The 72089-nt window shown below is 39.0% G+C and overlaps 4 protein-coding genes, 1 long non-coding RNA gene, 1 other non-coding gene and 1 pseudogene across 7 annotated transcripts; 2 read left to right on the forward strand and 5 right to left on the reverse strand.

Annotated features, from left to right (window-relative positions):
• Positions 1-2671: 2671 nt before the first annotated feature.
• Positions 2672-2745, forward strand: Trnas-aga (transfer RNA serine (anticodon AGA)). The gene has a single exon. It is a non-coding gene; the product is annotated as a tRNA-Ser (tRNA).
• A 9631-nt stretch (positions 2746-12376) lies between these two features.
• LOC146477049 (uncharacterized) lies at positions 12377-22805 on the reverse strand. The gene is made up of 6 exons (XM_085113914.1): positions 22135-22805; positions 16048-16187; positions 15443-15511; positions 15026-15177; positions 14406-14504; positions 12377-13327 (listed from the first exon to the last, which is right to left on the reverse strand). Exons 1-6 carry the CDS (start codon positions 22652-22654, stop codon positions 13261-13263), a joined length of 1047 nt encoding a protein of 348 aa, XP_084970040.1. The 5' UTR covers positions 22655-22805; the 3' UTR covers positions 12377-13260.
• Positions 16180-19697, reverse strand: LOC146477050 (uncharacterized). Its single transcript, XM_085114127.1, has one exon. It carries the CDS (start codon positions 19695-19697, stop codon positions 18900-18902), a length of 798 nt encoding a protein of 265 aa, XP_084970253.1. The 3' UTR covers positions 16180-18899.
• On the reverse strand, positions 19810-21596 carry LOC146477051 (uncharacterized). The gene has a single exon (XM_085114099.1). The coding sequence runs from the start codon at positions 21469-21471 to the stop codon at positions 19810-19812; it is 1662 nt and encodes a 553-aa protein (XP_084970225.1). The 5' UTR covers positions 21472-21596.
• Positions 22806-23129: 324 nt separating the features above from the next.
• Positions 23130-42501, reverse strand: LOC146477052 (excitatory amino acid transporter 1-like; annotated as a pseudogene). The gene is made up of 7 exons (XR_014865512.1): positions 41973-42501; positions 39533-39575; positions 37094-37375; positions 35561-35794; positions 34589-34783; positions 26454-26588; positions 23130-24446 (listed from the first exon to the last, which is right to left on the reverse strand). The product of XR_014865512.1 is annotated as an excitatory amino acid transporter 1-like (transcript).
• Positions 23468-24040, reverse strand: LOC146477053 (uncharacterized). The gene has a single exon (XM_085113916.1). It carries the CDS (start codon positions 24038-24040, stop codon positions 23468-23470), a length of 573 nt encoding a protein of 190 aa, XP_084970042.1.
• Positions 42502-46713: 4212 nt separating the features above from the next.
• On the forward strand, positions 46714-57513 carry LOC146477054 (uncharacterized). The gene is made up of 3 exons (XR_014865523.1): positions 46714-46872; positions 52121-52272; positions 56430-57513. It is a non-coding gene; the product is annotated as an uncharacterized LOC146477054 (long non-coding RNA).
• The last annotated feature ends 14576 nt before the right edge of the window (positions 57514-72089 follow it).

Raw genomic sequence — 72089 nt, forward strand, 5'->3', positions numbered from 1 at the left:
CATGCTCATGCAAAACTCATCAGTAATAACTACTCATGCTTATGAGCAACTCATCAGTAATAACTGCACATGCTCATGCGCAACTCGTAAGCAATAACTGCTCATGCTCATGCGCAAGTCATTAGAAATAACTGCTCTTGCTCATGAGCAACTCATCAGTAATAACTGCTCATGCTCATGCAGAACTCATAAGTAATAACCCACATGCTCATGCGCAACTCATAAGTAATAACTGCTCATGCTCATGTGTTACTCGTGAGTAATAACTGCTCATGCTCATACGCAACTCATAATTAAGAACAGCGCATTCTCCTGCCCAACTCATATTTGTAATAACTGCACATGTTAATGCGTTACTCAAGTGTAATAACTGCCCATGTTCATGCGCATTTCATCACTAATAACGGCTTATGCTCAAGCGTTACTCAAGAGTAATAAGTTCTTATGCTCATGCGAAACTAATAAGTAATAACTGCTCATTCTCATGCTCAACTCATAAGTAAAAACTGTTCATGCTCATGCACAACTTATGAGTAATAACTTCTCATGCTATTGCGTTACTGAAGATTAAAAACTGCTCATGTTCATGCGCAACTCATCAGCAATAACTGCTCATGCTCATGCAGAACTCACAACTAATAACTGCTCATGCTCATGTGTTACTCAAGAGTAATAACTGCTCATGGTCATTCTTTACTTAACAGAAATAACTGCTGATGCTCATGCGCAACTCATAAGTAATAACTGCTCATGGTCATGCGTTACTCAACAGAAAGAAGTGTTGATGCTCATGCGCAACTAATAAGTAATAACAGCTCATGGTCATGCATTACTCAAAACTAATAAGTGCTCATGCTCATGCGAAACTCATAACTAATAACTGCACATGCTCATGCGCAACTAATAAGTAATAATTGCTCATACTCATGGGTAACTCATAAGTAATAATTGCTCATGCTCATGCGCAACACATAAGTAATAACTGCTCATGCTCGTACGAATCTCACAACTAATAATTGCTCATGCTCATGCGCAACTCATAAGTAATAACTGCTCATGCTCATGCGTTACTCAAAACTAATAAGTGTTCATGCTTGTGCAAAACTCATCAGTAATAACTGCTACTGCTTATGAGCAACTCATCAGTAATAACTGCACCTGCTCATGTGCAACTCATAAGTAATAGCTGCTCATGCTCATGCGTTAGACAAGAGTAATAACTGCACATGCTCATGCGCAACTCATCAGTAATAACTGCTCATGCTAATGAGCAACTCATCAGTAATTACTGCTGATGCTCATGAGCAACTCATGCGTTGCTCAAGAGTAAAAAGTGCTCATGGTCATGCGCAACTTATCAGTAATAACTGCTCATGCTAATGAGCAACTCATCAGTAATAACTGCTGATGCTCATGCTGAACTCATAAGTATTAACTGCTCATGCTCATGGGAACCGCATAAGTAATAACTTCTCATGCTCATGTATTACTCATGAGTAATAAGTGCTCATGCTCATGGAGAACTCATAACTGATAACTACACATGCTCATGCGCAACTCTTAAATTATAACTGCTCATGCTCATGCGCAACTCATCAGAAATAACTGCTCATGGTAATGAACAACTCATCAATAATAACTGCTCATCTCATGCAGAACTCATAACTAATAACTGCACATGCTCATTGGAACCGCATAAGTAATAACTTCTCGTGGTCATGCGTTACTCAAGAGTAATAAGTGGTCATGCTCATGCACAACTCATAACTAAGAACAGCGCATTTTCATGCCCAACTCATATATATTAAATGTAAATTAGGAGAAACGAAGACTCGGAAAAAAATCCGAGTCCCAGATAGGATTTGAACCCACGACCCTCCGTGATCTAGTCGGATGCTCTAACCACTGAGCTACTGGAGACTCTATGGTGAGCAAGGCTCAAATTGTGGGTATTGACTGGAACCGCATTGCATGGGTACGCAGTCACATACTGACTCATGTGAACTCACTAACAGCATCGCGCTGTCACATTAAGGCATCAATCACATATGAAACTCACTAACAGCATCACGCTGTCACATTAAGGCATATCGAGATGCGTCCAACCAACCTCCCAAGTGAGTGTACTAACGGACAAACAACAACAACAACATATTAAATGTAAATTAGGGGAAACGAAGACTCGGAAAAAAATCCGAGTCCCAGATGGGATTTGAACCCACGAGTTCACATGAACTGTTCACATGAGTCAGTATGTGACTGCGTAGCCGTGCGATGCGGTTCCAGTCAATACCCACAATTTGACCCTTGCTCACCATAGAGTCTCCAGTAGCTGAGTGGTTAGAGCATCCGACTAGATCACGGAGGGTCGTGGGTTCAAATCCCATCTTGGACTCGGATTTTTTTCCGAGTCTTCGTTTCTCCTAATTTACATTTAATATGTTGTTGTTGTTGTTTGTCCCTTAGTACACTCACTTGGGAGGTTGGTTGGACGCATCTCAATATGCCTTAATGTGACAGCGTGATGCTGTTAGTGAGTTTCATATGTGATTGATGCCTTAATGTGACAGCGCGATGCTGTTAGTGAGTTCACATGAGTCAGTATGTGACTGCGTAGCCGTGCGATGCGGTTCAAGTCAATACCCACAATTTGAGCCTTGCTCACCATAGAGTCTCCAGTAGCTCAGTGGTTAGAGCATCCGACTAGATCACGGAGGGTCGTGGGTTCAAATCCCATCTGGGACTCGGATTTTTTTCCGAGTCTTCGTTTCTCCTAATTTACATTTAATATGTTGTTGTTGTTGTTTGTGCGTTAGTACAACTCGTATATGTAATAACTGCACATGCTAATACGTTACTCAAGAGTAATAACTGCTCATGTTCATGCGCAACACATAAGTAATAACTGCTCATGCTCATGCGTTACTCAAGAGTAATAACTGCTCATGCTCATGCGGAACTCATAAATAATAACTGCTCATGCTCATGCGTTACTCAAGAGTAATAAGTGCTTATGCTCATGCGCAACTCATCAGTAATAACTGCACATGCTCATGCGGAACTCACAAGTAATAACTGCTCATGCTCGTGTGTTACCGAAGAGTAATAACTGCTTATCCTCTTGCAGAACGTATAACTAATAACTGTTCATGATCATGGTTTACTCAAGAGTAATAAGTGCTTATGCTCATGCGCAACTCATCAGTAATAACTACTCATGCTCATGCGTTTCTAAAGAGTAATAAGTGCTCATTTTCATTCGAAAGTAATAAGTAATAACTGCTCATGCTCATGCGTTAGTCCAGAGTAATAACTGCACATGCTCATGCGCAACTCATAATCAATAACTGCTCATTCTCATGCGTTACTTAAGAGTAATAAGTGCTCATGCTCATGCGAAACTCATCAGTAATAATTCCTTAGGCTAATGAGCAAGTCATCAGTAATTACTGCTCATGCTCATGCGCAACTCATAATTAATAACTGCTCATGATCATGTGCAACTCATAAGTAATAACTGCACATGCTCATGTGCAACTCATAAGTAATAACTGCTCATTCTCATGTGCTACTCATAAGTATTAACTGCTCATGGTGTATGCACAACTCATAATTAAGAACAGGGCATTATCATGCGCAAGTCATATGTAATAACTGCACATGCTAATGCGTTACTCAAGTGTAATAACTGCTTGTGTTCATGCGCAACTCATCAGTGATAACTGCTCATGCTCATGCGTTACTCAAGAGTAATAAGTGCCCATGCTCATGGGAAACGCATAAGTAATAACTGCTCATGCTCATGCGTTAGTCAAGGGTAATAACTGCAACACTCATGCCCAACTCATCAGTAATAACTGCTCATGCTCATGCGTTACTCATAAGTATTAACTGCTCATGCTCATGCGCAACTCATAACTAAGAACAGGGCATTCTCATGCGCAAGTCATATGTAATAACTGCTCATGCTCATGCGCTAGTCAAGAGTAATAACTGCACATGCCATGCGCAACTCATAAGCAATAACTGCTCATTCTCATGCGTTACTCAAGAGTAATAAGTGCTCATGCTCATGCGAAATGCATAAGTAATAACCGCTCATGCTCATGCGTTAGTCAAGGGTAATAACTGCAATGCTCATGCGCAACTCATAAGCAATAACTGCTCTTTCTCATGCGTTACTCAAGAGTAACAAGTGCTCATGCTCATGCGCAACTCATCAGTAATAACCGCTCACGCTCATGCGTTACTCAAGAGTAATAAGTGCTCATGCTCATGCGAAATGCATAAGTAATAACCGCTCATGCTCATGCGTTAGTCAAGGGTAATAACTGCAATGCTCATGCGCAACTCATAAGCAATAACTGCTCATTCTCATGCGTTACTTAAGAGTAATAAGTGCTCATGCTCATGCACAACTCTTCCGTAATAAGTGCTCATGCTAATGACCAACTCATCAGTAATAACTGCTCATGCTCATGCACAACTTAAAAGTAATAACGTCTTATGCTAATGCGTTACTCATAAGTAATAACTGGATATGCTCATGCGCATCTCATCAATGATAACTGCTTATGCTCCTGCAGAACTCATAACTAATAACTGCACATGGTCATGGGCAACTCATAAGTAATAACGTTTCATGCTCATGTATTACTCATGAGTAATAAGTGCTCATGGTCATGCAGATCTCACAACTAATAACTGCACATGGTCATGCGCAACTCTTAAATTATAACTGCTCATGCTCATGTTACTCAAGAGAAATAACTGCTCATGCTCATGCGTTACTTATAAGTAATAACTGCTCATGCTTATGCGTTACTCAACAGAAATAACTGCTGATGCTCATGCGCAACTCAGACGTAATAACTGCTCATGGTCATGCGTTACTCAAGAGTAATAAATGCTCATGCTCATGCGAAACTCATAAGTAATAACTGCACATGCTCATGTGCAACTCATAAGTAATAATTGCTCATACTCATGGGTAACTCAAAAATAATAATTGCGCATGCTCATGCGCAACACATAAGTAATAACTGCTCATGCTCGTACGAATCTCAACTAATAATTGCTATTGCTCATGCCCAACTCATAAGTAGTAACTGCTGATGCTCATGCGTTACTCAAGAGTAATAACTGCTCATGCTCATGCGTTACTCAAGAGTAATAAGTGTTCATGCTCATGCAAAAGTCATAAGTAATAACTGCTCATGCTCATGCGTTACTCAAGAGTAATAACTGCTCATGCTCATGCGGAATTCATAAGCAATAACTGCTCATGCTCACGAGTTACTCAAGAGTAATAACTGCGAATGCTCATGCGTTACTTAAGAGAAATAAGTGGTCATGCTATTGCGCAAGTTATCAGTAATAACTGCTCATGCTCATGTGGAGCTCATAGGTAAGAACTGCACATGTTCATGCGTTATTCATAAGTAATACCTGCTTGTGCTCATAAGCAACTCATAATTAAGAACAGCGCATTGTCATGCCCAACTCATAAATGTAATAACTGCACATGCTAATGCGTTACTCAAGAGTAATAACTGCTCATGTTCACGCGCAACTGATCAGTAATAACTGCTTATGCTCATGCGCTACTTAACAGTAATAAGTGCTTATACTCATAGGAAACTCATAAGTACTAACTGCACATGCTCATCCGCAACTCATCAGTAATAACTGCTCATACTCATGCGTAACTTATAAGTAATTAATTGTTCATGCTAATGCGCAACTCATAAGTAATAACTGCTCATACTCATGCGTAACTCAAGAGTGATAACTTCACATGCTCATGCGTTACTCATAAGTAATAACTGCTCATGCTCATGTATTACTCATAAGTAATAATTGCTGATGCTCATGCGCAACTCATAAGTAATAACTGCTCGTGCTCATGCTTAACTCATAAGTAATAACTGCTCATTCTCATGCACAAGTTATAAGTAATATCGTCTCATGCTCATACGTTACTCAAGAGTAATAGGTGATCATGCTTATGATAAACTCATAAGTAATAACTGCTCATGCTTATGCACAACTTATAAGTAATAACTTCTCATGCTCATACGTTACTCAAGAGTAACAGGTGCTCATGCTTATGATAAACTCATAAGTAATAACTGCACATGCTCATGCGTTACTCATGAGTAATAACTGCTCATGCTCATGCGTTACTCATGAGTAATAACTGCTCATGCTCATGCATTACTGTAGGGTAATAACTGCTCATGCTCATGCATTACTCAAGAGTAATAACTGCCCATGCTCATGCGTTACTCATGAGTAATAACTGCTCATGCTCATGCGTTACGGTAGGGTAATAACGGCTCATGCTCACGCGTTACTGATGCGTTACTCAAGAGTAATAACTGCTGATGCTCATGCGCAACTCATAAGTAATCACTGCTCATGCTTATTCGCTACTCAAGAGTGAGAACAGTTCATGTTCATGCGCAACTCAAGAGTAATGTGTGCTCATGCTCATGCGCAACGCATAAGTAATCACTGCTTATGCTTATTCGCTACTCAAGAGTGAGAACAGTTCATGTTCATGCGCAACTCAAGAGTAATAAGTGCTCATGCTCATGCGTTACTCAAGAGCAATAACTTCCCATGCTCATGCGTTACTCATAAGTAATAACTGCTCATGCTCATGCGTGACTCATAAGTAATAACTGCTGATGCTCATGCGCAACTCATAAGTAATAACTGCTCATTCTCATGCGTTACTTAAGAGTAATAACTGCTCATGCTCATGCGCAGCTAATAATAAATAACTGCACATGCTCATGCGCAACTTATAATTAATTACTGCTCATGCTCATGTGTTACTTAAGAGTAATAACTGCTCATGCTCATGCGTTACTCAAAGTGAGGACTGTTTATGCTCATGCCTTACTCTAGAGTGATAACTGCTTATGCTCATACGTTACTCTAGGGTAATAACATCTCATGTTCATTCGTTACTTAAGAGTAATAACTGCTCATGCTCATGCGCAACTTATCAGTAATAACTGCTGATGCTCATGCGCAACTCAAAAGTAATAACTGCTCATACTCATGCGCAACTAATAAGTAATAACTGCTCATCCTCATGTGTTACTCAGGAGTAATAACTGCTCATGTTCATGTGCAACTCATAAGTAATAACTGCTTATGCTCATGTGTTACTCAAGAGTAATGAGTGCTCATGCTCATGCCCAACTCATAAGTAATAACTGCTCATGCTTATGCACAACTTATAAGTAATAACTTCTCATGCTCATACGTTACTCAAGGGTAACAGGTGCTTATGCTTATGATAAACTCATAAGTAATAACTGCACATGCTCATGCGCAACTCATAAGTAATAACTGCTCATGCTCATGCGTTACTTAAAGTGAGGACTGTTTATGCTCATGCCTTACTCTAGAGTGATAACTGCTTATGCTCATACGTTACTCTAGGGTAATAACATCTCATGTTCATTCGTTACTTAAGAGTAATAACTGCTGATGCTCATGCGCAACTCAAAAGTAATAACTGCTTATGCTCATGCGCAACTAATAAGTAATAACTGCTCATGCTCATGTGTTACTCAGGAGTAATAACTGCTCATGTTCATGTGCAACTCATAAGTAATAACTGCTTATGCTCATGTGTTACTCAAGAGTAATGAGTGCTCATGCTCATGCCCAACTCATAAGTAATAACTGCTCATGCTTATGCACAACTTATAAGTAACAACTTCTCATGCTCATACGTTACTCAAGAGTAACAGGTGCTCATGCTTATGATAAACTCATAAGTAATAACTGCACATGCTCATGCGCAACTCATAAGTAATAACTGCTCATGCTCATGCGTTACTCAAAGTGAGGACTGTTTATGCTCATGCCTTATTCTAGAGTGATAACTGCTTATGGTCATACGTTACTCTAGGGTAATAACATCTCATGTTCATTCGTTACTTAAGAGTAATAACTGCTGATGCTCATGCGCAACTTATCAGTAATAACTGCTGATGCTCATGCGCAACTCAAAAGTAATAACTGCTCATGCTCATGCGCAACTAATAAGTAATAACTGCTCATGCTCATGTGTTACTCAGGAGTAATAACTGCTCATGTTCATGTGCAACTCATAAGTAATAACTGCTTATGCTCATGTGTTACTCAAGAGTAATGAGAGCTCATGCTCATGCCCAACTCATAAGTAATAAGCGCTCATGCTTATGCACAACTTATAAGTAATAACTTCTCATGCTCATACGTTACTCAAGAGTAACAGGTGCTCATGCTTATGATAAACTCATAAGTAATAACTGCACATGCTCATGCGCAACTCATAAGTAATAACTGCTCATGCTCATGTGTTACTCAAGAGTAATAACTGCTCATCCTCATGTGTTACTCAAAGTGAGGACTGTTTATGCTCATGCCTTACTCTAGAGTGATAACTTCTTATGCTCATGCGTTACTCTAGGGTAATAACTGCTCATGGTCATGCGTTACTCAAGAGTAATAAGTGCTCATGCTCATGCGAAACTCATAAGTAATAACTGCACATGCTCATGCGGAACTCATAAGTAATAACTGCTCATGCTCATGCGCAACTAATAAGTAATAACTGCTCATGCTCATGTGTTACTCAGGAGTAATAACTGCTCATGTTCATGTGCAACTCATAAGTAATAACTGCTTATGCTCATGTGTTACTCAAGAGTAATGAGAGCTCATGCTCATGCCCAACTCATAAGTAATAAGCGCTCATGCTTATGCACAACTTATAAGTAATAACTTCTCATGCTCATACGTTACTCAAGAGTAACAGGTGCTCATGCTTATGATAAACTCATAAGTAATAACTGCACATGCTCATGCGCAACTCATAAGTAATAACTGCTCATGCTCATGTGTTACTCAAGAGTAATAACTGCTCATCCTCATGTGTTACTCAAAGTGAGGACTGTTTATGCTCATGCCTTACTCTAGAGTGATAACTTCTTATGCTCATGCGTTACTCTAGGGTAATAACTGCTCATGGTCATGCGTTACTCAAGAGTAATAAGTGCTCATGCTCATGCGAAACTCATAAGTAATAACTGCACATGCTCATGCGGAACTCATAAGTAATAACTGCTCATGCTCATGCGTTATTCAAGAGTAATAACTGCTCATGCTCATGCGTTACTGAAAAGTGAGGACTGTTTATGCTCATGCCTTGCTCTAGAGTGATAACTGCTCATGCTTATGGGATACTCTAGGGTAATAACTGCTCATTCTCATGCGTTACTCAAGAGTAATAACTGCTCATGCTCATGCGTTTATCATGGGTAATAACTGCTCATGCTCATGCGTTACTCAAAAGTAAGAACTATTCATGCTCATGGGTTACTCTAGAGTAATAACTGCTCATGCATACGCGTTAACTTCTTGTTAAATAAACTCTAGTGAGCAGCACACAGCAACAGATCTTGTCAACTTCTCTATTATCTCCTACGGGGTTTGTGTGATAACATAGACTTCGTGAGGGGGGTGAAACATTGCGCATTTTCAGCGTGTTGCAGGATTTCCGTCATATCCTGCACGTAATGCTTTTTGGGTTTATTTCGCTGTTCACCCTTGTTGGAACGTGATTTGTACTACAATGATTAGGTATTAAATAAGTTTCCTCACTTTCTTGTTTTAACTCCCTGACGAAGTCTTTGTTATCAGATGAAACCGGTAGGAGATAATAAAAAAGTTGACAAGATGTGTTGCTGTGGGCTGCTCACTGGAGTTTATTTTAACAAAAATTTTAAAAAATTAAAAAAATTGTTTTACGTAAAATCCTTTTGCCCAGACATATCGTTGAGAGGGTCATCAGGCAGTACATTACTAAAACTCAGACCCTTCCTAACATACCTGCTAGTCGTCACTCCATTTTTTCACGATTTTTCAAATTACCTTGAGTTGGGCCCTTCTCTATTTCAGCACAAAACAGATTACGCATGCTACTTAAACGTTATTGTAATGATCTTGATGTTAAGCTAGCCATTTCTTCCTTCAAGGGCAGTAACATGTTTAGCGTAAAGGACCCTGTGCCTATTGAACTTTGTTCGAATGTTGTCTAAAAGTTTACCTGTGCAAGCTGTAATTCTTGCTATGGGGATTGGGTAATTTGCAAGTTGTGGAGTTGCGAGTTGCGAGATTACTGTAGTCCTTAAACAACATAAAGCGCACGCGAAAAGATCACTGGCCAGATACTTCGGCTTTGTGATAGTTAATTTACGCGTAATAAGTTTACTATTGCACGGTAACAAAATAGAATAAAACATTGCTTACCATCCTGACACTTGGTATTATCCTCCATGGTGAACAAAGATTAACTGCACGACTACGTGGTCTTTACCATCACAACTTTCCATATCGCTACATTCCGTCAGAGTTTCTAAGATTTTCCCACGCGTTTATTAAACTGCAAAGAGCGGATTCATGTGCACGTGCATGTGCAAGCAAAGAAAACACGAGAAAGGTGTAAGGGGAAAAAACTCAGCAGGAAAAATTCGCTGGAAAAAAAGCAAAATCGAGGGAAACGCTTCTAAGAGTGCCAATTTATAAAAACGATACTAATAGTCAATAGTTTAGAAAATGAGTCGTAGCCAACAAAATTTCACGTTAGTTCTGTTTTTCAAATAATTACTGACAATTACAGGTTACATACATACATACATACATACATACATACATACATACATACATACATACATACATACATACATACATACATACATACATACATACATACATACATACGTACGTACGTACGTACGTACGTACGTACGTACGTACGTACGTACGTACGTACGTACGTACATACATACATACATACATATTTTAAACACGAACATCTGACCAAGTCTCCGAGGATGCATTACGGCTGGCCGTTCCATATGATCGGCAACGATCACTCCATTGCTGAAAACAGTATTTTAGGTATCGAGAGCGATCGTCTGTGATGGAAAGAATACAGACATTTGTATCGCCAGGTTTCGATATGATCACTGCGAATGATCCGTCAAGATCGGTAGCCATCATAAGGAAACCTTTACTCTTATGTTTGCAAACCCCTTGCACTTATATCGTTTATATCATTTATGGATAGCGGGCAGTTCCGTTACATTCAGATTTTGTTATTAGCAACTCGGAAAATACCCACAAACTTGATTGCCACACCCTTTTTTGTTTAGTCTTTCGGAAACGATGCTTCTTTTATTTATCAGCTGGCATAGTGTTTTAGTGGTGGATTTCTTTGCTAAATAAATTTAGAGCCTTGGGTACTCCTATGCATAAAAGTGACGCAAATGCTCGTGTGAAATTTTGAAAACAACCCCCTAAGAGTGGCCTATTTTTGTGGCCGTGGGTTCTTACTTCTTTTCTTCCCTTAAAAAGGTACGAAAGAAAAATTATCGGATTCGTCCATTTTTCACCATTGTCTGGGCTTTATAAAACAATGGCATAGGTCCCTAACACTACTTTTACCCAAACATGTAACCCTCTGGGTGTAACTAGGCAGATATTAAAACTGAACTCCAGGAAAAGAGTGCCCACCCAGGGGTTATTGCTTATTTTTCCCGAAGTCTTTGCGATCCCTAACTTATTATTTTGCCTTGACTAGGATTAGAAATATCTCTATTTAGTCTGTTTGTAACTCGCAACTCGCATTCTTCGCAGACCCGGACGAAAGTCGGCCCGATTTATAAAAGTGTGGAAGTGCTACAGAAAAGATATCGGCCGACAAATTTTAACGTATGATTGAAGCTACTATTAAGGACGGTGCCTACTAACACACGAGGTATTTTTGCGCAGTTTATTACTATGGGGGGAAAGCAGATCTTAGCAAGGGTTATTGCTTAAAGCTTAGCATTTTTTAGAGACAATTAAGTAGCAGTAATTCTAAAAAGTGCTAAAATACAAAGCAATGTATGGAGTTTTTTTCCAAATTGAACATTAATCATCTCTGAAAAATGCATGGTTTCCCCCAATTTTCTTTATGGATACCAAGAGCACTTGCTAAGTTCTGCTTTCTTTTCATAGTTTTAAACCGTGCAAAACTATCCCTGTATTAGTAGGCACCATCCATAGGAAACCCGAGTATCTCGAGATGCGCAGAGCGTATGCGCAGCAACAATAGTAGGGCCGAAAACTCAGTACGTGTAAAATTTTAAGGAACGACTGCACACAAAGATAGGGCGTGCGGAGGTCTGTAAGAATATATTTATATGATATTTAACAGTAACGAAAATGATGCAAAACAACCTTACACATCCGCAGATGGGCAAGAAACACGTGTCTTAAAAGATGACATTTTGGGCCACAAAAGCCCGACAAGCACGACATTAACTCGGAGCAAGGGACATACTTTTCTGTTTAATAAATCACTCTAACTTTGGCCATTTACATTCTTATTAAATCAAATGTACATCAATATCCAACCACCGTATTACTTATTTACCTAGCAAACCAAGTATCTACAGGTCACACATGTGAATATCAAACATAATGCTTTTCGCCAAATAGACTTGCTTACAAGTCGAGCTCAGAGAGCGCGAAGCGCGATCGCCGGCACCTTGTTTAGAAGTGCGAAGGGCGATCGTCAGAGCTCTGGCGAGCGAGCGTGGATTCAATGAGAAGCGAGCGAGAGACTTTGGGAAAATCTATTCGCCAAGTAAACTCTTAACAACACCCAATTTTGTGCTCTTGTGAAGATCTTAACATAACGAAAATGTAGACGCCGGAAATTTTCAACCAGGGGCTTAAACAATTTCACCTCAATTTAGTCGCGTCTTATTTAGCTGTAACTATAGCTATCAATGAAGGCCTAAAGCTTAACCATTTAAATGAAAGCTATTAATAAAGCTCTTATGTTGATGTTTGTACTAGATACATGTATATTTAACATTGCAACTTTCGTCCATATTTCGTCCATATTCAAACTTAAAAGACTTTGAGAGTACGTGTACATGTTTCGGCAAAACCGACAATACCGCCTCTCAAATTTAATTTGTTTAAGTCCATTTATATGTTACGTTAAGTGCTAGAATGTCCTGACTCATTCTGATATTAGTGCATTTATCACTCATCATGAACAATTGCTTCAATATTAGATGTTGGTTCAAGTCTGTTGTTTCTTGCTTGCTAAGTCCTGCAAACATCACTCTTGGTTATCCAGCTTGTATTGGGAAGTTCCCCAGCAAAAGGAGGGGGAGGGGGGGGGGAGAATCATGATTAATTTGGCCTCGCAGCTATAATATAGAGGGCTTGTTGTCTCAAGTATTCATCCCATGAAACCAATCTGAAAACAGAGAAACATACAGTTTTGATAATTGATACATTCACGTGGCTGTCAATTAGGTATGCCGGGTGTTTGACCAACATGGATGAAATGATTAAATGTCAGGCTTAACTTCTTGAAGGGACTCACCCAGAAAAAAAAAGGAGTTTAAGCCGTTACTATGGCGACGGCAACGAAAACGAGGGGTGCGTTCATTTTGCTATTATTCTAAAACTTTCAACTTGCACAATGTGACCAAACTCTCCAGAAACAGAATTAGTAGGAACAGCGTCCATGTTAAGACAGAGAATGAAAAATTCACCATCACGTGTACACGTCCTTGAGTTTGGTCATATCACATTGTTTTGCTGAGGACGGCGAAGAAACGTACCAAATTTCAAACGCACATACTGGCCATTGTTTGCTCATTAAATCCTATCGTTTTGTGACATACTCGTTGTCGTCGCCGTGGTAGTTGCTTAATTTTCCCTAAAGTTAGTCTACCTCTCGAGATAAAAAATCTGGAGAGCATTCTTTTGTAACACCACCCCCCCCCCCCCCCCAGCCTCCCATCATCAATCCCCGGATAATCCGGGACAGTTGGCATATACAGTAATGTTCATCATTCCTATCATTCCTTGATGGGTTACAATTTGTTGACTGGTACCACTTGGGTGATGAACTGTATAATGACCCACTGCTAGAGTCACTCAGGTATGGGAAAGCGTACCCCAGCACAGGAAGTGGAACTATTGTTAGAAATAGTTCAAGTTAGGGGAGTAACTTAATTTGAACCATGCACCTTTTTGCTGTTCCTTTAAGCCTTTCTGACCATGTCCCAGGGGTGTACAAATGTCGGCAATCAAAATCATGGTTTTGACCACCTGTTTTTTTTTTATGTCACGTTCTCCTGGGAGTAATTGATTAACCCAACTGTCCCTGGGTGATTTGATTACAGGAATCAACCAAACAGCCTTTCCTTGGGGTGAAATAGCAACCATTTCATCGTGAAAACCAAACTTACTTGATCTCAGTCTCAGCCTTACCACGCACCAACTGTTACATGTATCAAAAAAAAAAAAACAGTGTTGCTTCGCACCTGTTTTTGTCTGTGTCAGCACCCATGAATATTCTGGTATGGCGATCAATATGTCCAGACACATTCTTAGGATCAAGGGCTGTTCCAAATGAGCTACTCCTAGGAAGACATTTTATGAACCACATTGTCAAATACATTTTCCGATAGGGATCTACAGCAGAGTTAACTCTTATGCTCTCACAGTCAAACCACACAAACAAGCAGTTGCAAAATGGTAGACCTTTTTAGGAAAGCTCATGAAAGTTACACAATTTAAGAGTTTATGGATGTCTGTCATACCTTAGGAGGAGAAAAATAATAATTTGATTCCACTTTGGGCATTGAAATCTACTTAAATCTAAAATGAATATTTAAGCTCTTTTCAAAATTCTGAGGAACACTCCTAACAGCTTTGAAAAGTAAACAAAAATTAAAAGTTTAAGAAAAACAACAATAGGTTTTATTTTTGAAAACATGTTTTTTCTAAAACTTTTAACCTGAAAAAAAATTGAAGATCTAGAGGTGCTTGGAAAAAGGACACAAGTTACTCTTGGTCTCATGTTGCTCACAATTTTCCAGTGTTTTACAAAATGAATTGTGAGAATTATATCTGACTAAACTTAGGGTGTTCATCAACTTACTTGTTGAATACTCTCAAGTTACCAAACCAACGGTTAAATCCTACAGCAACTTCGTGTGAGTTTATATACCCATCTTCATCTTTATCAAAAGCATGGAAAATATCTCTGGCCTTTTGTATCTCAAGAGGGGAAAGCATTCTCACAAGCTGAAACTATAAGGAGAAGGAAAACCTTTAGATGCTTGAATTGATAATGAAGACTACAATGGTGATGATATTGACAAGGGAGATGATGTTGCAGGTGATGATGATGATGATGACAATCATGAGAAATTTGATGGTGGTGGTGACTGTGGGTTAAGGGGTGATAGTGGCAGCACTTATGGTGTTGGTTGTTGTTGATGATGTTATAATGATGATGATGATGATGATGATAGCAATGACAGAGAACTGGAGAATTAAATTACAGATGGCTAACCTTACTCCTATTTGCAGCAATTCGTTTCAAGGCTTCATGATTGAGGAATTCCCACCTGTCAATCGTAAACTGTAAATAATAATATAAACTGTAAAAACAGACACATGTTTGAATTTCCAAATACTGTGTCCATCATTTTAGACATGCCAATATTAATTTTTCTCCATCTTTTTTTTGACAGTATTCTATCAAACAGAGTCCTGCATATGTTAGCCCATTGAACTCTGAGATCTTGAGATTTATGGTTTGCAAGACAGCTTTTCTCCTTCTGTTGTGTCTTTATGAGGGGAGACACTTTGTTTACTTTACACTAGAAGATACTACATGTATTTCTCTGGCAATATCCTTTGAAGTAAATTCCATATTCTATTTCTCAATGCAAGTTTGTTATTTTGGATTCTGAAACACTTGTTGCACACAGATACATGAAGGGAGGGGGCCAATTAATTGGGAAAATTTGATATACTTGTGCCAAGTGGTTTGATATTCCATCAGGATCTAACTAACTGTACATAGCATAATTAATTTAAAATTGAAAAATCAAATCAAGCTGTATTTCCTTTGCAGATTTGCCCTCACTCCTGAAGTATGATGCAATTCAATTACTTTACCCCATTGCGGGCTTCCTCCTCCTTATAATCTGGCAATTCCTCATTACGAATGTCTTTATACTCTGCTTTTATGAACCGTACATACGCATCTTCATTTATCTGCGTGTCTGAAAAAACCACATCTGACCAGTCAACTGAAACAAAAATCCGAAAATTGAAAAATAATATTGGTAAAACTCCAATAAAGAATATCTTGGGTATAGCTTCACTACCGTAATGTTTTTAAAAAACCTGAAAAAGGGGCAACTACCCCAAAAACTGTTTTATTTAGATTTTTAACCATCAAATAACCCCGAAAAGATACTTTTTAGCTATAAAAGATGAGTAGTGAGTTTTAGATCTAAAAGTCACCAACATCACAATGACATCATCTTTCAATTAAATCTCTTTCTATTAAACTACATAAACTACAGAATTGTGCTGCACATATTTTAACCTAGGGCTCTTCTTCATATGATGCCAATGCAGATGATCTCTTTGTTAAACTTGGCTGGCAAAAACTTAACCTTCAATGTGAATTAAAAAACAGCCACCATGGTCTATAAATCTCTCAATGGTCTCGCCCCTGATTATTTGAAATCAATGTTTACTAATCGGAGTGCAATATCTACCTATTCTCTTAGGAATTGTGAAAGGCAAACTAGCTGTCCCACTCCCCCGCACCAATTTTCTAAAAACCAGTTTCAGCTACAGTGGTGCGTTGCTCTGGAACAGCTTACCTTATTATCAATCTGCGGCAAGCACAATCTCTTGCTAGTTTTAAATCCGGCTGTAGGGGTTTCCTCTTTGATAATGATTAAGTTAATTAATTCAAACGGCATTCATGGAAAGCAGGCACTTTATTTTGTTATTGTTTCTATTTTTTGCTGTTATTACATTTAATTTAGTAGTAGATTAGTATTTTAATAATATAATTAATGCAATTTTAGTATTAAGTTTAAGTCCTGATGTTTTAATAAAGTTAAATCAATAAATATATTTATGCCTTTTCTCCCTTACAAATAATTAGCACAACCCCACCATGCTGCCTTGCCTGAGCTATGTTTACTGGGCAAAATACCACATTCAATGACTGGAGTAAATGGCTATGGGTAAAATCCCATAGCCGCATTTATTATAAAATATTTTTCAATCAAATCCTTGATACAAAGTTTGGCCCAGTAAAGGTGAGGGCACTGAAAACGCCATAACTATAATACAAACCAATAATAAATAAAAGGGGAGTGGCTGGGACAAGGGGAGGAGGAGGGATGAAAAAGCGTGTCTTCAACCACCGTCAAGATGAACTGAAGTAACACTCACGTGGATGCCTGGTCACATGGCCAGCATAAGACTCCTAAAGGGTATCGGCTGAAATGTGAATACCTGCCACCCCAAGTCCCAGGCCCCCAGGGAACTGAACAATACTCACTCGGAAGAAGAGACATAAAAATCCTATTTGCAAGCAAATATTTTCTTTATGCCTTTTCTCCCTTACAAATAATTAGCACAACCCCAACATGCTGCCTTGCCTGAGCTATGTTTACTGGGCAAAATACCACATTCAATGACTGGAGTAAATGGCTATGGGTAAAATCCCATAGCCGCATTTATTATAAAATATTTTTCAATCAAATCCTTGATACAAAGTTTGGCCCAGTAAAGGTGAGGGCACTGAAAACGCCAAAGCATGTGTCCGTACACAAGCCCCCCCACCCCAGGCAAACGCAGCAACAAGAAAAATGAAATACAAAACAGGAAAGACAGGTTGAGTCGCCCTTGCAGACTAAACCCATCTGTAACCTTTTCAATAGAATAATTATTAGGTCAACCCAAAGCAAGAGCTACCCATGCTAGCTAATGCCTTGGATCAATCATAACAAACTAAACTATGTGAAATAAAACCATGAAAAATCCAATACAGGAAAGACCAGTTTAGTTGCCTTTGCAAACTAAACAATTGGTAAAGTTGCTAAATATTACTATACATGATGTCAACCCAAAGCAAGAGCCGCCCGTGCTAGCTAATGCCTTGGATCAACCCTAACCGACGAAACTATGTGAAATAAAAACATGAAAAATCCAATACAGGAAAGACCAGTTTAGTTGCCTTTGCAAACTAAACAATTGGTAAACTTGCTAAATATTACTATACATGAGGTCAACCTAAAGCAAGAGCCGCCCATGCTAGCTAATGCCTTGGAGCAACCATGACAAACTAAGCTATGTGAAATAAACACATGAAAAATTCACCACAGGAAAGACAAGTTTAGTTGCCTTTGCAAACTAAACAATTTGTAAACATGCTAAATATGACTATCCATGATGTCAACCCAAAGCAAGAGCCGCCCGTGCTAGCTATTGCCTTGGATTAACCATAACAAACTAAGCTATGTGAATAAAAACATGAACGTCTTGCCAACGTGACCTCCAAGTAAATGTGTACAAGGTACTATACAGAATGCCAACCCAACGCAAAAGCCGCCCATGCTAGCTGATGCCTTGAGCAACAATAAATAATTTAACTAGGTGAAATAAAGTTAAGCCGCCCTTGCAGGCTGAACCCATCAAAAACCTGACTCAAAGTACTCCACACCATGCCAACCCAAGGCAAAAGCCGCCCATGCGAGGCTTATGCCCAAGATCAACAGTATGTAATACAGGTGCAAACACCATCACCCAAATGCCCTGTACAATCGACAATGGTATGTTATGACAACCACCCGCCACCAATGAGCAATAAAAATAATGATCGCATGTAAACCAAAAGCAAGAGCCGCCCATGCTAGCTGATACTTAAGGTATAGATAAATAACACAGTAAACTAAGGCAAATTGCACCTGCTGGATGGCTAGTGAATGAAAGCGTTAAGAACAAAGACTAGGCATTCTTAGATACTTTTGAAATGCATTAGACTTCCACCGTCCTAAGAGGCGAATTTGAGCATCGGATAACCCCTTATCTGCAGCATGGGAAGCAGCACCAATTCGAAAGCTGTGCCCCTTGTAAACTGAAGAGGACAAACCACAAAACTGTATAGCAGACGACAACTGATTTGCAAAATACGAACGAGAAACAGGAGTCCCATCCACTGCAATGAACAAAGCACCCGGTCTGGATCCCCGCATTGCCAAATATTTAGCCAAAAATTCAACAGGGCAAGCTTGTGGCTGGCGAGAGACTGTGATGGAAAAGGGGCGTTCATTGTAGCTATGTTTAAAGTTTCCAAAAGTAATTTTAAATGCGATTATTTCCTGCGAAGCATTGAGCAGTTTACTAATCTGCGAAATTTGGAGGGGAGAATTCTCATTACGCCCACCAGTGGAAGTCATTTCACCAATGCGTAAAAAGGCAAAGAATGCCAGGGAACACATCGCCTGAAACTGACAAATTTGGTAAGAGGAACCGACCAACGAAGGTGCCACGGAAAGCAATTTATCTAAAATTGGCAGTGTAATAGGAAGACGACTATCCAGGCGAAACCCAACTTTGTTAAAACCTTTAAGCATTTGCGAGACATAAAAAACTTTAGACGGATCCGGGAAACCCTGAAGCTTATGGCAGTAACCCAAAGCCGAGACATACGTCATCACCGTGGATGGAGCGTAATGAGAGCGAAACAGATAGGCTATAAACAAGGCCAGAACGGACGGTGAAATAGGCATTGCCCTAAAAGGGAGTTGAAATGTAGAAATGAAAAACTGAAGAAAAAGCTTCCAAGCAACTGATAAGTCGGTATGGATGAGGGCTGAAGGCTAGACCGAAGTAAAAAGGAAGCTACGGATGCCAACTGAGCGGCTGCAGATGAGGAGGTATCGCTGTGGGAACTTCGTGCATGTAAGCTGGTGCCAGCTGTTTGAAAATCTGCAACTGTAACCGAGACAAAGAATCAGCCAATTTGTTCTCGACGCCTGGAACATGCTTTGCTTTAAAGCAAATATTGTAATGAAGACAAACCAGAACCAGCTTACGCACAAAAAACATTAAGTCCTTGTCACGACAAGTCTGTTTGTTGATAACATGTACTAAAGCCTCGTTATCAGTAAAAAACAACACACGCTGATCCTTAAATGCATGTCCCCAGAGATGCAGGCTAAGGACGATGGGATAAAATTCAAGAAATGCAATGTTGTGGTGACGCCAGCTCTCTGGCCATTCACCATAACACCAATGCTTGCCAAAAACTGCGCCAAAACCGATGGCACCGGATGCGTCTGTATACAATTGTAGCTGATGCGAATTAGACCATACATCAGAAAGAAAAAAGGAACGGCCATTAAAACTAGCCAGGAATTGCTGCCAAACCTTAAGATCTTCCTTAACTTCTCGGGTTACCCTGATAAGAAAATGAGGGCTGCGAATGCCCAGCGTCAGATCAATGAGACGTCGCAGGAATGGCCTACCGGGAACAACTACTGAACATGCAAAGTTTAATATCCCTGTTAAAGACTGAATCTCACGTAAAGTAACTTTGCGACGTCTAAGAAAACCTGAAATTAAATCCTGGCACTTAGCTAACTTATCTGGAGGTAGCCGTGCTTCCATTTTGACAGAGTCCAACTCAATACCCGCAAATGAAATGGTTGAGAATGGGCCAAGAGTTTTTTCCGGTGCCATAGGAATGCCCAAATAATGACATAACATTAAAAATAAATCTAACTGTTGTTTGCACAAATTGTGAGTGGGCGAAACTATAAGAAAGTCATCCAGCAAGTGCAAAATGTGATCGATATGCAATTTCTTTTGGGCAATCCATTCGATAGCAGAAGAAAACATTTCAAAAGTTTTGCAAGAGCTAGAGCAACCCATCGGCATACAGCGGTCATAATAATATAATCCTCTCCAAAAAATTCCCAAAAGATTGTAATCTTGAGGTCGAATAGGAATGATGCGAAAAGCATTCTTGATATCTGTTTTGGCCAGAAAACAGCCCTGGCCAACAGTTTTGATGGTACGAATGGCATCGTCCACTGTAGCGTAAGATACACTGGAAAATTCAGACAAAATACCATCGTTTAAAGATGAACCTCGAGGGAAAGAAAGGTGGTGAATCAAACGGAATTCACCCTCTGTCTTTTTAGGGACCAAACCAAGGGGAGATATACGAAATTGGGAAAAGGGTGGAGAGGAAAAGGGGCCAGCAAGTCGTTGAGCTGTAATTTCCTTTTCAATTTTGGCATCAACTGCTTCAGGGTTTTGAATTGCAGAAAGGAGGTTTTTAGCGCATGAAGAGTCTTGGGGCCCGTCATAATGCAAAGAAAAACCATAATGGAAGCCATTAGATAAAAGCTGGACTACTGAAGGGATATACCCAGAAAGAAAAAATTGCAAACGATCACTGTTTACGGGTGTTGGAAGCCCCTGTGGGGGTAGGCTGGGGTTGGGTCTGGCTGCTGGAGGGTTTATTGTTGCGTTGATTGGGAAAGTTTGATGCACCATTTTTTCCGTAGGCACGAAAATTACAATTTACGGCCCGATGGGGGCCATCACATTTAGAGCAGGAATGCTTAAAAGAGCATCCTGAGCAATGGCCCCCTTTGTGATACATGTACTTAAAACAATAACCTCGGGGGACATCGAGGGGCTTGGCGGCGCTGCTGGTGGAATTAATTTTCTTAGCATTACCCTGAGATCTCAGCCACAATTCCCAATGTATCGTCCCCCATGGGAGAGTTGTGGCCTGAGACTGGCGCAGGAATCGAAAATTTTCATCGTAAAAACGCCAATTATGCCCCCTAGCAGCCAGATCCTGAATAGTGGCCCCATACTTCATGAGGCCTGGGGCCTCATGGGGATACTGTGCTGTATAAATACCTACAAATACATGAAAGGCCTGTAGCCAAACATCTACTGACGTAATCCGCTTTGCCTTGTTAACTGGTTCAAGAGCTAGGGATGGGGAGGTGCCTTCCCGTGATGGTTGAAGCGTAATTTGAAATTTATCTTCAAATGCCGGGTTTACAAGTAGAGAGCCAAAATCAACAAATTCATTTTGCAAGATTTTGCTACGAATTTTAGCTGGAACTCGCGCATCAAGTGGCAAATTCACAGACATAAATATATCATTGGGACGCTGGGTCCCAGGGAGCACTTGCTGCTCACCTGACAGGGATGCCAAAACCGATTGAACTCCGTCATGTACAGCTGGCACCTCCACTGCATTCTGTATCTGTGAAACTGGGCCCAAACTGTGCTGCAAGGTGGACCCAGAGGACTGCGCATGAGTGGACGGCACTGGGGCTGGAGGCACGGAAGATACAGGGAGTGATTGAGGCGGAGCTGGTGTGAAGTCAGGAGTCTGCGCTACCTGAGGCAAGGATCTCAAATGCTCAAACAATGGCTGGAACTTCCGTGTAACTTCCTCCGTCACCCAGGATACAAGTTGCTCCAGCACTGGCGAAGAAAGAATCGCAGTGGCAGGATCCGCCAGGGTTGAAACTGTTGCGGTGGAAGGGGCTGACACCAAAACCTCCGGCATCATTGAAGCTGGTTGTTCAGATGACGTCAAGTTACCTTCCGAAACTGCATTCTGCCGTCGGGCCCGCCGCGGAGGGGAGGTTACTAAAGCCTCTAAGGCCTGAGATGACGGGCGCTTGGACCTTTGAGAACGGCGAGGAGGCATCTACAAATAAAAAAGGAAACAAAACCAGAACCAAGAACTAACACTGCAATGGAAAATTACAAGCACTGAATACAGTAAGCAACTAGACAGTCATGGGTGACAAAGTGTCGCCGCAGGCGCCTGTTAAAGCGAATAATGTTAAGCAAAATAACGTGAGAGCAACAAGGGCTCTAATAAAAATAAAATAAACAAAACCAAAGTGAGAGCAACAAGGGCCCTACTAAATTAAATTGGAGCAACAAGGGCTCTAATAAAAAATAAAATAAACAAACAAAAGTGAGAGCAACAAGGGCCCTACTAAATTAAATTTGAGCAACAAGGGCTCTAAAACCAACAAGAGCAACAAGGGCTCTTATTTCAAATCAACATGAGCAACAAGGGCTCAATATACAATAAACTGAGAGCAACAAGAGCTCTAAAATAAAATAAAACAAAAGAAAATTGAGAGCAACCAGGGCTCTAGTAGAAAACAGCAAAGAGCAACAAGGGCTCCAATTGAAATAAACATGAACCACAAGGGTTCAACATAAAATAAAAATAAACAAAAGCAAACATGGCTCTAATAAATATAAAACTGTTGAGAGCAACAAGGGCTTCAACATAAATAACCTTGAGTAACAAGGGCTCTAAAACAAAACATAAACAACCAATAGCAACAAGGGCTCCATAAAACACGCATGAACAACACGAGCGCAGGGAATAAATATAATCAGGGACATAAGGCGTTCACAAATAAATGAACTGCAGGCACGAGGGCTCGAAATCCTACAACAAACATAAAATGTAATCTGAGCACCGCAGGGATAAGAAAGATCAAAGAAGGCGAAGGGCCTTCAAGATGGCTCCCCGATAGCTGCGATAGAGGGAATACTGGCCGCGAGAGTTCAAATGAACACCGTCGCACAAATAAGGACTGACGGTGGGATTACTAAAACCCCTGTGACGCCAAGAAAAAACATTGGGGCGAAGCTCTAGAACTCCGTTCAGATACTGATTAAGGATCGGTGCCGCCGCGTTGAAGAACGGCGCGCGAACACGAGGTATCACCTCGCAAACACCGATGACACGTACCGAATAAGATGCCATGAGCAAGTGGACCAAATCATCAATCTCGGAACCGACAACCTCAGGACGCTCATCAACAAGATCATTAGTGCCTATTTCAAGAATAATAATGTCAGGTCGACGAGCCGAAACAACACCAAGGTCATAAAGGCGAAGTTTCTCCACAGTACGACCACCAACGCCATGCAAGTGAATCACGGCGTCACCCACGAGATCAAAATGCTCGGAAGCACGAGCATCGAAATTGGATGAGAGGTCTGAACTTAACCTTCGAACAAATGAATGGCCCAATATAAGAACCGTAGGAGGTGAGCTAGCCATGGAAGAGACCAAGCCAAGAAAGAATCTAAGAAATTACAACCCGTGAAATCGACTACGCGCACGTGCACGCAGACTACAATCGACCCAACCGAGAACTAAAACAAACAACAAGTCGAACGAAAACGGAAAGCTTTTAGCTTGCAAAGACAAATGGGCCTGGAGAAACTACTAAAGGTAAAAAATGATGAAACTCACCTTGAATGAAAAAGCGTGTCTTCAACCACCGTCAAGATGAACTGACCAGAACCAAAACCAAATTGAGCCAGTTGACAGCCCCGTACGAATCATCTTGCCTTTTAAAGATCAGAAATCCGCCGACTCCGTGCGCAGACAACTAAGCGATCTTGGAAAGAAAATCGATCGTGTTCTACAACCAGTGTTTACAAGTAGGAAAATCTCGGAAGACCTGAAAGTCACGGAAACAAAGCCCTCATTGGTAAATCAAGAAGCCGTTGTGTATGAGTTTAAATGCAATTCGTGTGATGCGAATTATATAGGCTACACAAGCCGTCACCTCCACCTCCGCATTGAGGAGCACAAGTATTCCGTCATCGGCAAACATCTTAAGGACCAACAAGATCAAAGACCAAACAATCTTCACGAGCAGTTTGCCATTCTAAAGAAATGCCGCGGGAAATTTGAGTGCCTTATTTACGAGATGCTTCTAATAAGGAAAAAGAGACCGACTCTTAACACTCAAAAAGGCTCCATACCAGCAAAACTGTTCATTTAATTTTGCACATTCTTTTGTTTTACTCCATCTCGTTTTATTCTAATGTAATTTCACACCTTCCTTTCTTTATATAACGTTACCGATCTTATTATAATTTACATTTCATAATGGTGACATGTCGTCGCCGAAACGTCATGTTTTAATATCGCTACTTTTTATTCTGAAACACAATAACGCCCATTGCAAAAGTCTTATCAGTTTCTTCAAGTTAAAATCTCACATTTTTCCACTGGAAAAGACTCTGAAGACTGCGATGCTACCCATGCCAAGTTCTGTTTAATATTTTGCTTTCATTCCTCATGAATTTTGGAATGCAATTATCAATCGTGCCCATTGCCCAGCTGATTCCTGTGCCGATAAGGGACTAGTGACTGGTATCCCATAATAGTCCTTTAGCGGTGTTAGCTTTGGCTTTGTGGCACAGATACACATTTTACTGATCCAAGATTCTACGTCGACAAAAAAGGAGAGATTTTAGTGGTTACTCTCCGCTAGATGGCTGAAGAAGGAGAACTATCATCTCCGGATGAATTGGAAACGAGTAAGTTGGTCGTTTTACTGCCACAAGCGAAGGAATACAAGCTTGATGGCGTACCACGTTTTGACGCCAAAATATAGCACGAGTTTATTCAATGTTTTGCTTCAGCGTCAGTTTATATTTACATTATTTTAAGTTTGTTAATTGAGTTTAAAGTGTCTAGATGTTCATTTTTCTGTGCTTAAAACTATGAAAAGTGCAATCATTTGATCCTCAAATAATGTACGTGTTGTCAAATGCAAACCCTTTCCGGTTTTACAGGAAATGACATGATCCATTATGATATAAAATGAAATTTACAATTCTGTTCCAGATTAGATTTTGTCAACATTCAGGGTTTGTACTATAATTGTCTTGGAAACTTGTCAAAATTCTTCAAAGGTCATTTGTTTTAATCTTAGCTTAAATTCTTGTACTTACAAGACCACTTTATTTATAAGGACCACTTTTAGTTCAATGCCAGTAGACCTTTTCATGGGTTCTGGTGCCATCTTGTTTGGGGTGCAAACATGGCTAACATTACAGTAAATGTGTGGGAGTTTGGCTGACTTTGAAGTGCCCTAACTTTTCCTGAAATCAATGGACTTTCAAAATTTGAAATTATTTTTATGTCTCATGAGTAACATTATTTATCTGATAGAAAATAAAATTCCTTTTACCCTTAACCTTTCACCCACAGCATTGCCTTTAGTCTTTCAAGTTAATTAAACGTTTACATTTTGTGGCTGGAGATAGAAATGCAAATTTTCAGTGTTTACATCCTCATCTGATCGATTAGTTGTTTGACACCGAATGAGATTCATTGTACTGTGAAATTTCCCATTTTACCTTTATTTTTTCAACAACCGCATTTCCTCAGATTTTTAGGGTTAGTTCCTTTGAAGGTTTTCATGTCTGTTAAAACAAGCAGTTCTGTTTGGCAAAGTCAAACATTTGAAAAATGTGACCTCACACCGTTGGGAAAACATACACCAATGCTTATCCATTCAAACATCCTTTGAGCATAAAATTGAGCCACAACGTTCATATGCGAATATTGACCTTGATATTTTGCCACCTTCTGGAAAAGCATTGATCCAGCTGAACTTCAAGCTATTTAAAGGGGCATCTGGGATCAATATGAAATCTTACTAGTTACTTACAAAAACCAGTCGACAGCTAAGATGAGTCCAATGTCATCAGTGGGTAGATTGACTGCTTGAAGAACAAGTACCATGGTAACCAGGCCTGCTTGTGGAATCCCAGCGGCACCAATAGATGCTGCAGTGGCTGTGAAGCTAAAAACAAATAACAAAGACACTGACATGAATTGCTCATTGACAGTTTAGTACACTGGGGCAGACAGTGGACATTTCAGTGAGGTTCCTCCAACAGTGAAATATGGATCAACAGCCCTTTTCATGATTGATTTTTCTCATTTGCATTACAATGTTATCCAACGTGGATGCGAGGCAATTTGGGGCTAAAACTACAAAATAGCCCGAAATTGCCTCACATACATGCTAGATTTCATTGTAATTCAAATGAGCAGAGTTAACCGTGAAAAGGGCTATTGGTGGGTCAAGAAAACATGGCTGTTGTGTATGGCGTACGATCCCTGCCAAAATTCATGGTTGAAATTTTAGGTTCATCATTTAAATTTTCAACCTCAACAATTAATTTTACAGCTGAATTCAAAATTTTTTACACTCTTCTTTTAGATTTTACATCATTGGAAAACATGTTTACACTCGTCTTTTGGCTTTTTAACTCAACTTTTGTACATGTATTTGACCTTGCTCGCTGTACATTTTCAACTCGCTTTGTCAAATTACATAGTTGAACCATGCAATTTTCAACTCGACGCTGTGAATTAAACTAAACACCGAACTAATTTTAATACACTGATACTGTTTTTAGTTTTGAAGCCTGAACTAGTACTCTACATTTGACTGATATGTGAACTTTGCATTTGATACTCACTCGGCGCATTTTGCCACTCACCACCTAATATTTCAAACTCGACCTCGCATATTTTCAATTCGACTTCTGAATTTTCGTTTACGCTTCAATGATCATTGGTCGAGACAATAATAAGCCTTTGAAGGGTTGGGAGATGGCGATCGGTGGACCTCCTCCCCAGGCTCTTTCGGCTCTTTCGCCCATCATGCTCTGCTAATAAATACTTTCCTTCCAGGGACTCTGTAAAACGGAGATGCGGACAGCGGATGGCGTATGGTGCTTTTATTAAAAAAAATACGATGTTGATACTGCTAAATTTATTGGTTAATTGTCACCTTCGAAGAAATGCTAGCTTTGGCTTTTTTTTCCTTTCATTTGAATTAATTTATATTTTATTGTCAGCCAAACAGCGGAAATGCTATGGAATGTTTCTTCTCGTTTTTCAACCATATCAGTCTGAGTTTACAGTGGAACTTCGTACATTAGTACGACACACCATCCGGCAAAACAACACGTTCACATTTTAATACATATATGCATAAACATTTACGGGATAATCTGATGAACGGGAAAAGTACTGCATGAGCTCTTATTAGGCATTATAGATTGAAAATCGCAGTTATTGTTCGAACAGACAGATGGATACAAGTGATTAAAAAAATCATTTTAAGTTGTCCAAAGATTTCCCTGCGTAGGATTTGCGAACGTGTCACTTTCCTCCCAGGAAATCTGCACACAAGCGACGTTTCCTTTCAAGTTTTGATTTAGAGCAGAGCTGGTCGCTATTCAGCTTGGTCTTGAACAATCGTGACAAATTAAAGATCGTGATTTTGTTTGTGGTCCCTTGCTGAAACGAACATGAACTTCTCGTGCTTGAAAAAATGTCACTTTTTTTCTTTCGGAAAAAATAATGGGTTCCATATTTGGGCGTTTGCGGTCACGCAAAAGTTATGTTCTGCCAAGATGTCTGATGTAGAGAAAGACAAGTTAGAAAAGCCAGTATCCCTCGTTAAAAGGTGACATAAATGCTACTTTAGTCGTTGCAGCATATGCTTCATTAGTTCATTCCGCGTGGGTTATGTAAATGTAAACACGTGAACAATCCATAGTAAACTCAAATCACAGCCATGTCTACAAAACGAGTGAAATTTTAAAACGAAAATCCCTGATGGTTGCGAATGGTGAGCAGTTGGATAAAGCCTTGAAACCAGAAAACCAGAAACTGACCCAAAAAACCTGTTTTTCTGTCAGGTTAAAAATCTGACTGTTGAAAAAAGAGAAAAACCAAAATCCGCAATGCATATCAGAACCGAAAAGACGTAAGACCCGATCAAAAAAAATCCCCCATTGCAAGGAAAACTTCGCTTGTTTGCAAATTTAAAGGGAAGAAAAAGACACGTTATCGATCTGTCTGTTCTAACGATAACCACGATTTCCAATCTATTATGCCTAACAAGAGCTCATACAGTACTTTTCCCGTTAAAGGGACAGTATCTCGCTATTTTTAGTAACACATCGAAAATCGGAAAGACGCTATTCGGTTGATTAATGACAAAATTCCATTGATAGACTATCAGAATGCAAAGAAACTATCCAAGGATATTTTCGCTGGCAGATGACCAAGATAGAGAGGGGTTCAAATTTAAAAACGTCTGGCGGACGTTTTCAAATTTCGCTGTTGTAACGCACTAAAAATCTCTGGTTGTACAATATTTTGGTTCAACCTTTCGTCTTAGAATCACTATAAATATTTTTTTTAAATTAGCGATTGAGAAATTAATTAATACAGTGTTCAAAGTTTAAATTTAGTGGATTTTGGCAAAAAACCTTGATATCTCCCATCGATCTCCCATGGACCGCCCCTTTAATCAGATTATCCCATAAATGTTTATGAATGTGAACGTGTTGTTTTTTCGGATGGTGTGTCGTATGTAAGGAGTTCCACTGCAAACTCAGACTGATTTGGTTGAAAAACGAGAACAAACATTCTATAGCGTTTTCGCTGTTTGACTGACTAAATAAGATATAAATTAATTCAAATTAAAAAAAAAAAGCCAAAGTTAGCATTTCTTAGGGGCTATTCACATGATTCCAGAATGAAATTCATTCCGGAATGAGTCTCATTCCAGAATGAAGTTCGTGCCGCATTCACATGTGAAAATCGACCGACTCTGGCTCAATGGTTTAAGTTCCCGCGCATCAGTAAACAAAGATGGCGCGAGTTTCGCACGAAACATTGTTGTGCGTATTAATGGCGTTAGCTGCCACGATTTTGAACAACTTGACCACAGGGCTGCTTCTTTGAGCCAGACAGAAAAGACAACCACGTATGTTGGCGTTGAGTCCAAACTCGGGCTTCCTGTATGCAAATATATTCACTAAAAGAAGAGAAGAAAGGAGGAGAAGATCACATGCCAACTGGATAAGGCAAGGCAGGACAGATTTGTGGTGGAGAAACATGATCGACGGTCTATGCTTGCCTGAAGAATGGAAAAAAACTTTCAAATGAGCAAAGAAAACTTTATGGAGCTTTATGTAGATGAACTAGAACTGTACTTTGCACCAAGCCCTAGATCTCCAAGACCTGCCCTTTCATCAGCCAAAAAGGTAAACAAAAAGCCTTACATATCAGTGGGTAGCCATTTTGAAATCTAAAAAAGGGGCTTGGGGCGAGTCAAAGGCCTTGGCCTAAGAATAATTTAGTGAGGGCAAACCATTTCGATTATCCCGCAGCCCTTTAATTCACTCGTGCTTATGTGCTTATTGTTACTACATACAAAGGCAGCCAAAAATTTCAGTCAATTTTACAGACTTATTTTCCAGGGGTCATTGGCCTTATATATACCATACAAAAAATTATGTCTGGCCATGGAAATCACATTGGGGAGTGGAAAGGGAAAAGGGTGGACCTTGGCAGATTCTATTACCACTGGGGCAAGCTATTTTTTTCCCCTAGAATGACCCATTTTGGAAACTGTGTGGCCAAAACTATCATTTACACTTTTGTCATTTAGGTTGGCATCACACTGTATTATCTGAAAGATTCTGGGTCAATGGTTATGACAGCTAATGCCTTTGGAGTTGCTGTATCAACAGTTACTAAAATAGTGAGAGAGGTCTGCATAGCTATTAGAGAACATCTGACACCAGAATATATAAAAATGCCAAAGGACATGGAAAGCATGGAGCGACTTATTGCAGGATGGGAGCAGGCTACTGGTTTTCCTATGGTTGTGGGAGCCGTGGATGGCACACATATTCCTATCCTTCAGCCATATATAAACTCCCAAGACTACTACTCTTATAAAATGAAATACACCATAAACATTCAGGGAGTATGTGATTATCTTGGACAGTTTATAGATGTTGATATCAGGTGGCTTGGTGCCACACATGATGCCAAAGTTTTTTCAAACAGTTTAATAAACCAAAGGATAAAAGATCAAACCCACCCATATCTATGCCGGACACTTTTACCTGGAAGAGACAAAGCTGGTCTCCTCTTTCTTGGGGACCCAGCTTATCCCCTTCTCCCTCACGTTATGAAAGAGTATGCCCATTGCACTGATGATGCACAAGTTGTATTCAATCAAATGCTTAGAGATGCGCGAAATCAAATAGAGTGTGCTAATGGACGGCTTAAAACCAGATGGCAGATCCTAACTGTGCCAATGCCCTTAAAATTACGCGATGTCTCTCTAATTTTATTTCCTGAACTCTTAAATGCCTGAACCAAGGTGGCAGATCTTAACACTAACATGAACCAAACTTTTGTTCTTTTTATGGAACTTGTTGCAGCAAAAATGTGTTTTGTTTGGTTGAATCAATATTGTTTAACCAATAAGCAAACAAATATTAAAAGTCAACTTTTTTTCTATCAAAGTGGACATACTAACAATATTATATAACGCAACCTCTTTTTGTGTTCAATACCAATAATGTACCTATCAATGTCAGGCATAAGAAAGAGTATTAAAAACTGGACACAACAGATTCTAGCCCCACTTATTCAAATCATGGATAGCACTATCTGCTCAGTAAATAATCATCCAGTGAATAAGTAATCCACCTTTTGAACAATGGGGCCTGAAGGATATGCCATTTATCCAATAAAATTTATTTTTAACTTAACATATCGATTTTACGTTTAAACATGATAACAAATTGCATCTTTTCATTTATTTTGGTCCACTCAGTTCACCTGACAAGGCTGTTTGTATTCCCACGTTCAATGCCTTGAGTCAAACAGTTAGGTGCATAAGCAAGTATTGAATAAAATTGTTGCTTGTTTACATGTAAACATAACTTTCCAGGAGCATAATTATTGTATACTGCCTCAGGACACAAACATTTGTCATCTAAAATTTCCCATGTTTTCTCTTATTGTGAATTAAGTGAGCATTTGATAACTGAGACATACTTCATCACAAAGTTGTGTTTCAAAATCGAGCTGCTTAAATTTAATCCTGATATGGATTAATTTATATTAACTTTATGTCAAAGAATAAACAAAGAGAAGTTGTGTTTCCTTTCATTTATGCTTTCTTTTGGAGGTTTTTAAGGGAGTTTCCATGTCACCAAAGTTTGTGCATTCATAAATATAATTTAACAAGGGTGAGAACCATAGGGTAACTTACAAGACAAGATTATTTGTCACTGCTTGCTCGACCATAAAATTATGGGAAAAAAAAAAAGGATTCATACCTTATCAGAAAACCCAAGCTAGTAGTGCTAATAGGCATTTACAATGGTTGTTTGGGTAGTCTCTAATTTTGCAGCCTGTATGGGAATTTTAAGCCTGGAAATTACCCAAGAAAATAGTGTGTACTATCACTGCTATACAGTAAACTGTAACGTATGTTCAAAACTATTTTCTAATTCAAAGTAACAATAATTTCAACGGTGATAATGATATTCTCTTGGGACTGCCTCCATAGAACCAAAGGTCAATTGTAAATATTATGACACAGGATCATATTCAAAATATTCGTATGGGGATGTTGACCTTGCACGGTTTGGATAAACAGCTTCTTGTACTTGAGCAGCAGATAATTGCCCTTGTGAAGAAAACTGCCCTGGGATACCCTGAGGCCTGAATTCAGCAGCCCCTTGTTGGAACATAACAGGACTGGGAGTATAAGGAACATGCTGCTGTTGACCCATTGTCATCATGTATTGCATAGTTGTTGCCAAAGTCCTGTTCAACAATGCTGTAGACTCAACCATTGTTTTTAAAGCATTGTCTAAACCTTCATTTTGCTTCTGCATAGCTTCCAACATTGATTGCTGAAGTTCCATTTGCCTCTGTGAATTTTGCAGAACAATATCTTGCTTTCCTTCTTGTGTCAGTTGTTTCTGAAGCTTCTGATGCTTACAGTCTACAAATGTTTTTGCAGACTAATAACTCTTTTCTCTGATCGTTCCTTGGTACTGGTTGATTCTTCGGCTGAACCGGGATTAACACTCACAGAACTTTCTGTTTCCTCAGATTCTTCATCATGTGGTGTTAACTGCTCTTCATGTACAGACATGGATGATTCTCCACACTCTAGAGGTTTTGTTGCTGCACTGCCTCCCCACAATTCATGGGACGAATGCCAAAACTGTTCTACCCGCTGCCCTGATCCAGAACGAAGGTCATTTTGACAGTCTTGTGTATAGCTCTTCTTCAATGTTTTGAACCTGTTTGCCACTCTGCGATAGCCAAGAGCAATTAACTCCTTTTCAGCCTTCAAACTCTCAACATGCTTTTAATATTCGTCCTTCGACATTTCTTCAACTGGCTTCTCTGGGGTAGAGGGCTCACTTTTGCCAAAGTCTTCAGGCCACTGTTCAGCTAAAGCACTTCGAACGTGCTCGAACAGCACTACTTTATCCGAGTCCCATTCCACTCCTTCTCCCAACTTTTGCCTTTTATAGGCAATGGCAACATCCAGCAATTTTTCTGTCCTAGTTTTGTTCCATTTCCATCTACAAACCGATTTCATGGCCGCCATCTTGAAAAAGATACGCATGTGCTACTTGCCCCAGGTGATTTTTCATCTCGGAACGAAGTTTGTTCTCACTTTACATGATACCAGAATGAAATGTCATACCAGAACGAAAATTTTGTCTCGGCATCATGTAAACAGATGCAGAGAAATATATGGAGATGGAATGAACTCATTCCGGAATTCCGGAATCATGTGAATAGCCCCTTAGAAGGTGACAAATTTAACCAATAAATTTAACAGTATCAACATCCTATTTTTTTTAAAGTCCCATCCGCCATCCGCCATCCGCCGTCCGCATCTCCGTTTTACAGAGTCCCTGGAAGGAAAGTATTTATTAGCAGAGTATGATGGGCGAAAGCGGCGAAAGACCCGAACTTAGAGCCTGGGGAGGAGGTCCACCGATCACTATCTCCCACCCCTTCAAAGGCTTATTATTGTCTCGACCAATGATCACTGAAGCGTAAACAAAAATTCAGAAATCGAGTTTAAAATATGCGAGGTCGAGTTTGAAATATTAGGTGGTAAGTGGCAAAATGCGCTGAGTGAGTATCAAATGCAAAGTTCGCATATCAGTCAAATGTAGAGTACTAGTTCAGGCATCAAAACTAAAAACAGTATCAGTGTATTAAAATTAATTCGGTGTTTAGTTTAATTCACAGCGTCGAGTTGAAAATTGCATGGTTCAACTATGTAATTTGACGAAGCGAGTTGAAATTGTACAGCGAGCAAGGTCAAATACAAAAGTTGAGTTAAAAAGCCAAAAGACAAGTGTAAAAACGTTTTCCAATGATGTAAAATCTAAAAGAAGAGTGTAAAATTTTGAATTCAGCTGTAAAATTAATTGTTGAGGTTGAAAATTTAAATGATGGACCTAAAATTTCAACCATGAATTTTGGCGGGGATCGTACGCCATATAGTTGTGGAGTCAGGTGGCCACAGCTACTGGGAGAAGGTTTGGCAGTGGTAAACAGTTTGTACTCATAATGAGTAGACATGGGGTAAAATGTGCGGTTCCAGATAATATCCATACCCCTCCATGGAAACGTACTGGAAAGTTCAGGGGGGGGGGGGGGTCTTAAAAAAAACCGAACCTTTTAAGGAAGGTAGGAAGCTAAGTGACAAGGACCAAACCAAAAGTCCTTTCATGGGAGGGGTATGGACATGTTCTAAAACAACACCTTTGTCTCAAGTATCAGGAATGACTCCTATAAATCCGAAAATATGCAAGGGAAAAACTACTGATTTCAAGATACTAAAACTTTAGCATGGGGTTTCAATGTAAAAGACAAAAAATTGGATGATGATGCATGAATAACAGACAGTTGCTTACGATTTAACCTTACTATGTGGTTATTAGCTCTCCAACATTCAAGGTAATTCCATTGGCTTGTGCAATGAACAGAGCAGCAACAGCTTCATACAAAGCTGTTCCATCCATGTTGACAGTAGCACCAAGAGGCAGCACAAAACGGCTGATACGAACATCAACGTTGTTATGCACTTCAAGGCAACACATGGTGGTCGGCAGAGTTGCAGAACTAAGGAAATTAAAACAAAACGATGAATACTGCACTGTTTAATAATGCGAAAAATCTGATGTCTAAAGCTCAATCTGATGGTCTCTCTCCAAAATACATGTGGGTAACAGTTGAATTATGATAAAAATTTAACCAAGCAGTTTGACTTAGAGATTGCAAATTTATATTACAAGAAAATACTAAAGTGAAATACTGTAATTTCAAATAAAAGTTCTGTATTAATTTCTACAACAAAACGGGTTTATATAAAGTACAGACTGTAATTGTCTTCATGGACCTTGCATAAAGGAGGTTTGCAATGTACATACTGTATATTAATTATGTATTATAATTGCAGTTCTTCGCTTATGATAATACAGTTGTGAATAAATATAACTGTATATTTAAGGACCAAACCCAAGTTTTTTTTCATTATCCCAGGGCAGACATTAAGAGGCAGGGGCTGGGGATTTCCCCTGGTTACTAAGAATGTGGCCCCCGGCTATTTTCATAGAAAAATAGAAGAAAAATAGAACCAATAGAAATTCCTGGCTGTTTGATTCCCGCCTACTTGTTGTATTTATCCAGCAACTTGAAATCTTAGTGACAGCCCTGTATCCTGGTAATCAACTATGTACAGTATCTCCTTAATGGAAATGAAGAACCTTTAGTTATTAAGAATCTGCTTACCCTAAATTGCCAATAATTATCCCAAAATACAAGAATCTATTGTGCCAAACTTCAACAAATGTAGGTTCTTACATGCAGGTTTTTACTGTACTTCATGCAATTACCCACCTTGATGATGTTCCAAAGGCTGTAATAATGGCATCCCTCAAACCTACGTAATACCTCAGAGGATTTTTACGTGCCACTATTAAATACAGCAGAGGTATTATGATGAAGGCGTGGATAAGCAGGCCGGATATCACAGTTGCCATGTAAAGTCCCACCATGCTTAATGACTCGGCGATGTCCTCCATAGCTGCCACTTTGGCTGCTATCAAACTGCAAATACCAATTGGTGAAACCCTGAAACAAAGATTAACATAACAAACAGAGTCAACTCCCTCTGAAATGGATATCCTAGGAAAACAGGGGCATTATTACCATTTATGCAGACCACCTGATTGGAAATTTTATAATAAATATGAAAATGATTTAGCTTGTCTCAACAGAAGATGGATAACACGCAAAATGAATCAACATCAACTGGAAATCCCTAAAGGAGCAGTAAAAGTGCATCCCTTCCACCAGGAGCCCATAATTTCAGCAATGTTCCAAATGGAACGACATGTACCATTTACGTATGCAATCAGATTTTCTGGGTTTTTTTGCGTTAGCAGTAAACGTCCTAGATTTTTTTTTTACACATATAGATAAAAAGAGAAGCTGTGAGCACAACGAGGGCAGATGTAATTTTGTTGTCTTTCCATCCTTTAAACGTTAGGTGTTTTGCTCCAAGGAAGATAACAACCAAGAAAGTCGTGCACATTAACCAAGGGTGGCCCATGTCAGGCCACTCGACATAGAGCATGACACAACCACTTACATATTCCTCCATGGATTGGATTCTGCAACATCACAGCCAGGTTATAATCCCCAGCAATTACATTGCTAGTACCCACTTAATATTCACCTGGGTGAAGAAAGATAGTGAAAGTGGAGCAAAGTTTCTTGTCTATAAAGGATGGTTTAATTTTCAATGGTTTGGACCCCTGATGAATTTCAGATGTTTGTTTCTCAGTGTGAATCTCCACATCATTGGTGGCATTCATTATCCTTTGTGCTCTAATAATATTATTACAGAGAGTTTAAGAAGCTACTAGGGCAACAGCAATGAGAACGCCACAAAACAATAGGATTTAATGAGAAAAACAAAGGCCCTTCGTGTGTGGTATAAATTTTGGTACATTTCTTTGCCGTACTCGGCCAAACAACAATGTGAAATGACCAAATTTAAGGTTTTGTGGAGAACATATTATACGATGGTAAATTTTTCACTCTGTCCCAATTTGAACGGTGTTTCCACCTGTTTTCTTACTGGATAGTTTGGAATAATACATGTAATATTGTGAAGTAGTACAAGTCAAGTAACGAGAGCTTATATTTGTAAGCAAAGTTTTTGCTGATGTTGCTGCTATGGTTTCTCAAATTTCCTAACAATGATCTAAATATTCCTCGTAATATCAGTACTTGATTGATGAAGTATACAAATCAAGGGAATAAAGACAAGGGTCGCCGCCCTGCAAAGATAAATGCAATGTTTGCCATCTACTTCAGGTTATAAAAACTATGTTGATCTTCAAGATCACTATGCATTAAACTCACCATATGACAAGAGCTACCATCTTCATGATCACTTCATTCAGGGCCTCAAAGAAAGCTTTCAGGGGCATCCCTCGCTCACCAATCCTTCCCAAAACAATTCCAAACACAATAGAAAACACGACAAGTCCCAAGACATTTATAGAACCTTTTGGATCCACCATTCAGCACAGTCTTCGAACCTGGTATGACTTTCTCCACTAGTGTGAAGTTACCAGTTGTTGCATTGATTGTTTTGTTGATGTAAACAACTTTGTCATCAGGATCGGCATATTTTGTTTCTTTCTGAAAGATATTATTTTACAGCACACTACAGTATAAGCAATGTTCTATCAAACTTTATTGGGCAATACACACAGATATGAATGGTACAGATAAATACATACTTAACTAAAATATTTCAAAAAGGTTGCCCAAAAGGGAAAGTCATGCATATGAACAGGACACTCAGACCCTTGCAAGGCACCACTCAAGGGATTATGAAAAAAGTTTTTTGATATATACAGAAATAAGCCAAATATCTAAAAATTAATCTGCGTATGGTGACATGAACAATCCCCTGAAATGGACCATGAACAGACCAGGTCCATGTCAAAAACTACCATTAGCCCTTTCACTGCTACAAGGACGTACTGAGTACGTCTTGTATCCGTTGACTCATATGTTACGTTACAGTGCTTGTATGAATAATACCGCACATAGAAAAAAGAATCAACCGCATATAAATTAACTTATGAGGGCCTGGTAAAGACTGGTACATTTGGTGACAGATACATGACCGAAAAAACCTACAAGATTTGTTTTTCTTGTCAACTGCATCCATCTTGGATTTTCACGTGTGGGTTTTGGGTGAATTTTGTGATTACTTCATCCTTTTTTCGCTTGAAACTTACAACTACTACTACAGCTACCGATGTTCTAGAGAGGCTTTGGAACGATTCTGCTGACCCGTAAGACATTTTTGGCAATGAATTTGACGGCGAAAGTGATGAAAATTATTGCGACGAGTCAGGTCCGCACACGGGTAAAAAAATGGCCCACAGCGAAAGGGTTAAAAGAGAATTATCTTCAAAAATGATTCAGCTAGTTAGACATTGGCTTAATTTGTACTAGGATTGGACAGTCTGTCTGGATGAGCTTGGAGAAAGCCTTAATTTTCACGACTGCACTTCTTTAAATATGGGTAAATTAACAGACAAATTCTCCATCCAGAGACAAACCCTCGGTTTGGTTCATCTTAACAGACAAACTGAAGTGGAAATCCACTTGGTTGAAAACAATCTATCTTATACCTGCCAACTTTTTCTGAGTCAAACGCATGACATTTTTGTCTCGTCATGACTGGGATTTCCGAAAACGTCCAAGTCACCTCCGAAGATTGACGACAATTTTCCGAAGACTTCCGAACCGTGCCGAAAATAAACGACGATATTCCGATGACCTTTGAACACTTACGATTCAAACGGATTGTAGACATTTGAAAGCTTTTGCGATTGTTATAAAGAGCAAAGAAATAATACATAAAAAATCTGAAATGAAACAAAGTTTTTTTTAGAACAACTCGTCTGGATTTGTGAGTCAGGCGTGAGAAATTGTCCTTGATGCGTGAGATCGATGTCTCTAGTCCCCAGGCATGAGACGCATAATGCGTGAGAGTTGGCAGGTATACTATCTGTTTCCAATATTTGTACACAGATGAAGTGTCAAACAAACTAGTTACAAATCCACTGATAGTTTGCCGACAGCTTATTCTGTTTTTATACTACTCAAGTAAAGAAAATGCTCTTGTCAATGGAAAAGGTGTAACTTGCAATAAATTATTATAGAGAAAGATTAAGAATTACGTCTACGACAAACAGAAGAAATGACCATGTGACCAATATTGTTTACCCTATAGTTCAGTTAGCCACTCACTGTTTTCAGTTTCTGAGTAAAATTGAGTAGTTTTGTATTAACACCAAAGATCAGAATTGTTTTGTAGTATCTCATCTGTGCAATAATTTTCTCAAGAAACAAAACGCGAATCTCATGCTTGGGATAAACATGATTGTAAATCTTTCCAATACTGATCCTCGCCACTGCCTTTTTGAAAGAGCTCCAAAAGTATTTTTAATGCATTTGTATTCAAAACAAATGTACAATCCAGTGTGGCTCACAACAGACACTGTAGGTTACTGTACACAATCTAAAGTGGACAGAATGAGTTATTAAACATTAACTTCATGTATAATTTCACTTTTTCATTTTCATTTTTCCTTTACCTTTTTTCTTTTGCATTTCTCCCTATACTACTACCTGAGTCAGTTTAGCTCAGTTTATCAGGCACAAATATATGATGCCCTGATGCTTCTTTCACCAAAGCTTGTGTAAGTAGGCTTCCAAAACAATTACCCTACTTGTCTATGTAGTTTAATGTGTAGGGGTCAGATCTAATCACTATACCTGCTGAAAAGTTGCTGCAACAATGTTGCTGGGAAAGCAGCTCCTAATAAAAGAAAACAATAAATATCTTATGAGGAATCCAGATGATGGAATACATGTATCAAAGTGATAAGCATACACTGATAATAGATTATATTGATGGTAAGTGGTGTTGACTATCTCATGGTTCATCACCTGCAGGCAACCCAAGTGTGTAAACATGCCCCTGCAGGTTCAGGCAAAATCAAACTGGAGACAAATAATCCAAGAGATTCATACAGGATAACAATTTTTTTGATGACCAAGCACTCAAAAGCAACTTTTCAGGAGAGCAATGCTCCTTGAAGCAGAGGTTACATTATGGAGAGAACATTTGCTAAATGAGTTTTGCCAGAATGCAGTAAGCACTTCAAGATCGATCTAGGATATATTTGTAACGGCCCTTGTCCCTTCGCCTGTTTTCTCTGCTGCTTTCATATACGTCGCATGATAAATGCCACAGAAACCTAAAGCTCAGGGACCACTCCCCTACCCATAGAACAATCACCGAAGAAACAGAACCCGAATCAGAAACTGGAAAAGAACCAAAAGAAAGTTATCACTTTCCATCTGCTTTTGTGTCCAGTCTTTTCATGTTGTTTCTTACTAACTACTGCCCTGTCAGCTCAGTTGCTAAGAGCAACAGAATACTGAGTGGGAGGTCACAGTTTGAGTCCCAGCTAGACCAAATCTCAGAGTCTTAAATAACTGAGGAGAAGGTGCTACCTTTCCTCTGATATCTGTAATTAATTTGATGAACATGTGGTTTGGGTGACTATGTAAAAATCGGATGGTCCCATCTCCAATTTGAGGATGTAAAAAGCACCAAGCTGTAACCACTCCCTGTTCAGCATGTGTTTGGCTTTCTAATTAACAATTAGATTATGAGCTTGAGATTTCTATGGCATGATAGCTGATGAGGGCGCAGCCCGAATCAGCTATCATGCATAGAAATCGAGAGCAAATAATCTAATTGTTTTAGCATAAATCTACTAGTCGTTCAAAACTAAACAAGTAAACTATCTATATCCTCATTGCAGACACTTCGAAAACGCGAAGAAGCGGCCGCCATTTTGTTGAAAACCGCTACTCACTATCTATCACAGAATAGATAGCGAGTAGCGTAGCCAATCAGAGAACGGTATCGTGATAGAACACTAGTAGATTTATACTAATTCGAATTATATAACCTGAAGATTTTTCCATGAAAAAGGAAACCTACTTGCCTTTATATTTCTTCATTACAAGACCAGAAGCAAGATTTCCGCACAGCCCCATACATTATCCTTTTTGCGACTGAATAACTATTCAAATTTACCATTTTCGGAAGAGGGTTAGTATGACAGTGGTGTTTGTATAAGTAGTGATGGGGCTATGCGGAAATTCTTTGCGAGCAAATACTTAAACTGGAACGTGAAATTATACAAACTGAGTTGACCTTTGCCATGTTTTGATTGAATGTAAAGGAGGCACGGCACTTGTGTCAATATAAATCTCTGGAATAATTTCCCACAGGGCGAGGAAAAAAAAAAGATTAATTCATAAAATTATACAAACATGACAGTCTTTAAAGTGCCTATGAACCGAAAATTGTTTTCATTTAGTTTTAAAGTTTACCTTTAAAAATACAGGTTTCCAAAGTCTGAGAACTGTAGACTTAAAAATGACGATTTTGCAAGCCTTTAAAGTCGTGCTATTTTACTCTCAAAAAAGGTATTTGAATCGCGCGGCCAAAATACCACGTGATATCAACCTCTGACGTCACTTTGTTGCCAAATTCGTTCCCGCAGAGGCAGCGAGGGTGGTATTGCGTTGCTGGTACACCAAACCAGCAAAGCTGCCAAAACAGATCGTTTACCCCGGGTATACGAATGTACCAATTTCCCACTGATCCGGTTGTGAGGGCCAAATGGGTCCAGTTTGTCCGTAGACATAGGCATGATTTCAAGAACCCGACATCAAAATACACTTCACTCTGTTCGGCTCATTTCGAGGATTCGTGTTATGAACGCAGTGGAGCGATTTGAAGCAGCTCAGTTCTGTTGGTCAAAGCCAAATAAACTTCGTGTTGCATTATGCACGACGTGCGTTCAATCGATCCACCGAAGAGCAGTTTCGCTGACGCATTGGCAATTTCCCTGCAGGAACAGTACTCTAGCGAGCCTACTAAGTTCTCGACTTTGCATTCTGTACATTGGCACCTGAAAATATGAAGTCAACGATAAAACAGAAATGAGCTTACGGCAAAAACGTCAGGCCATTCAAAATGAAAAAAAAGATCTCATATTTTGATAGGTCTTTTGATGATCCAAAAATCAGACAGCCAGATTCAGGATGTAAGATCAAATATTCGCAAGCTCAAGGTAAATCCGTGTGGACATTGCTGCGCACAGGTTAAGAATATAAAAATACCTATACTGACCAACTGTTTACAAGAAAACTTTTCTCATATCGCGCTTCCAGCACTGTTGGTGTAAGGCCATCTTCGTCTAATTCTTTGTCGACTTCGATTTCCTCTCCCGTGTTCTCGTCGCCAGCGTCAACTTGGGCCAGAGGTCCGTCTTGATATGGCATAACTTCGCTATAAATTACATCGTAATCTTCATCGTTTCCCTCTTCGACATCTTCGTCTTCGGGGTTACCGGACATATCTGAAAATTCGCTCATTTCTGAATCGCTAGACATGTTTCCTTCCAAGCTCACTCACTTCCCAACAAGGCACTTTGACAACGCAAACAAACCCGTGGCAACAAAGTGACGTCACGGTTTGGTGAATTTGGAAAAATCTCGGCCCATTCCCCTGACCATTTTTTAGGGTAAAATAGCACGACTTTGAAGGCTTGTAAAATCGTCATTTTTAAGCCTAGAGATCTCAAACTTTGGAAACCTGCGTTTTTTAAGGTAACCTTTAAAACTAAATAAAAACAATTTTCGGTTCATAGGCACTTTAAGTGGGCTTCAGTTCATATGACGAAATATATCAGTTTCGAAATCGGGACTGACACGAAAGTAAACAAACACTAAGGGAAGGTGCGATGTTACACGTGTACAAGAGAATGTACTTATTATTGTTTGGGAATTTAGCAATTTACAATCAGTCAAACTTAAATTTAGTTTAAATTTTTTCCGGATGTACATTTGACTAAACTCATTAGCTTATCTGATGAGATCTAAAAAGGCATCCAAAGTTCTGTAAGGTTCAACTTCCTCATTTCCCTTATCCGTAGTGGTGTTTCCCGGTCGAATGCTCACCACCAACACGATTCCTAGAATCACAGCCAAGATGGTAGTCGAAAAGTAATAAACCAGAGCTCGCCTTCCAACACGACCGGTAGCTTTCGCATCCAAGGCCGCTAAAGCACAAATCAGGCTGGCCACGATCAAGGGAAGTATCAACATTTTCAACATGTTCATGAAGAGCTCTCCAGGAAACCCAATCAATATTAAAACAATCTTCTTATCTTCGACCTCTTCAATGTCATTCACTGGGCCGTTTACAAGAGCTCCGATCACAAAACCAATAATAACGCCGATTACAATCAGAACAAGCAGCAGATCGGTGACCGAATGCGCCACAGCAACGGCCACACTTGCTGTCGCCCTTGAATCGACCATGACCTGCACCTTTTGCCATTCTTCTTGAAAGGGACTGTACAGTTGTGAATTGGTTACAGACCAAGCTAGAGATGTCTCTCTTTACAGCGTGAAACCAAGGGCAAATACAAAGCAGAGCAAACAAAGAAAGCTGTTGATCGATCCTTTTCCAACTGGATCTTGATCACGAACGATTTGATTGGATAGAAGCCAAAAACATCGTGCAGACGCAGACCACGTGACGAGGAACAAGGTTTGTTGGGTAGAAAATGTGATTGTTTCTTCATGTTTCTTGACCTGTCTTCATCAGAACGAAATAAGCAAAACAAATCGAGTCGCATTTCCCTGCGGTGCGCTAAAAGTCCCTCCAGTTGCAGGCTATTTCCGCGCGCGTTCTCAAGCATTCCAATAATGTTAACGTACAACAATTAGCGCATCAGCAGTGATAATTATTAAAAAAAAAACGGCTTGTATTCCGTTTTCCGTGGATTTCCACTGTTGCGTTTATACTTTTACTACAGACATAATTTTTTTAATGGCTTCACTCACGTTAATTCGATGGATGGAAACCCTTACGTTAGAGTTCAACTGTTTATGTTTACCGAAGCAGCATATCGCGGTCTCTAATTTTATTTACGTTGTTTCCACTCAGTCACGCACGGACGTAAAAGCTGCAATACGACCTGGTCCAAATTTCGTCAAGTTATATCATTAATCTATATCATGTTTGCTCCAAAACTGAAATCTCCGAGGGTCTCCATGGTCCACCATGCTGATTTATATGGGACGAAGAGTTGTTAAAATATGGTAATTTTGCAGGCTCTGCGGCCTCTGTCGATAAAAGAGCACTGATTTGCAAGCACAAGGAAGTATTTCCTGAAGAAAATATATAAGACTTCATTTTATAACATTTTTCCACTGTGTATAAATCATTTTCAATGTCAACCTGTTTCGAAACTGATCCTGAAATTCAACAAAATTACCAAATGAAAGGACTGGTTGAAAGATACATGTAGAGGGTGGGGTGGGCGGAGCAGAGTCAGGGTACGGTGGGTCATCAGTTTTTGAGCCCTTGATAAGGGGTGGGTCGATCAATTTTCTGGTACTCATTGGTTGGGGGGGGAGGGGTGGGTCATCCTATTTTATAACAGGCCGTAGGTACGCATTTATCTGCTAACCCGCAGGCGAAATTGCGAAATTTCACTAGAAAGAGAAAGCAGCATTCCAGCTTTCTCTAGTATGAGGTAGATCAACAAGACCTGGTAGGGAAATACATCCACCACTTCGCCTAACTTAACATGATGAAACTTTGAAATAGCATAATTGCTTTGGAAATCTCAACAGGAATATTTGTCCGCAAGGGAACCCACAGTTTCCTTATCTCATCCTTCTTCGATGGAGTATTTGCATGTTTTGTCAGCTGAAGGTAAAAATGTTTATTAACAGAGTATTTAATCTCAGTGTACAGTATGTTTGCTTATCATGATGAAAAATCCAAGCAATAAAGTCTGTACTTTATGATTGAATAAATATTCATAACTATTCATAAGCCCTATGTTTTTTAGGCTTCCTCTTCAATACTTCAGTGCATTTTTTAGTATTTGCATGTAAGGGTTAGAAAATCAACGGAGTGTTCTATGTAAGGGTTTATGTAATGAACGAGAGTGTTCTATGGGAGATAGAGAACGTCACTGAAAAATATAACTTCTCGTTTTTGTAACTCTTTCGCAATCATTTAAATTTGTTTAACTTGGAAAATGCTGGCGAACTCTCCAGGAACTAAATTAGTATGAACGACGTCAAAGTAAGAAAAAATAAAGAAGATTTTGCGTCATACGCTCCCGTTCTCGAGAAAACCTAAAATTTGGTCATTTCACGCTGTTGTTTTGCAGAGGACGGTAAAGAAATGTACCAAAATGTAAAACACACATGCAAAGCGATTGTTTTTGCTCATTAAGCCCATTGTTTTGGGGCGTTCTCGTTGCCAGCGCCGTCCTCGTTTCTTAAACTCTCTAGTGCCTTGAGCATACTCATACCGCTACGAGCCAACTTCTATCTAATGCGAGAGGCGCTTTTCAGTCCCATAGGACACGAGCGTTCATTCAGTCTAACCGTCTCAGAACATGGTCATTTCCGCGTTTTCCGCATTTAATTGTGTCATTCACACTTGCGAATCACGTTGTTACTTTGTTTTTGATATCACCGGCGTAATGTTGGTAGAGTTTTATGCATAACCTGTGCATAACAATGCTTTTCTTTCTTTGGAGCTTTGTTTATTCTTTGTTGTTTTGACGGCCGGCCTCATTTGCTCGGGCTTAGCCTGCGTGGTCGGCATAATCGGGGAAGGGGAAGGGGAGCGAGGGAGGCGAGAAAAAAATTTTTCTCGCCTCCCTCGCTCCCCTTCCCCTTCCCCGATTACGCCGGCCACGCAGGCTAGCTCGGGCTATGAGCCAGTATACAGCGCTCGAGGATTTTGAGGTCGTCCTTCCCACTCAAGAATTACTTGCTTTTAAGAGCGTAGACATATCCGAGTGCTTGGGAATGAATTCGATAAAAGTGCAAGTTCCAAAAGCTTACAACAGTGAACGAAATTGAGCAAAGAGAAAGAGACAGAATTCCGAAGAAAACTCGACAAAGTACCGCGCGGTCGAGTTACGTCTATCGAACCTGGGCTGAATACCGAAACACACAAATTGAAACCCTTGGAGATGTGTATGGTCCGTGCCAGTTGATTTGGACACCACCCCTGTGGAAGAGGTAAATTATATTACTGGCTTACAAGATTCATATTGGAAGTCATGAGAGGTGATGGCAAGTCGTAGCCCCCGTCTCTTTACGTAATTTAATGCCGCATTCACACCAAGGCTTAAACACGTTTCAAAGCTGTTTAGTCAGTCATGGGCTCCTGGGGCCCGTTTCTCGAAAGTCCCGGTAACTTACCGGGCCCGATAAATGTCTTTCGTGATAAATGTCTCTTAAAAGAAGTCAATTTTTGTCAGCTTTGAATACTAAATTTTAAAATCTTACAATTCTATGAAAGCATTGGCCAAGTACCATGTCTGTAATCACTGCGTAATCGGCGAAAAAACATTTAAAAATATACTTTTCGGGTCCGGTAAGTTACCGGGACTTTCGAGAAACGGGCCCCTGGTTTAGTTAAACACAGTTTAAAACTGTTTCCTTCATGAAATCTGCTTTCGGATTCTTGTTGACTACTGGTTAAAGTTTACTTGAATCCGTGATGTCTAAGCCAATTAAGTTGAGGGTAAATGGAGGCGATACAGGCGATAGAAAAAAAACACAATAATAACGATAAAATAAAACCACACACACACACAACCACACATAAACACTACAAAACTCGAGTTCGATATTTCAAATCTCCCTCCAAAACAAAGAAGTTGGTTGCAGGGAGTTTTTCGGTTTGGGGCTTCCTGTCGGAATCCCCTGCCACAACGTTCTTCAGACGTCAAGCAGGGTAGGGTAGGGCCTTATTAACTCCCTGGGCGTCAAGGTGACCAATATATATGGCCAAAACGCGCTTGGGGTCTGGAGACGAGATTGCCCAGCAAGCTCTGTGGTAGTAGACTGGCCTTGAGTAAACGCGGGAAACAAGTCCGTAGCTAGTGGCTCTAAATAGTTGCAGCGTTTTTACATGTTCTCGTTTAATATTCGCCAGCTTATCGCCATCCGGTTGTTTGTTTCAAAGACTTCTTGGACTCCCACAGGTACGTATAAGTCAGGTTATCTTCAAATATTTACTCGTGTGCTCGAACAACGGATTACCGTACAGTAGGTTACAGTGTATGTGCCTATCTCATGGACGCACCTCTTCGGACTTTAGGTATTTATGTTTCGTTTATTCCTCGTAGACTTTAATTAAAACCCGTAAGATAGGTTCTAATGAGTTATTGATCTATAGTCTGCTTTTGCTAGCTTGCGACCGGTTTCGTTCAGTCAAAAAAACAAGGTTTGCTTCCAAGTAAGAATTACGAGTTAACTGTTTCACATTTTCGAGCAACTTCACGGGAAAAAACTTGTTATATTTTTGTGAGGTAAGTTATGCCTATATTCTTGGACAGCGCGAAGGCCAAAGGTATTGTTAAGTTCAACAACAGTTTCATAAGCGGCAAAATACAGTACCGCCTGAAACTATTAGACCATTTGCACACGGTAAGAGCCTCGTCTTTGCCTATCGGGATTTCCGCGAATTCACCGCGGTGGGACGAAACCACGACCGCAGCAAAGATGAAAGCAACCAAAAGCCGCAATGAATAAGATACGACAGCAGGCCTTATCACGGTTTTCGACGCCATTTTGACGGGTAGGCAAACAGGCTTGAAATAACAGTGTTTGTATGGAAATCGGATGTCAAATATTTTTCATAAAATATCTGAAAAATTCATGAATTGGAAACTTCTGGCACTAGGAAAAGGATTTTAGGAACAAAATTGGAGGGATGTAGCTGTGCCAGAAAGCGTCCAGTCGTGTTTTGAACTTTCCATACATTTCCCTGTATTTTTTTCCCGCGAACTATTTTAGTAGCAGCTCACAGCTGGTTCGCTATGCAGACAAATGTAGGGAAAGTTCAAAACACGACTGGACGCTTTCTGTCACAGCTACATCCCTCTAATTTTGTTCTTAAAATCCTTTTTCTAGTGCCAAAAGTTTCCAATTCATAAATTTTTCAGAAGCGATGTTTTATGAAAATTATTTGACATCGGATTTCCATACAAACACTGTTATTTCAAGCCTGTTTGCCTACACGTCAAAATGGCGTCGAAAACCGTGATAAGGCCTATGCCTCTCTCGTAAGCGACAACCCTTGGGGCATGACAAAGTGGGCGCTTATGGAAAAGATCAACAAAACAAGCTTAATACTAGATTGATTGATTAATTAATTACAAAAAAAAAATGAGCTTATCAGCTAAAATTAGGCAAATAGTTACATTTTCTGCAGAGACAATCTTATGGCATTTCTATTCCATGGCTTGAGGAAAAGATTGAAACCACCGGCATATTTCAAGTTGAATTGCGCCTGGACTATCTACTGTTATTATCTGTCAGCGGTCCGGGGTAGCGTCATTTAAAATTAAGCATCTGTCACTTCTGAGTAATAATAATAATCTTTATTGAGGAAATTAATTTCACTCTGATAAGTGATTTACAAAAGAGTCCTCAAAAATTAAAAAGAACAAAAAAGGAAAAATACAGCTAATATATGAATATATAAGACTTAGACTAAAGACTATTTACATTTCTTAACACTCTTTAATTATTTACTAACGATCATACGTGAGTATGTTGGGTGGTTGCTTACAAGAAACAGAAAACAGAAGAATATGTCAATTTTCTGGCCTAAAAGTGGTTGCGGTCCCTTAAGAAATTTTGAGTTGTGGTCGCTTATGAGAGAGCTCTTGAAACGGTATTTAACTGAGAAACAAAATGTTTTATACGATGTGGTCGCTTACGGGAGGTGATCGCTTACGAGAAGTGGTCGCTTTGAGAGAGTTGACTGTAATTACTATTATCAGGGTATTGTTAAAAAAAAAAAAACATACAAAAGAATGTGTGAGGACTCATAGAATCGAAAGCCAAACGACCAACAATTTGTTTTGTGGACTGAATTTTTTTTTGAGAGAAATGAGGCCTTAAAATGGTCACGCAATAGAAGTCGCCAGTCACGCCAATCGCCGAGCGGTGTCCCCCAAATTAATGCCAAACGTGTCTAGTGGTCCTTACTTTAGTTTATTACTCTACGTTTCATTAGAGCTTGTGTGTTTGGATACTTTAAACGGAACAGTGACATTAATATGAAGCAAAATAAACAACAAAATCAGTGTTTTTATAATCTCAGTTAAGGAGGGTGCCTACTAATACCGAACTATTTTTACGCGGTTTATGACTATTCGGGAAAAGGAGATCTTAGCAATGGCTATTGGAATCCATGCAATTTTCAAAGATAATCGACCAAACAATTATTCTAAAAAGCCGTAAAAGACAAAGCAATGTATGGTGTTTTTTTCTAAATTGAAGCTTTGTTATCTCTGAAAAATGCATGACTACCCCCAATTTTTACTTAGTATACCAAGAGCTCTTGCTGAGTTCTGCTTTCTCCGCAAAGTTTTAAACCACGCAAAAATATCCCTGTATTACTAGGCATCACCCATAGGAATCCTGAGTATCTCGAGATGCGCAGAACGTATGCGCAGTAGCAAAAGTAGGCACCATCCTTAATTGCATAAGAAAGAAGCGTAATAATAAATCGACGAGTAAGCAAGAAGTAAAAAATAATCCAAGAGCACAGAAGTAATCACTTTTGCTCCATAAATATTGACTAGGAAAAACACATGTAAAAGAAGTAATTTTCCGTGTTTTTCGTCCTGACCCTGGCAGGACTAGATGCTGAAATAATAAAATGTTTTACCATTAATTTTGAATGCGGGTCTTGTATTGTTTACTAGATAGTAACGCCATCTAATATGTTTGAAACAAATTCTCCTCAAAGGACTCCTTGGGATTAGCAATTGTTATCAATTACTGTCAATTGCTATCAATAATTATTATCCATTATCTCAATCAACAATAATCAATAATAAATTCTTTCTGTGAGTTCAATTGTTATCGATAACTGATTTCAATTGATATCAATCACCGATTGATATCGATTGTATCGATTGATTTCCGATATCTATTTATATCAATTGACTACGTGTGGCTGACCTTTGCATTGCTTTGCGTATCAAAAGGAAAATTGCGAGTAAAGTTTAATTGTTTTGTACATTAAGCATATAACTTTAGGCATAATCCAAAATATTGTTACATTTACCAGTTCAATTCATGAATTCACTTGAACAGAGTGCTTTGATTATTTCCCTTCTGAGTGAGAGCTTCCGTAAGCCCAACAGTTTGCATATTGTAGAAGTTATTGTCACTCGAAGAACTTGAAAACAAAGTGAACAATAGCCTATTCAAACCCAACCGCATCCTGACCTTTACCACAGCTTAAGTTAGCCGGAAAAACCTATGCCAAACCGGGTTTTCATTGCGGTTAGACAGGGTTTTGCCAAGGTAAAACTGCGGAGGCAAAATGGCGGCAAATGGTCCAATAGTTTCAAGCGGTACTGTATTTTAATTTAACATTGCTTGTTTGGAGGAACATTTATCCCCTTAAGTGAATACAACCGGTAAACAAGATTTACTGATAAGTTCAAAACTTGGCTATATATTTTTTCTCAAGTTTTGTGATTTGAAACCCCGCCAAGCAAGTACAAGTTGTATTAAGTGTCATTGAGCCCGACAGGGGGATGGTAAAAAAAAAGTCGCACTACGAGCCTAAGTGGCCCACACGGCCGGAGGTTAATCCGGTTTCTGTAGCATGCAGCAACTAGGAGTATTACTATTCCCCCCTGGATGGGATGTCAGTCCATCGCAGGGTTACCCTCAGCAGTATGTCGCCGGTACCAATTTATACACCTGGGTGAAGAGAGACAATGTGGAGCAAAGTTTCTTGTCTAAGCAAATTACTATCACACCAAGATGGGGTTCAACAATTTATTGACAAAAGATGAACAGGCTAACAACTTAATATTGACCCTCACCTTATGGGTGGGAGGGTAGGGTTTCAAGGCCTAACAGAGATTGTCCAACACGAGAGTGAACTCGAGCACACGTCCTAATGACGTCACTGGTTCTGAGTGGCCAATGACCATGCGCTATTAATTACAAGCATTAACTCTTGCAACTTAATCCTACCCAACAACACAGTAATGAAGAGACCAACCTGGCCTCAAACCAACGACCCTCTGATTGTCCAATTGAAAGTCGACGCGCTTATCACTACACCACCACGCCTCCACAGGGGGATAGTAGAGGTGCTTTTTTCCTCATGAGCCACATGTTAAGTTTTATTAAAAGGCTCCTTATATGTATGAAATAAAATTCTGGGATAATCTGGAATTAGATAACATGCGATGTATGGCAAAAAATTTTCTCACAAAACCTTCCATAACAGATTGTTTAGCTTTAATACTTGAGGAAGGTCTCTCCCAAACTGACTTTAAAATGCTTTTTTAGTCAGGAAAAAGGTAGCATATACTTTCAATATTACTTAGTTTTTCTAAGTTGATTTTAACCCCTAATATCAAAGAACAAACTCTCCTATCTTGTCCCCAAGCCAAGAGAAGTTATTAAGTAATGTTTAAAAATGATCAGGAGTGTTTTATCTGGTTTAAAACCACGAGGCGCAGCAGAGTGGTTTCAGACCTGATAAAACACGTACTGCAAGTTTTTTGAACAGCTTCAAAAACATTCCTGGAAAAGCGTGTGTCAATAGAAATATAGAGTTCATAACAATTATGCTTTTGTGAACGTTGGAAATTAGCATACGAGAAAAACACTGCATACTAACGGAGTGTTTTATCAGCTGATAAAACACCGCATACTAATAAGGAGGAGGTTTGTCAATATAAAGTCATTGCGTGTGATGTATTTTCAACCATTTGATAGGTCAATGGGCTTATGAATTGTTAATGAGTTTTGAAAAATTTCGAGAAAATTCACCTTGGGTGATTATATCCTTAATTTTCATGACCTCGAAGGTTGGATAAGTATTGATATTACCGGGAGAAATTTGATGCTCATCACTGTTAGGGCTTAAAGGGTTCGTCATCTAAGAATGACCGTCCAAGAATAGGGACTACCTGTCCGAGAATAGGCCACTCATCTCCTACAATAGTTTTCACAATTACTGAGAAACTTCAGGTATTCAATCAGCTAATCTTTAGGATGTGTTTACGTAAGGAAGGAACGATACACTAGAAATGTCCCGCCCTTGTGTGGTAAGTTATTGTGATAAATGCAAAAATTGTCTAAGAATAGGCACATATACTGTAATATTGTTTTCTTTTGTTTTGAGCTTAAGTTCATATATAAGCCTATTTGGAAATTCACTTTTTGTGTTAAATCCATATTTAGTTTGTAGAGAAAGACCAAACTTTGTGACATCACGATGAACTTCCCATGAACGCTAACTGTGCACTGCTGCTATTGTTGAAGAAGCTAGACTTGAGCTTATATCATATACAAAACATTTTCAATTTGTGGATGGGATCAATCCTATAACTGTGGTAAGTTGGTTTAAAAGTTTCATTGTATTTTTTGAGTGGTTGTTAACAAATCAAGGCATGATCGAGCAAACCGAAATAACTAAGGAAACTGGTTTAATGAATATTGTTTCGGGTATGCTGTCCAACTTTATCATTTTGTCAGGATCTAATAATAATTATTAATGTAGGACCTCTCAGCATTACATTACTTCAACACCACAACACTTGCCAAATTGGCAACCTTTGTGACAATTTTAATAGTTGCCTTTTTTTCTGCTGATTCTGGTCAGCAAACCAGTCCCAGCTTGGAGTCTGATCGTCAATAATAGATTTTTGTGAGGATGGAGTCGAGATTATTAACTCATTTTAACCAGTACTGTATCTCATATTTTAGCCGCATTGTTTTGGTGACAAATGTAAAATTCTCCATATGTCTCATGAATATTTCACTGCTAAATTTGCATATTGACGTCAAAGATAATTACATACTTTTGCATTTTAAAACAGTCAATGGCAAATAGCAAACGTCAGGCTGCTGTTTGTCTTAAAACGGCTGATTTTCTCTTTGTTGGAAAAAGGTGTCAGTTTAAGTTTTTCTTCAGCCTGTCAGCCACAGCTATCAAGCAAACTTCAAAAATTATTCAAAATTCACATGACATGCGTGATGTTACCCACGTCTATCCATAACAACATTAATGACTAAAAGTGTTTTTTGTTTTAGTACGTGTAACCATACTGCAATTGTTTCGATAGTATATTTACTTAAATAAAACATTTTAGGTGAGAGGATTTTATGTTCGGACAACTAAAATCTGGAAAGTACTCGTCTGATGGACGAGTGAAATGAAAGAAAATTTTTGTGTCCTGCAAAGATGAAAGTGTGCATTCTTTTTCTGGTTTGGCTCCCTTAAAGATTGAATAAAAAAAGTTTTAACAGTAAGCTTCCATAACATTTTTGTTCCAAGAACCACTGTAAATTTTGTTCCTTGTCTCGTGTTTGTCGCCGAATGAAACTTGATGCATGTGAACAGTCTTGGTTCAACCTAGCATGTGACTAAAAATCTTCCCTGTGTGTTCATACAGTACCGCGTAGAACTATAGACCCATTTGCCACGTCGTTGCCGCGGGGTAACTCGCGGCTTTCCCTCGGTTTTCCTGCAGTAGGACGCTTTTTTGCCTAGGTTCCATCGCGGTTAATGGCTCCAAAGTTGCCGCAGGAAAGTTCATCTAGGTGAAACCTCGGTAAAGAAAAGACGCGGTAGAGTTTGAATAGGCTTTTTTCTCCTTTGTGTTTTGGTTCAACAACTTCTAATGGCAAGACGTTAACTAGGGAGGACGATCATGTGCGATACACATACCATTTTCAGCCCTTGAACCATTTGAAGAAAATGAGAATCCATTTTAGGGTATCCGACCACATTTGAAAAATCCTTTTAGGAAGATTCTGATTTAAAATCTCAAACCTCGGTATACCCAAAATTCTTACATACATACATACATACATACATACATACGTTTATTGACCACTTCCCCAAAGGGGCTTTTCAGTGGCAATTACAAAGAAAAGGATAAAAATAAAAACATATACAAATTATTTAAAGTTACAATTGCAAATCATTAGGATATCATTCCTCCCTCTTAAATTTGTCTAAAAGTTCCCCTCTAAGCTTATTCCTAAAACTATTGACATCAATGCATAACTTAATATCATTATTTAAATTATTCCAGATGTTCACTGTCCTATAGTAAAAAGTCTTCTGTCCAGTAGCAGTTCTAAATAAAGGAATATTTAGCATCTGCGAATTTCTGGTGTCTAATTCCCGTTTACTTACAGTACTACGTGTAATTAATTTATCGCTAAAGACTTAAAAAGGAAAATGCGCATATTCACTATCGAAGCTTCGAAGCGTGCAGATTTGCTTAAGAAAAAACGAGCAGACTTGAATTTTCGACACAGTCTGTGGAGTTCCATTTGCCTGAGATTTTAAAATCATTTATAAATTGAAAACAAATAATATTTCGGCATGTTTTGTGTCGCTCATCGCACGAATAATAATTGCAATTCCAACACATTGTTACTCCTGACGTGACAAGCTGTTTGATGCAACACAGCAGCGTTCCAGAATGTTAGTCCGTGGTTTACTTTGTATTTCTTGCCAAGTAATTTCAATTTTAAGTTGGGAGAAGCAAAAGAAAACAAAAACTGACCTACGAAATTTACGTTTTAAAAAAAATGTTCGCACGTGATGATGTTATTGTAACTTGAAACCTTTGTGTCGGCTTCGCAAATTTTGTCGCTTGTGTTTACAGTCTATTTTAAACCTCTTTCTTTTAAAATGAACTTGGCACGGCAACAAGAATAATATTCATTCTCAATAACCGATTTTTTTAGAACACTGCTTGCTCTAAATTCAGGAGATGTTTTTGGCAGCTGTTTGGTTGGACACGTATAAAAAAGAGCCGACGGCGGTGGTTCCCACAAGTGCAAAACAAACATCAAATTTGCTCCTATGCAAATTACGGCTAAATGTTTCAAGACGTTTGCCCTCCGTCACTTGTATCGAAATGAACAAATTAAGAAAACTAAATTAAAAAAGGGATTTTTTGTGACAATTCAGCGAAATCTCGTTTGTAAAGTTACACCGAGTGTTTTGAAAAGCATGTAAATCAACTTACACGTATTTCACTGCGTATTTAACATACCCTCGGAGATAACAAGCTTTTTTTCTAGTGTTGGATTGTTAGTTACTTTTATTATCTCTGAAAAGATTTCAATATTTGAATACGCAAACTATCCAACGCCATTTTGACTTCAAATTACTCCTTCGATTAAGCACCAACTCTTCGCACCTCAAACACTTGCAGTATAAATGTCTTCACTCATGCTAACGCTTATTTTAGAAATGCAACCCCATCCCCATTGCTCTTTTCCGAGACACGTCTCGTCTTTTCTCCCGCGGCAAATTTTACTGCGGCAAACTGTACCTCGTCTTCACCGCGGAACGACACGACCGCTTTTTCGCCTAGGTGGATGCGCGGCCACTACCCGCGGTAAAGACTAGGTATGCCCTAGTCCCGATGGGTCAATAGTTCCAGGTGGTACTGTATATGCCAATTCTCCATTCAAACAACAGCTTCTGTCATCATTTTGTAGCATTGGAAGGGGCTATTAATTTTGCTTAAGTTGCTTTTTGCCTTAATCCAACAGATATCTGATGTAGAAATGCATTGAAATGCTTTGAGCGTTACAACAGTATTCTGGCTATCATTTTGCATTTCATTTGCAAATTACATAGTTTTTCATTGTTTTGGGAAATCAATCTATTCGCTAACACTGGACCCCGAATGAAATTTGTTGCGAAGTTCAGTTCCTAATTTTACCCTAAGACTTAAACTCAAGGCATGGCCTTGGATCCTTAAACATTAGTTGAACTATACATTTTTTAAGGCTGAAGATCAAACTGCCTGAAGCGTTTTATTATGCAAATTTTCAATTGTTCCATTCGTAGTGATCTGATCGATAACATTTGACCCAGAATCTATGAGATTTTAATAATACCACGCTCTAAAATTGCCTATTTTACCTAAATTCTTTCACTTGTGGCATTTTCTTGGATTTTTGGGTAAGTTTCTCTGAAAGTTTTCATGTTTGCAGCAGCGACTAGAAGAGACCAAGTTATTGTTTCTTTTGTAAGTAAGCGTTTCAAAGACAAATTGATGCCGAGGTGCCTGATCCATTGCAATGGACTTTTTAGTTTCTGCGCTTGTTTCTGCTATCGTTCATTCCTCAAGAAATAAAAATTTGTTTTCTCATAACTGTGAGTAATCATGAATGTTTCGTTCAGTGATCCTCACGTGTATTGAGGATCGAGTCAACGTTTGAGTGAATCACATTGACTCGACTCCTCAATACTTAATTCTCGCGAGTATCAAGTTGAGGCTGTCAACTTGCATTTGAGTGATACTGTAATTGCTGTGGAGTGGGAACTGTGATAGGGAAATGTAGACAATTTTGCACATTATACATGTTACGCCTGTGCTTCAATATTTGTAAGGAGAGCAAAATAAAATAGCTATGGAAATTCCGGGGGGTTAGATGTGTTATTTTGAATCTCCTAGAACATGATTATAATACATGTATAATAATAATCATAATCCTGTTATTTTCTTTTTTTCAGTGAAAGCTGCCACCATTATGCATTTTATTGTGTTCCTTCACTGGCAGACCTAGTATTAACATGATGGACGTGACAAATGCTAAGCAAGTATAATTTTTTTATAGCAATAATAATTATTATTTTAAAGAAGTAATGCATACTTCCCATGTGACATGTGATAAGGGTTGTCACTGGAACATGTTACAGGTGTTCAATATGGGCTGTAGCACAGGACAAATTCCATTGCTAATTTGATGTTATTGCGTTCGACAAAGAACGCATTCCTAATCCAGGCGAAATCGAGATTTTTCGACTGCGTATTCATCGACACCAGTTTGGCCCCCCCGAAGGATATTATGCAGGGGCGAAAGACGTCATTTCCATCAACCATGTGCTTTGTTTTTAGCGGGAGTCCTCGCGGGAGTCGAGTTTCACGTATTGCCTCGCGTGTTGGTGTGCTTCCTTCTTGAGTTCGATCTTCTGCTTGCTTTTCAAATTCTGGACTGTGCTTCCTTGCTGTGTGGACTGTTATCAGATAAGTTGCGTTGTTTACGTTTGAAGTTAGAGTTACTGGCATTTGGAATCTTGCGAAAGTATTGCGAAAGCTTATCGATGTTCAGTTCCTTCGTTTCAGCGGGAGTCGAGTTTCACGTTCTTGCATCACATTTGGTGTGCTTCCTTAGGATGGTTTCGCAGTTTAAGTTTGAAAGAAGACTTGCGGATTAGATTTAGATTTATCAACGCCTTCACGAAATGTTTACGACTGCGAAGACACAGGAATAAGTTCGGCATAGTGTTGTTTACCCGTTTCACTACAAGAAACCAACGCTGCCCGGCTTGCGCTGACTAAATCAAGAGACAAGTTGCGTAGTTTCAGTTTCGGAGATGTGTAGCTCGGCAAATAATTTACCTACCAAGTTTTGTAAATCGGCAAATGGCCATAATTTGTGATCACCAAAGCAAAAAGTTGCCGAGTTGTGTAGCTCGGCAAATGGCCATGATTTATTTCGAGAAAAGCAACATTCCTAATGCGAGTGAAACGAACAGGTGCAGTTGCAATGGCAGACACTTTATCGAGTCATTTGATTATAAGTACCCAGTTTTGTCAGCGTTAGTTTCTTGTAGTGAAACGGCCACAGTTTGATTCCGTTTTACGGGGAACAACTCTACGAGACAGCCAACTTTGTTTTGCGTTTTTAATATTGTTGGAGCGATGTGCGGACGTGTACGCTCGAGCTGGAAAGTGTTCGCTCTTGAAGCGTTTTCTCGGTTCCTTGCCGATTGCAACCGAAAATATTGTGCGTTTTTAATCAAGGAAATGCTCTTTTCGAAGATTTGATTCAAAAGATTAAAGCATAATTATGTGCGGCGTACTGGTTTAGCGAGGTAAATTCGATGGCGCGTGTTTCCATTCTCAGCTTGTGAAACAGCGGCCGAAAAGTCGCAATATTTTAGTTTCGCTTCCTTCACTGTTAAAACTGGGTTTAGTGAACAAGTTATCCACCTGAGTTATCCTGTCATTTGTCAGTAGAAGACACGGTTACAATCCTAATCAGTTGATAGAAAATGAAGAAAACGGGAAATTGCCTTTTGAGATGATCTCAATAATATTTATGCAAATTTGTAACGCAACGCCGAAGATGTCTCGCGGAGGCTTTCAATGTCTCCTCAAAGGCAATGGCAATTTAACGGGCACGTTGATGTTTTCCCGGTTCCTTGCCGAATTCGACCGTAAATGTTGTGCGTTTTTAAAAAAGAAAATGCTTTTTTCGAAGTTTTCATTCAAAAGATTCAAGAACAATCAAATAATTATAATCTCGCGTAGCGTACTGCTTGCGTAGCAAATATATTTTTATATTTTATTCTTTCATTTAGTATATTTAGCTATTTATTTAGTGATTTATTTTTTATTTCTTATATAATTATCTATCTTTTGGCTCCTTTTCCTCTATTAACGCAGATTAACGTGTAGCTCAACTTCCGCTAGAAACGAAGGAAATGAACATATCGATATGCTTTCGCAAGATTCCAAATGCCTGTAACTCTAACTTCAAACGTAAACAACGCATCTTACCTGATAACAGTCCACACAGCAAGGATGCACAGTCCAGAATTCGACAAGCAAGCACACCAAACGCGAAGAGAAGGTCAAACTCGACAAGCAAGCCACCAAATATATACTATATTATAAACACTGGGTTATAGATTGATAACATTTTTTGCGATTTTATTAAACATGTGAAAAATATCTGGCACTTAATGTAATTGTCTTTTCCCAAATGATCGAACGCATCTCTCTAATCTCTGATTATTACTAGTTACATAAGTGAACGAAAAGCCCATACATGTAGTTGGCATAAAAAAAGTAAGCAGCATTCTCCAACCTCCAAAAAAAATATTCCAAAGCGTATTTTGAGAGGAAGCACAGCATAATAAATTATTATACCATTTAATACACCATGCACATGTACAGCAAGGAAAACACAAAATCTTCTACACCCCCTGCTAGGTGCTTTTTGCCCTTTTGAGCTACCAGTCATTTAGAATACAATTAAACCAATCAGAATCTGTCTTCTGTGTAAATGTTTGTGAGTTTTATGGGGTTGGATTTTAAAAACAGAAAATGGCACCTTGTCACACTGGTAATAAATTTTCAAGAAATATTTTTTGCCTATGTAACATACATCTTTTTAGAGTTCAAAATGGAAAGAATCATCACTGAAAAATACTCAACCGCTGAAAAAAGGACTTGATAAGAAGATTTTATTGTGTGTTTGAAAGGTTTTGCTTCTAAAAGCAAATGCAAGAAATCTTTTGACTGGGCTGCTTTTTGTCATTTATTTTATCTTTGCTAATTTGTAGCTGTGTTTGGGAAGTGCTTTCGTGTAAACATTGACTAATTTCCATAACCTGGTTGAAATTAAATTTTGGTATACAAGCGGTTTACATCAACATGCATGGAATTTTAGCAATTTTCATTTTTCAAGGTTATTTTTTGTTATACGTGATAAATGCATGTAGCCTTGTACTTTTTGTATCAGAAAATGTTTGTCTAACGATTCAAATCTGTGGTTCCAGAAAATATCCATACCCCCACCTGGGAGGGAATTGGAAATTCCAGAGGGGTGGGGTGGTCAATGGCCAAGGAAATTACAGAGGGGAGGAGGGGTGAATGGTTGGATAAGTTTCCAGAGGGTCAACTTCACATTCATGTCAGACATAGTTGTTCAAAATTGTAACTTACCAACTTAGCAACTTCGTAGATCTTTCTTGAAGACGTAACTTTGTTTAACTGTTTTAAAGAAACCCTTGTTACATTAAAAACATGTTTCCTTTTTGAAAAGCCTTTGTAAGCGAAGTAGTCCAAGTGAGACAAGAAATCTTTGTCTGCGTTGCATGACTCAGTTATTATAAAAATGTTGTTTGTGAAACTTTCTTGCGTAGAAAAATATTGTTCACTGGCTACAATTGAATTTGCACCAATGTTTAAAAGGGAAACTTTTGTATGGCTATAAAGTGAAAGCCCCAATTTTACATAAAACATTGAAATATCTGTTTGTTATTTTTGTATAAAGTTACGGCCAAAGGTCAATTCCCGGGGTCAATTGATCAGTTTGTCATAACTGACTCGTGTTAAAACTTATTTTGTCCAAAGTATTTCGACTCAAAGTCCAAAACTATTAACTTAATTTCTATGCCAAAATTCAGCAAAATAGAGCCAATTCAACATTCTTTTAATGCGTTATTGTTCTCATACCAAGTTTGCATAAGAACGTGTACATGCTATTTTCGTTTTGCGGCTCCATTTCGTCTGCCGTTTCAAGTTACAATCTGAAAGGTCAATTTGTCTCCCTGCCCTGCTAATGCTTATTTTGTCCAAGCTATTCCGATTCAATAGGAAAACTATTGACTAAAATAACTAGACTGAATGATTACCATGAGAAATACTGATTGAGTAGAACTAAAGCGATAATCCTTTTGATCTCCTACAAATTTGCATAGGAACGTAAACATGACATATGCAAATTAAATGAAAAAACATTTTTTCATTGCCGGACATTCCAACAATTTAGATTTAAAATCTTCAGCGCAGCTAATGGTAAAGTTTGATGTCAATGATCACAGGTAAATATATAAAATACAACAATTATTTCAGTATCAAGAGCTTTTTGGCAAACTCTACCGGTGAAATTGAACGGCGCGCGCGCTCTTCGATAACGCATATTTTCTCCTCGTGTAGGCAGTTCTTGATATTTCTGCAATGTTCACATCAAACTGATTTTTGAGGCGTTCTTTTGAAAAGGGGGATTGCAATATCAAATCTCTTAAGAGATCTAGGCATAGCAAGTTTGGCTTAATAGGAAGTCAAAAGAACAATCCATGTGGGTCTCTAACTAGGAAGGTTCATTCAATTATTGTATTCTTTTGCCAAATTTACAAATGCAGTGTTGACCAGTGCATTCTTGCTTTGACATTTCCTTTTATTTAGTATTGAGCATTCAACTCTTTCTTGTGTTTTAGTACAGATCATACATTTTCAGGCTTGCAATCTTTGATGATCGAATGATTTGGAACTGTCTCTTTCAATAGAACACCTACTTATTTCTTTTTTACCAGCCCTTCTTGACACCTAATGAACTGGCGAAGGACCTCCTCGCACAGTTATTAATTCTGTGTCACTATTGTCCTGAGAAACGTTATTGCTTGTGAAGTAGTTGAAGATGACAGTGTTTTTGTAAAAAAAAATCTATTTTTTTCTGTGCCTTGTTATAATCTTCCCTTACTGTAACTAATTACTTGGGCAATCTGTGGAGCCCAAGTTATTAATTCCACTTTCTTCTTAGATGTTAAAAGTGCAATAGGGTGTTGGGCAAGTCTGGGCAAGTTATAGTATCTGTTGATGGATTGTGAATGTGACAAAGTTTAAGTTGAGATGACCACATGACTATGTTTACACTTCATGTGCTGTTTGCTGTTTTCAGTTTATCAGAGGTGTTTCGTTAGCATCAAAGGTGATAATTATTTCGCACTATTCTTCTCCATGTACCAATTTTTTTTAAGAAAACAAAACAGCGAATCTCATGTTTGCCCTCTAAAAACAGCGAGCAAGCATGTAGTAGTCAAATATGGAATGAAAGGAAATCCCTTGCTTGTTTTCATGAATTTAAGCTACCAGTGAGGGATACCTAAAATATAAAACGTTGAAGTAAGTTGAATTTGTGAGATAAAATGCGATTGAAGCATGATTTCTGGAGTAATAACAATCAAGACACCATTTGTTTGTTTACATTTCGGTTTGAAGAGGCATCTCATTGGTGCCTAAATGATAGTTGTTGACACTCAAGCGAGTCAATATTGCATTGCTATTTTGCTTAGAAGGCGTGACTGAGTTAAAGTGACAAGAAATTCTGTCTAGTATGTTGATTCCACATACAAATACACATGCCATTCGTGGTAGACCCACACTAAAAGATTTTGGACGTTTTCAGAACAGATTTGTGCGCAAACTTAAACAAAAAGAAAGATACTGTATTCAATGATACCAAATGGACAAATTGACAGATAGTCAACAAAGCAAAATGGAAAGCAGTTGCTCCACTTTCGTACCTCTTATTAATGCTCATTTTTTTTTTACATATAATCATGTAGTTTGGCACGTTCACAAGTGCATTGTTCGTGATTGTGCATCATCAGCAAAATCTGTTGTCATTGTGTTTGATGATCAAAGTGATGTGTTGGAGAAAACTATAACTGTACCTAGTCTACCAAAGGAAAATGGTGTTCCAGTGAAAATAAACGTAATTGAATTGAGATCTCCTCAAGCGAATTTATTTTTAGCAAAAATGATTGTGTTGGATTTCACAGGTGTGTGTTTCAATGCAATCATGCATCCAGATCGTGTCACCAGTATAAAAGCTGAAATGTCTGTCACAGAAAGCCCAGGAAATAAGGGTATTTGGGTGAAAAATTGTTCACACAAATCTCGTTTTTCATCAAAATTCGTCATTATCTGAAATGCACTCATGGTTACAAGACTTGACATGTTCAGTGATGTTATGTTTTATTTTTTTTTTATTCAATCCTTTGCGTGAGATTTCAGGTTGAACTAATCACATTTATCGCAAATACAAAGTGATGCCTTGGACTCTCCGTGAGTCTTTCATAGTTTACCTGTCATCAAAGACTGAACTAACATGCATGGTCAAATACGCCTAATAAAATGACAGCCAAGTATATGCTCCCACAGTGTCTTCTTTGATTATTATTTTTATTTTTTTAAGAACACTTTATTGTGTACAGTACTTCAGAACAGTACATTTCATTAATTATATTACCATATGACACTGCATTACTACATAACTTACAATACAGCTAACACCGATACTAACAATTATGTCATTACTTGCAATACAATACTAATTACTTAGAATACTTACAATACGGTACTAACGATGTCACAATAGTTATGATGCTTTTTAAACTACAAACTTAGGCAACAAATTACACAATTACACATTACTTGCTGGCGCTTGGCAGCCTTGCAAAGCAATATAGCAAAAATACAAAAAATTGAAATAAAATTAAAAGGCTCAAAGACTTATTTGCAGCTTAGATTTGTGTTTTTCAATTTCAAGGTGACTCTTTAATATAGCAAAATAGGCTTCCCAGATATACCCTTCTTCTCTTCTTGACGCAGTATAGATGTAATATTTGGCAAAAATTTAACGGACCTTCAAGCCAAGACGACGAGACAGATCCAGGGTTGTCATTATGTTTCTGAGTAGCAGGTTCTGTCCATAAAGTAGGCGGCTGCAGCAAGGCACGGGCATCGTTCAGGGAGGGTATGGAGGGATATTGGTCCCTTCTATGGGGGGTCCTGTGGGGCCTCCCCCAGGAAATTTTGCCAAAAACGATACTCTGAAATGCAATCTGGGCATATTTTCAGCAAACGTTGTGTAAATTTGTAAATGGTTTTCCCGCTGTTAAGTTGATGTTATAGTTCTGCAATCCATCTTTATGTGATACCTGAAGTCATGTATAACTGTATAATTCACCATGCCTGCCATTATCTTTATTTTCTTTACATCAACATGCCATGTGATTAAAAATCCTGAAAAACTACACCGCACAAGAAGGAGACTACTATTCTCTTACACTGTATTTTGTCTTCAACACAAGTTTTCTTTTTTACAGTATTGTCCGGTTTCTGTCAGTGTGTACTCTTTGAATTCAGTGTTTGAAATGTAAATTACTGTAACATACAAAATACTTCAAAGAAACCAAGATGCTTCAGATTAGACTTATTTCATTACAGATTAGATTGCTCTAATCATCTTCCAAATCACTGTAATAATCAGATTCATCTGATTCATGATCATCCACTTCATTATCATTATCATTATGTAAAACCCGGTGAACTGAAATAAAAAGTCAAGAGCCCACAAAAATGAAATGAACATCTTACTAATTATCAGAGGTGCCGTCACGTCTGGCGGATAAATTTGGCAATTTTCTTGTTTGTATAAACACTCATTTGGCTGCAAGTTTCGTCCTGCAAATGAAGCTCAACTTATTCTAAAATTATCCCTCTTCGTTTCAATATTAGTTTTAGCCTTGGTATTTCTTTTTGATTGCTTGAGAGACTCGCCAGCACAAAAAAACGTAACTGTAAATAGTGAGTAAATTTAATTAGGGTTTACAAAATTTTCACACTGTTGTAATCAACAAAAGTGTTTCTAAAGCGACACAAAAGATAAGATAATTCGAATGTAAGAAAAACAGTATCATTAAAGTAACCTTAATGTTAGTGCCAATACTCACAAGATAACCAGTGAACCAGAACGACTTTTCTTTTTGCCGTATCAGGGTACTGAATCCATGGTCTGTCCAATGACTGATATTGTTTTCCGAGACAATGCGAAACGTGCAAAGGACGAGTTTTTATCAACGTTTACCTTGTTGCCCGTCGTCTTGCTCATTCTCCTCATCTTCCCTCATCGTCTTCTTTTTAATGAAATAGGCCTTATCACGGTTTTCGACGCCATTTTGACGAGTAGGCAAACACGTCTGAAATAACAGTGTTTGTATGGAAATCCGATGTCAAATAATTTTCATAAAACATCGCTTCTGAAAAACTCATGAATTGGAAACTTTTAGCACTAGTAAAAGGATTTTAAGAAAAAAAATTTGGAGGGATGTAGCTGTGCCAGAAAGCGTCCAGTCGAGTTTTGAACTTTCCATACATTTGTCTGTATTTTTTTCCCGCGAACTATTTTTAGTAGCAGTTCACGGCTGGTTCGCTATACAGACAAATGTATGGAAAATTCAAAACACGACTGGACGCTTTCTAACACAGCTACATCCCTCCAATTTTTTTCTAAAAATCCTTTTACTAGTGCTAAAAGTTTCCAATTCATGAATTTTTCAGAAGCGATGTTTTATGAAAGTTATTTGACATTGAATTTCCATACAAACACTGTTATTTCAGACGTGTTTGCCTACTCGTCAAAATGGCGTCGACAACCGTGATAAGGCCTATTGAAATCAAGCAAAGTCCTATTTCGTTTCGCTCCGCCCCCTCCGCTCGCCATAATTTTTTTGAAACCCTGAGCATTGACTGATGCTTTCGCAAGCGTGGCCAATCGCGTCGACATCTGTGTCACGCACACAATTTATTGTACTTTTTAGGCAAAATAACTGTTTTATTGCCTCTGTTCCGATTTGGCTTCCAACAAATTATTAACTGAACAGTTTTATTTCCGCGATACCATGCCTAGAACAAACCTAGCAGCCAGAGTAGCCGGCGCAGTATTCGGAATAGCCGGTGAAATGTGCCGGTTGCCGGCTTATTTTCACAACCCTGCAGATCTCTAGTGAACCCGTATGTTATTTCTTGTTCTGATAAGGTGATTGAATTTAGGGTTTTCCCCTTCCATCAGAGGGAAAATTGAGTCCAAAAACGCTGTACAAAAGGGCAAGTTACGAAAAGGTGTTTCAATGTTTATTTCTCGTTACAAAGGTGTCATTGCTCTTTTTGAACAGGCGAATCCCTGAAAAGAGTGGCATTAGTTGGTAAAATATGAATATGATCTTAAACTGAAAGATAGCAAGTCTAATGTCTTTAGTAACTTTGAAGGGAATGCTGTAAGTAAGTTGTATTGATTCTTTGTCGAAGTTAGCTTGTTTCATCCTCCTCTCTGCTGTAGGTCTTTCGAATTTCTTTTGCGTGAAATTTTGTCTGGAGAAATTTTGTTATTGTTATTAATTTTATGGAACTTGTTATAGGTCCGCTTTTACCCTTTAATAAATTAATCCATTCTTGGGTGATCGCGTGGCAAAGGCCACAATACTTCAGAAAGTTAGTCTTTAACTGAAATGTTGATACAAAGTCATTAAAGGTTAAGAAAGAGTTGCCTTTGAGAATATCACTGACTTTAGTAATGCCAGCTTCATGCCACTGCTTGTAATAAACTGAGGATCCATTAATTTTAATAAACCTATTCCAGATAATTTCATCTAGTATTTGCTCTGTGGATTCAGGAGTAGAGTAAACTAGTTTTTGCCAAGCTTCCAAGGCTTCTTTATAAAAATGAAGAGGTATATGGGCTTTTGGGAACTTCTTCTTTGATTATAGTGTCATCTCCATGCTGTTAATCCCTACAAATTTTTATACCTACCAAGCCCTTTTACGAAAATCATTGAGGCGCATAGTCAAACATCAGAACCTTCAATGGCCTTCAAATAACAATACAAATAGCTTTTTAACTAAATTTGACTGTAAACACACCTATGACATAGTGTTTGCATCAGGTCGTAAAGTTAATTCTGGCTCCCAGCAATATGGCTTGAGCTCCTAACTTTCAGTTTTCTTAGGCTGCAACCTTGAAAAGGATAAAACAACAAGCACTGGTATCAGGTTATAAAATGTACTAGGCCGTTTGTGCCCAATCAGTCATGGAAATAATTTTTACCTAATTAGTCCAATTATTAATAATTATTATTTATTATAGCCCATGTTAGTATCAGCATGTGTTCTGTTGGCTAGCATAGACAAATGAAAATCATGTATGTATAGATCACACACATCCTGCATGCAACTAGGACCAGTAGTGTTAAAAGTTAAAGTGCAAGATGCTGGTGAAGAAAGAATGATTGCAAATTTTATGATTGGTTAATTTATTCATTTATTCTTGTTGCTACTAATTTAAAGTTTTACCTCTGGCACTGGTACATTTTTCTGACCTCATATCATTTTGAAAAATAAGAGGTGAAGAACTGTAAGGCCAGCTGATTGCCTATCAGGGCTCTCGTGAAGTGAGCTTAACACTTCAAACCTTGTTGGTAAATTCAACCATGTACAGTGTACAGACACTATAGCCTGCAACATCAAGGTTCTATAATGAAAATTCAGCTACAATCGGTGTAAATGGTTGTGACCCTTACTGACAACCCTGTATGTTAATGGTAATCAAAGAAATGCATTTCCAGGCACCATTACACATCTTGCATAATTGCACCTGATATGAACATTTGTTTCATCATGATGCTCATGGGTGATTTCCATGTGGAGGTTGGAGGAAAGAAGAGCATTTGTTCACTCAGCTATTATATAATGCATTTGTTATTGGCTTCTCTATAGGGGGAAGGGGAAGAAACAACAAGAAAAAACCCAGGAAACTTTAGACTAAAGTCCAAATGATAGAGGGAAACCTACACTTGATTGTGAAAGGGTACTTGTTATAGGGTTCATTCTGCCAAAGATGCTTATGCTTTAAGATATGAATTATAGCCTTATGGATGGCAAATAAAGGTGCAAATATTGTCCTTTTTTTGGAAGACTTAACCCTTTCAACTGTTATGGCAAACCAGCTCCAATTGAATGTTGCAGAATATTTGTCTGGAGCCTGAAGTATATTATGCCATCAGCCGTTTATCTCCTCCCTCTGCTCTTACAGAAATGTGCTGAAAAACCACTAATTACTCCACACGTAGCCTGGGTCCACTTCTTTGAGAATATGGCAACAAATGCATGAATGGCTTACAAAGGCAAATCCATTATCTATGAAACCTGCTTCAGTTGGGTGGGGAGGGGTGGGGGATGGGCGTGCCTCCTGGAAGAATGAGCGATCCTGGGTTGTCATGGGAAACTGCAATGTGCCACGCCCTGCCTCACATCTCTTCTCTTCCCCACAGACCTTGGGTCTTGAAGCACCCAAGTCTCCGACCAACCTCTCTTTGGCTTGACTCAGTTCTGGCTAAGGGTCCCAAGGGATGGTATCACTGTTGACATTTCTTTCATTGGAAAGAGGCAAAAAATATTTCCTCTTGCCTGCATTCTCTTAGCCTTAGTCTAGTGGGTCTAGTATTCCTTTCCTCACCCTTACTGTACTGGACGGTTGACAGGACATGTCATCATCCGTTACACTTGTAGCAACGAAACGACTCTGCACCACTCAACAATCTCTGGGAGACTTCACAAACACTGGACAGATTGCTTGTTACACAGGATTGGACAGAAAGATTCTGTGAGGATCTGGGTACTGCGCAGTAACTTTGTCATCTGTTCCAGGAGTCGTGCTGCCACCTGATGAAGAGAACAGTAAGTTCCTTCTATGGCTCGTGATGATGAGCTGTTCCATTACCCATGAATCCTCCTGTCCAGCAAAGCTCTGGTCAATCTTCCACATCTTGATGCACTACAGGAGGCAAGCAGTCAGCTGAGCAATGACCAAGTCACAACTCTAGCAGTTCCAGACTTTGATGCTGAACATTTTGCGTCAGTTACCATTCCCAATGCTGTTGAGAGGCGTTCACAACAGCACTTGCTTGATCCCGTCATAGTCACCAGCAGCCTCTCCTGAGAGGAGAGAAGAAGCTTCTTGAGGACATCCTGAAAGGAAAACACTGAACTTTGTAACCGTTCTAGTTCTCTAAATTCTGCAGTTGGGGATGGGAGTGTAGTTAGTTAGGATAACAGTTAGGACCATTAACCTTTAGATTAGATAATCTAACCATGGGTACCCAATAACCTAGCAATAGCCATAACTTCTAACGCTAACTTCCTAATTGTAGTCCTGACTAACTACAACCCCATCCTTTACTTCAAAATGGATTGGACCGGAACGGTTACAAAGTTCAGTGTTCTCCTTTCGGGGAGTCCTTTAGAAGTTTCTTCTTTCCCCTCAGGAAAGGCTGCTGATGACTGTGACAGGATCGAGTAGGTGCTGTTGTGAATGTCTAACCACTCTGGAGATGGTTACTAATGTTAATGTTGAGCATCACAGTCTGGAACTGCTGGAGTTCTGACTCTGTCATTGTTTAGCTTACTACTCACCTTCTGCAGTGCATCAAGATCTGGAAGATTGTCCAGAACTCTGCTGGACAAGAGGATTCATTGGTCGTGGAACAGTTCATCATCACATTTCACAGAAAGAACTTACTGTTCTTTTCATTCAGTGGCAGTACCACCCCTGGAGCAGGTCACACAGACACTGAGTAGTAACCGGAACCTCACAGAATCCTTCTGTTCTGTCCTGTGTAACAGGCAATCTGTACAATGTTCGTAAAGTCTACTAGAGATCGTAAAGTGGTACAGAGTCATTTCATTGCTTCAAGTGCAATGGTTGAGGGCCACTGTATACAAAAATGAAGGCCAACAAAGGGAACACATCACTTCTTCTCCCCTTTCTAAACCAAGCTTTCACTGAAAAAGCAGAGCAAGAGTAAATATTTCTCTGATCCAATGTAGAAATTCAATATTGATATCATTCTAAGTAGTTGTACAGCTCCTGAAGCAGGCTAGTACCCAGTCTTTTTTCCTTTTTTTAAAATTTTTTTTAACCACACACGTTACAGTACTTACAATAACTTACAACTAACTTAACGACGATGAATTGAGGCGTGTGGGGTGTCATGGGAAGAGGCGCCTGTTCCCATGACACCCCACGCACCTCAATCTATCCTCTTGTCCAATCTTCTCACCCCACAAAACACATATATAGCCACTGGATACGAGTCTGCTCCTGAGGTGATTAATTTGTGTCCTAACCTTCACCATAATACTAAACCTTTCTATAACCTTGTTCTTTTGCTATCGCTAAAGCCAACTTAAACATGCCTAGGCCTTCTCTTTTTGTAATGCTCATCCTAACCTCTTACTTATGTTCATGTTCATGCACTAATCCTAATCCTTGCTTTCTGTATACACATGACACAAATTGATTTCCCATTTCAGGAACTGTACCAGGACTCTAAGTTAGGATTGATCCAGGTCAGGAGAGATTTGTCAAAGACTCGGGTACTTTGAAACCTGCGGCCTGTAGGGTGGGGTAGGGAAGCAAGGTAGGACGTGGTATACTGTGGCTTCCCTTGGCACCCCAAGATCACTCATTCTTTCAGGCAGCATGGGGTGGGGGGGGGGGAGGTTGGGGGTATCCCAACTAAAGCAGGCTTTATATATCTGGAGTTGCCTTTCTTGCCATATAGCTGGGTGAACATATGTTCTTCTTCTGGGAATTACCAATCAGCATTTTGAAGATCTAGCTCAAATTTCATAGGCGGATGGTGCTCTGTGGTCACCAATTTTAATGGACATTTAATACTATTTTCAACAATGTACCAATTATTATACCTGCCAGTCAGTGAAACAACTTGAGAATGCCATTTTCAGTGTTTATTCTCATGTTTTCTATAAAGTATAACTTTTTGTTACCTATGTTAAATTATGTAATAAACACTGTAAAACTCATATTTTCATTGGTGTAGCAGAGTTTGTGATCAGAGTATAGACACACAAAATAATGACGTCATTGACTTGGGTGATTGGCGCCACGATCTTAGTCTGTAGGTAAGACAGAGTGACTGGTCATCAATTTTGTAATCTGTATTGGCGAGTAGCATGCTAACGTAGGCAATGAAATGAGGAAAGCAGAACTGCTCGATAGAAAATTGGACAAAGAACATTGGAAGTGACTTCAGCCAGGCTACAAAAGCTAGAACATTGTTGTGATGTGAAAAGTAAGGGAATATTTCTGTTAATAATTATGTCATCGATGGAAATCCCAAATCGCAGTGAAGTGCTTCACATGTATATTACAGAGAATGGCACAATGCTGGAATCACTAGAGTTGAAGATATCTTCAACCAAAACAATTCCCTTGCCCCTGACATGTTTAGTAAAAAGTTTTCTTTGAAATCTTCCAAATTTCTGAAATATCTCGCATTGTGTAGCGCAATCCCCCGAGATTGGATTCGAATGTCTAAAGACACCCACGAAACCTCTGTTCCGGTCCCAGACACTGTGAACACGATATCAATAAATAAGCTTTCTTGCAAAATAGCGACCCAAAGTTTAATCGGCAAAAAATTTCAACCTCCAACTGCTTAAAGAAGGATGAGGCAAGCAAACTTAGATAATAACGCAATTAAAAAATCTACAATATTCCATTTAATGTCACTAAAGATATTAAACTCGCCATCTTTCAATACAAAGTCAAGCACCATATTCTGCCAACTAACGCAACTTTATTTAGAGATAAAATTAAAGAGAAGAATAAATGCTATCTTTACGAACAAAAACAATCGCTAACCCGCTTATTTACAGCTTGTTCGTTTGTCAAAACCTTTTGGACACAATTTACAAATTGGTGGAATACAAAAAAAGACGATTCTATCGAGCTCAACGAAGAAAATTTTACCTATGGCTTCACTAACAGTATCGTGCTGCAACTTGGCCTGAACCTCAGTTTAATAATTGCAAAATATTACATTTACATTGCCTTGAGAGAAGAAGACCCTTATTTCTTTGATACCTTCCTTGCTGTTCTGAAAAGCAAACTTCACATAGAAAAACACAATTCAAAATTACAAATCAATCTTTAAATGCCGTATGTTATAAACGTATTTATGTTTGTAACTGTTTCTCTGTAACTCTTCATTGGCGGTGAGATAAAATCAAAGGCTCCTGTGAGCCAACTCGTGAATGCAGATGACACATCAGTAATTGAAATTCTGACCATCCATCGGGAAGTGAAGTTTTTTTGGGAATTAAAATTACAAAATTACTGTAGGGCATACTTTTTTTAACTTCCAGGTAGATTTGTGTTTTTCAAGCCAATCTCACAAAGGGAAATCTGTCCAACAGAGTATCGCATGACATTTCATGCCCGACATAAATGCCTGAAATTTTTCCTTTGGAGTTCAGAACTAATTTTTTTACGAAAAAAAAAAAACAGCGAAACTCACGTTTGCTCTCTAAAAAGAGGGAGCGAGCATGTAGCAGTCAAATATGGAATGAACGGAAATCCTTTGCTTCTTTTCATGAATTTAGGCTAGATATATAGCCCACTTTGAAAAAGAGTGATAGCCTGGGTCGAAAGTAGCTTCCCAATCGATTGTGGGAAGGTTTGGGGGACGTTAGCTATTGTCATTGCATTTAGTCTCCCCCCAAACAATCCCACAATCCCTTGGGCAGTTGGTTTGGGGGACGTTAGCTATTATCATTGCATTCAGTCTCCCCCCAAACAATCCCACAATCGCTTGGGCAGTTACTCTCGACCCAGGCCAGGACTCATTTTCAAAGTGGGCTATTGCAGTGAGAGATACCTAAAATACAAGCGTTGCAGCAAGTTGAATGTGACAAAGTTTAAGTTGAGATGACCACGTGGCTACGTTTATACTAAA

Source organism: Pavona decussata, unplaced genomic scaffold (assembly GCF_977016875.1).
Source record: "Pavona decussata unplaced genomic scaffold, jaPavDecu1.1 SCAFFOLD_72, whole genome shotgun sequence".
In the NCBI taxonomy this organism is placed as follows: domain Eukaryota; kingdom Metazoa; phylum Cnidaria; class Anthozoa; order Scleractinia; family Agariciidae; genus Pavona; species Pavona decussata.

Bases quoted from the DNA above. Each gene is read 5' to 3' on its own strand.
- LOC146477050 (XM_085114127.1), bottom strand. From the start codon at position 19,697: ATGCCTATTTCACCGTCCGTTCTGGCCTTGTTTATAGCCTATCTGTTT.
- LOC146477051 (XM_085114099.1), bottom strand. From the start codon at position 21,471: ATGGTGCATCAAACTTTCCCAATCAACGCAACAATAAACCCTCCAGCA.
- LOC146477049 (XM_085113914.1), bottom strand. From the start codon at position 22,654: ATGCCTCCTCGCCGTTCTCAAAGGTCCAAGCGCCCGTCATCTCAGGCC. The intron at 16,188-22,134 runs GTGAGCAGCAAG...TTTTTGTTTCAG, and splicing joins GGTTTTGGCATCCCTGTCAG to TTGACTGGTCAGATGTGGTT. The intron at 15,178-15,442 runs GTTAGCCATCTG...TTCTCCTTATAG, and splicing joins TTGCTGCAAATAGGAGTAAG to TTTCAGCTTGTGAGAATGCT.
- LOC146477053 (XM_085113916.1), bottom strand. From the start codon at position 24,040: ATGGCTAGCTCACCTCCTACGGTTCTTATATTGGGCCATTCATTTGTT.